The sequence below is a fragment of the Nicotiana attenuata genome, chromosome 3 (genome assembly GCF_001879085.1).
Source record: "Nicotiana attenuata strain UT chromosome 3, NIATTr2, whole genome shotgun sequence".
In the NCBI taxonomy this organism is placed as follows: domain Eukaryota; kingdom Viridiplantae; phylum Streptophyta; class Magnoliopsida; order Solanales; family Solanaceae; genus Nicotiana; species Nicotiana attenuata.
Window position 1 is genome coordinate 62,237,748 of NC_031991.1, and position 72,089 is coordinate 62,309,836.

Below are 72,089 nucleotides of genomic sequence, written 5' to 3' on the forward strand. Positions count from 1 at the left end.
CTCACTATGGTTAATTGATTTAATTAGATGAGAATGCATGTAATTTACCATGGTTAAATGATTGAAGTCCATATGCAAGACACATGTCTTGTATCTATTGGTTTGGTGTAAACACCCGGTGCGGGTAAGTTTTTACCGTAAAAATTTGTAGTCCAATTAAATGGACTAGCCCAACAGTTATATATTGGAGTTAAATAATTAGTCCAATTTACTAGCCATAATATTTGTTTGGACTAATATCTTGAATTTAATATTGTCCGTTAATTTGTAAATTTAAATCGAATAAAATTTAAATGCTTACGGTGTGCGGCAATGTTCTGTTATATCTTTATTCTCAATTATGAGGCATAGATGAAAAAAAGAAACAAAAAATTGATTGTAAAGATATATCTACCTCCAAAACTTATGTGCAAAAACATTAGACTATGGGTGTGTTTGGTATGAAACAAAATATTTTTCAATTTTTTTATATTTGGTTGGGCTTAAATATATTGAAAAATATAGTTCTCTTAAACTCACTTTTTCCCTCCAACTTTCCTTCCAAAAGGAGGAAAAATATTTTCCAAACTCTTTCTCAATCTTTCCCACCCTATTCCTCACCCCCATCATCCCACCCCACCACCTTCCCCCTCTCCGACCACCACCCCAGCCCCCTAATATCGCCACCCGCACCTCGACTTCTGGAGTCCGACCTACCACCTTCTCTTGTCCTTACCCATTTCGTCTCACATAGTGTTTGTCTAAATTATATATTTTTCAAAAAAAAAAAAATCTATTACTTAACCAAACACCAAAAAACTAAAAAAATAAAATATTTTCTAATGAAAACATTTTCCTTCGTACCAAACACACCCTATATTAAAAAAAATTTTGAGGTATTTCCTAGAAATACTCTATATCTAAAGTTGTAAACAAGCCAAACTAAAAGCTTGATCTCCTGATGGAAAGAAACTGAATACTTATGTGAAGACCCAAATTGGAGATGCTACGTTTGGAAGAATTTCAGAGATGATCAAGGAAAGTGGATATTAGGATATTCAAGTAAACTGAAACCTACCTCAAACCTTACTACACAAGTATGGAGCATCAAACAAGGGTTAAAATTAGCAACAAAAAAAAAAAAAAGAAAGGGCCGCGGGGTTGCATGGTTAATGTCAAATTTATCAAAGAAGAGGACATACAGTTTTACTCTCTTAATTAGGACTATTTTGAAGATTGTAAATACTTGTTGGAAGGCAAATAATATATAAAATCCGGAGAGAGATAAACAAATGTGCAGAGGAAGTGTACAGTTAGCTACTAATAACACATGTATTTACTTTTAAGCTACTGTTTAAAATGTCTTTAGTCTTTAGCCACTGCTTTAATAAACTTTAACTGCCCGGACGAAAATACCCTTCTGCTCATATCCTTAACTTTTGAACTTAAGTTCAGGACTACATGTCCTTAACTTTTGAACTTGGAACTTTAAGTTCAGGACTACATGTCCTTAACTTTTGAACTTGGAACTCTAAATTCAGGACTTCAGAACTACATGTCCTTAACTTTTGAACTTGGAACTCTAAGTTCAGGACTTCAGGACTACATATCCTTAACTTTTGAACATAACTTTAGGACTACATGTCCTTAACTTTTGAACTTGTAACTCTAAATTTAGGGCTTTAGGACTACATGTCCTTAACTTTTGAACTTGGAACTCAAACTTCAGAACCAAGCGTCCTTAACTTTTGAACTTGTAAGTCAAAGTTAAGGATCTATTATCCTTAACTTTTGATCTTGTAATTGTAAGTTAAGGACTGCCTGTCCTTAACTTTTGAACTTGTTAGTCTAAGTTCAGGACCAAGTGTCTATAACTTTTGAACTTGTAAGTCTAAGTTCAGGACCAAGTGTCCTTAACTTTTGAACTTGAAATTCAAAGTTAAGGACTAAGTGTCCTTAACTTTTGGAACTTGTAAGTCAAAGTTCAGGACCAAGTGTCCTTAACTTTTGAACTTGAAACTTGAAGTTCAGGACCAAATGTCCTTAACTTTTTAACTTGTAACTCAAAGTTAAGGACCAAGTGTCCTTAACTTTTGAACTTGGAATTCAAAGTTAAGGACCTATTATCCTTAAGTTTTGAACTTGGAACTCAAACTTCAGGACCTACTGTCCTTAACTTTTGAACTTGTAACTGTAAGTTTAGGACCTATAGTCCTTAACTTTTTAGCTTGTTAGTCTAAGTTCAGGACCAAGTGTCCTTATCTTTTGAACTTGTAACTCTAAGTTAAGGACTGTCTGTCCTTCATTTCTATGCTTGTAACTCTAAGTTAAGGACCAAATGTCCTTAATTTTAGAACTTCCAACTCTAAGTTCAAGACACACATAAAAAAAGAAGAGAATTTGATTCATTGAAATATGAAAACTCAATGGGTATTCTGGAAACTGATCTTCCACTTCCAAAAAACAGCGTAAGACCATTAATTCACTCCCCAAAGTGTCTTCAAAACCTCTTTCAACAAATACCCCATTTGCACTATTTTTGTTTGTGAATATCTCAAACAGAGAAAAGAGAAACACTTGTTTGTGTTTTCCTTTTCCTTTTCTTGTATTTTTCAGGTAAAAAAACTATAGATTAAATGAACTAACTTCCTCTGCAAGAGCCACGCCCAGCTTGTTTAGTTCTTAATCAAGAAATCAGAGCCAATGTATTCGATGCAGAGTGAGAAGCGAGAGTTTGAGAAGAAAAGCAATGGAAGAAAGGTAAAAATATCTTTTCATATTAATTTTAATAGAGTAGTGGCTATTTTTGCTCAACATTAGAATTGCTGGATAAAAAATAAATACCACCTTAACTCGTGGCTACCCCATGCTATTTTTACGCAGACTTTCTAGCCGAGGAAGGTCATAGACATGAAGAAGATTTGCTAGTATGAGAAGTTGCAATCAAAAAAATGAAATTTTTACATTTTAGTATAGCTTATAAAAGAATTTAGTACTTTTATTTGTTATTTTGCAGTGTACATGAATAAAAATGAGATAAATAGAAATTTGCACTGGAGAAACATTTTGGGCTTTCTACAGAACAAACATTTACGTCAAAATAACACGGTATAGTCAGTTTTTGGATTGATCATTCAAAAATAGCTAGCGTTTACCAAGTCAATGAAAAATAGCCACTATTTTACTGCAACAGAGACCGATCCAGCATAATATACTGGAGTTCGGTGCACCCGTGTATGAACTCCAGCATATTCTGCTGCACCGGTATACTTTGCTGGCTCCAGTATAATATACTAGAGACTGGAGCACCGGTGCTCCAAACTCCAGTATATTATGCTGGACCGGTATACTTGCTGGAACTCCAATATATTGTGCTGGAGTTCTAGTGTACTTATATACTGGCATATTTTTCCGGGTTTTGAACATTGTTTTCGCTCAGATTTATCTTTACATGAAAAGTGGCTAAATTTTGATTACTTTTGAAACTGGGCTATTTTTGAACGACCAGTTGTAAATCTGACTATTTTTGAATTTCACCCAACATTTACTTGAACACCTTTTCATTCCGTCTTAGAGGTTCGCTTCGGCACAAGACTTGTATTTATTTTTTACTTCTATTTAGTACTACTAATCTATTTATTTATTTTACTTGAACTCCTCCATTTAAGTTTTCAAATTGTGACGTATGCATGACCATTTTAGCTATTCTAATCTTCGAGAAAAACAGAAGCTTTTTCGACTATTATCCTTATGTAGGAACAGCCTCTCCAAGAATCTTTACATTCACCTAAAGTTGAAGGGCAATTTTCAAGTAAAACGATAACATCGAGGAAGGAGGGAGTACGTTATAATTATATGATGTACCACATGATTTTTCCAAGAATAACCTCTAACCAAGTCTATCAGCCATGATTTCAAGGTTGACACCCGATACGCACGCACACACACACACATGTATATATACACTGAACTGGAGAAAATCTTACTTAAGTACCTGTAGAATGGCCATAACAGAACACAATAAGCAAGACGTCATGGAGAAGTTAACTATACAGACTAGCCTCACAGGCCATAGGACATAGTTTAAAGGAATTCCATCATGCAAAATGAGAACTTTTAAAGAACCTTCACCTTCTTGCTTTTACAATTACGCAAGACTATCTTCTTGGTGAGGTGCTATTGGTGCATGTACTCTAAGCTAATATTCATATGTTCAACTGCCAGAAGGAGCTAATCTATCATTATCTTTTGAATCAGACTCACCATACACAACAGAGAAGTAGTGCCCCAGTTCTTTTGGTGTTAAACCTGGAAACCGATGGTAACTGCTTGGCCGTGGGTCAATTTTGACAAATGGCCATCTCATACTTTCTGCTGCTTCACATTCTTCCCATCCATCACCAATAACACAAAATTGCACGTTCGGCCCACTGAACCGCTCCTTTATCCATGAGAAGCACTGGAGCTTGCCCACTTCCCATGAGCTGTAGACTGAAAATGATGACAGATATGTTGAGAGAATGCTCTCAGAAATTGCATGTTGCATTATTGTGCGTTGATGAACATGGGAAAGGAATTCACTATCAGTGACTTAGATGAATGTTATTGTTATTGCTTTTCATCTATTTTTGCTTCTTATGTTGCTGTTATTATTTCTATGGTTTTTGTTGATGGTACTGATATATTGTCTCTTTTTATCTTCTTGAGGCGAGGGTCTTTAGGATACAGCCTCTCTACTCCCTCGGGATAGGGATAAGGTCTGCGTACTCACTACCCTCCCCAGACCTCAGTTGTGGGATTTTACTAGGTTGTTGTTGTCGTTTGACTTAGATGAATGGTAGGGCCACGGTGCGCACGAGCTTAGGCATAATCTATTTGAAACATACACATATCCAGTTCCTAAAAGGAGATTTCTTTTTTGGATCGAGAATACGCTATGTGAACTAAAACAATCAGGGATAGCGGGACCATCCTCCACCCTTATTTCTAAAGGGAGATATTGCCTAGTACAACAACAACAATTAAGTCTCAGTTCCAAACAAAGTTAGGATCGGCTATATAATCCTCACTGACCATGTTACTTCATATAAACTCCTCACGGGCCAATATTATTATAAAATAAAAAGTACTAAAAGTTTCTTAAAATATCTACCGATGCATAAAATCTCTGAAAGGCTAAACAACTCCTAGAAAATCGTAGGATGTAAAGTAAAAATGCTAACATGGCTAAAGCATATTCTCAACTAATAGGTCTCGCTTCTATAGATCTTTTTCTTCCACAGTGCCCTATTTTCCTCTAAGTAGAAATATTAAAAATATGAACCGGAGACATTAGCAATATTTCCATGTTCACGTGATTTATAGGTCATAGCATTCAACGCCTGTTACCTTTTTAGGCCATAAATGATGAAAGGTTATTAAATATAATGGAAGCAAGATATTTCAATCAAACTTAACATTAAGAAAAAAAAAATACCTCAATCAAAATTTTAAAATAGGACTAGTCAGAAAGATTCAATATCAGAATGAAGAAAGAAACTAACCATTTTCGCTAGGGATTAAATCGCCCAGGCGAAAGAGCAAGCATTTAACTAAGCTGGGTATCAATGATCCAGAAGTCACCAAGATATTCACATGCTGGAATATAGTATCATTGGTAGCAACAGCTGAGCTCGAAGAAGAAGCCAAATCTCTATTCCCAACTGCACACTGTTCCAAGCAAGCCTTAGCTGCATTGGAAGGAGAGTATTAAAGCAAGCAAATCAACTACACCTAATGCATTAAAGCATCATCATTTATCTGTAGAGAACAAAGAATAGAGGAAAAACACCTTAAAAGAGTAAACACAAAATCAAAACTGCAGAAAGTAACTGGAATAAGTGCTTAAGATTAAAACTAGCTTGTAATCAGAAATGCTGAGGAATATCTTCTTTCAAACTCGTACCAGTCAATGGTGGTCACCAAATATGCGTCCATGTTAAATAAGAACAAACCTCAGTCTGACCCATTAACTATCGGGTGAGAGCACTATGACCCCCTGAAATATTTTTACTGCCAGATAACTTTCTTAACCCGTATATCCGGTAGGTATAACTAATTTCCTCCTCAAGGGTATCTCTGGCAGATATTACTGATTTCTATCAAGCGAAGAAAGCAACTAATAAGCTTTGCCGCAGAGAAAGGTGAGATCGGTCAGATGTTAAGGCATGAATAAAATCAAATTGGAAACATCACTACAAGTGGGGGGCCCCAAGGCTTTGGTCTAGTGGTATATGTGGGTTAGACGCATGTCAAGTCACGGGTTAAGTGGAGAAGGTAGAGGCATAGGCCCATTATCCACCGAGTTTCGTACTTTGCGCCAAGGGTCCTCGGAGATTTCTCAGTTATAAAAGAACATCACTACAACGGGGAGAAACAGGGATGCAAGAACACAAGAGAAGCCCATCGCTCTTATGAGTTATGATATACACACACACATACATACCATATATATATATATATATATATATATATATATATATATAGAGAGAGAGAGAGAGAGAGAGAGAGAGAGAGAGAGAGAGAGAGAGAGAGAGATAGTTAGTAAGAGTCAATACCAATAATGATTCTAAAGACATAAATATCTAAAAGTGAAATGCCATATCAATCTTTTACTCTTTGAAAATAAAATTTATGGTGGATAAAATTATAATTAAGATTAAATATTCAAAACAAGAGATGAACTAATATTAAGATTTGAATCAACATAGAATAGTTTTTTTATATTAAAACCAAATAATTAAATCTTTTAATTAAATTATTTAGCAAGAGAATCCAATTTAATTATTTTTTAAATTCATCATATGAGTAAAATTCTTATTTAAGTTAAAAATAATCTTAGAGTACATAAATTTATTCCATAAAGAAAGCGTTAGAACACAAAATAAAAAAGGTTAGTAGAGCATAAAGAGTCAACTCTATCATAGTGGGATTATCTTTTGTAGATGCCTTTGACGGAATCGAAATAATATTTCTATGTCATGCATTACTTGCAAATATCAATCAAGAGGCATGATACTGTTAGCAATAATAACAAATAGTGTACCAGAAACGATTTTATTATGAGGTCAGTCTCTTTAGATTTGATATACCTCTTCAACCAACTGAAATAACCATCACAAATATATCAAAGCAGAGTAATGTTGCTAAATTTCTAAGGAAAGCAAAATTAATAATATGGGATGAAACACTTATGGCTAAGTGTCAAACGATCGAAATAATTACCCGGAGTTCTGGAGATATATTGAATATAAATAATTTAGTGAAAAATTAATAATTTGGAAGGTGGTTTCTATCAACTACTAATAGTTCCAAAATCGACGAAAGCAGAGACTGTAAATACTAGCTTGCCAAATTAGACTTATGGCCACAAATGAAAAAAATTCAACTGACAAAAAATATAAGTAAGAATAGATCCATTATTCTGTAACTTCTTGCTTCGTGTCGGAAACGAAGAAGAGCATCTAATAAAAGATGATTTCGTAATAATAGTGCATTTAAAAAGAGAAATATTTCTATCATTGTATTAAAACTTAATTTATGTAAATTACATGATAGAAATTAAAAAGGTATCTTAGTCTGTAGAAATGAATATATTGATCAACTATATAAAAGGTTGATTGCAAAATTTTATGGTAAAAATAAAATATTTTTCAGTTTTTGACTCAGCAAAAGATGATACCAACAATTACTACCAAGAAGAATACTTAACTACTTTAATACCAAATGGCCTTCTAAGATCAATCAGTTTTAACTTAGTATATATATATATATATATATATATGCCCATCATGCTACTGAAAAACTTAGATCCGCCGAATAGCTTATGTAATGGTATATAGAAGTTTTGACAATAACGTCATACATGAAAAAATTATGATACCGGTCAATATACNACCATATATATATATATATATATATATATATATATATATATAGAGAGAGAGAGAGAGAGAGAGAGAGAGAGAGAGAGAGAGAGAGAGAGCAGATGAAAATTATATTCTTTGAGAAGTAACAGATGAAAAGGATATTAATGCACTTTGCAAAAAAAACCAGCTTTGAGAAATAAGGAAAGAAGAGGAGTTAATTCAGAATTTTAAACTCATGCATTTACTTCTAAGTTGGTGACTAGCACATTTAGCATTCCGATAACTTGTATATTTCTCATTTGTTTTTCTTCTTTACTTTTATCTAAAATATCAGGATGCTGCATGATTGTCCACATGACATTCTAACTTGGCAACTTCCAGTACACATAATTGAAATCCTATACTGCACGATAATTCACCATGGTGATAGAATCTAGAATAATCTACCTGCCGAGAACCACATGTCAGTATAACTATCAGTGACGTCAGAAAGTTCCCTCCACGATTTAATCATGTCTTGATCAAGAATACTATGCAACCCCTGCAACAAATAGTAAATCACGGTTGTTATACTTATATTATGTTAAACACTACTACGTGAATTCAATTAAGCATATATTGGACGACTAAAACAAGAAGCTGTCATTATACATTTTCCTTTGGGAGAGAAGGGGAGACTAGAGAGGAAGGCCCTAAGGATTATCTTTCGTGATCCATCCCCAAGTCCAGCCCAGTATGTAGTTAATGACCCCGACAAAAGTAGAGATCATATACAGCCTTAAAAGCTTCATCTCAGTACTAAATACAACTGAGCCAATAAATATTACTCCCTCCTTCCTAATTTTGCCACCATTTGACTAGAGACAATTTAAGAAAAAAATTAGGACTTCCGAAACATAAGCTAAAGGGAGGATTTTCCAATGTGTATTCCCCTCCGACCTTGCCGCTTTGGGTATTTATGCCACTTGAGCTGCATGACAATAACTATTGCACTTCGATTTAAGGAAAAGGATAAGGAAGTTGGCCTAGCATATGACTCTTAGTTAGACTAGTATCAGTTAGAATATCACATATGGGAATTCCATTCTAGGAGTTCTCCTATCCTATTAAAAAGAAGGGACAGCCAACATGATCTAGATGCATAACTTTCTTGAATTGCGATATGTACACATCAGAATCAAGAGCACTCCTGTTTTAGCCAGAACTAGGAACAACCCAAGTCAGAGACTCAGCTATGCTAGTTATCACCTTTTTTTTGGGTAGAGGTAGCCATGCTATTTATCACGTATCCAGGTTATGAAACAAACATAGCACGTTAGAAACTAGAGAACCAAAATAGCTATCATACATTCCTAAGAAGTGCAACATTATGGTTACTTCTCAATTAGTGGTACAATCATCTTCACTACAAAGTACTGAACATAGTAGCATTTTCTCCCTTACACACTCTGGCAGCCTCATTCTATCATTACTCTGGCCATAAAAGCAATTAGATGCGCCACAAAGCAGTCTTAAGAGCACATCCAGCATTAGGCAATATTTTCAGTTGTGAAGTTACATAAACAGGTTATCTATAATGAAAAATAGAACTTCTTCCACAAAATAACCTAAGAGCAAGCAACGAACCAGTTCATCCATAAAAAAAAATCTAAAAGACAGGCCTCTCTATTGGTCAGGTGATACAGCAAAATGTATTTTTGAAAAAGAAAATAATTCACAAAATACCAACCTTTTTGTACTTCTGTTCAATGGACCGATGACGGTACGCTAATTTCCTTTTGTTAAGATCATCACATGGGGGACCAAAGCCGTCCTTGCTGAAGTCATAGTCAGTGAGATCTCGACCATCATCATATTGTTTCATGACATCCAGATATGGCATATTGCAATTTTCAACCTGAAAATCCATATAACATAAAATTAGAGTCCCTGATCAGCACTGTGTATTCAGTGACCCGGTCAAATATATATTATAAGAAGATTAACTAACCTGCTCATAGAAAAAGTGGTCATCACATATCTGAAGAATATGATCCTCCCACATTTTCCCGATTTCCACACCAGTCTGTACATTCTTGGATCCATTGAATGCCTCAGCATATGTACCATTTATTAAAGACTTTAGCAATATGAGGGTTTCATCCATGTCCCATATATACACATTCATTTTCTGATCCATATAATCCCAATGGATGAACTTAACAAATCTCCAGACGACGATACGTGAAACAATTGTATGTGCAACCTAATGAATGAAAAATTACTTTTCAGATTCTATGCACTATACGAGATCCCAATATATGATTCTATGTACATTATGTAGCAAGAACCAACATAAAACAGGAACGCAGAAGTCTGAAATTTGCATAAACCCCAATATTCACAATTTCTTGTGAAATATCACTTTTGCCTCAAAGAACTGACATACCCATAAAAAGTACACAGATGCTCTTCTCATCAAAATCATCAGTTCTCTATCATCTTTGGACACACAAATGTTACTCAAAGTAAATGATAAATTCTTTGGTATTAAGCTTCTTTAACATCCTTTTTATTTTTTATTTATTTTGGTAAGACAAATAGTACTTCATTACTAAAGACCAGCCAGAGTCCAAAATATGTACAAGTTGTTTGTATGATTCTATTCGAGGTCATCCACAGTCATCTATCAAATTTTTCGACTATATATATTATGACATATGGTATTCTTTACCATGCAGTTAATTGAAAATCATTTGTATTCAGACACAGCCAATGAACACACAACAGTTCCAAAATCGAAGATTTTGCTACTTCTTCATAGTGCAGGTAAACAATCATGAGGTAACTTTTATGTCTCCATTCACCATTTTCTGTCCAAAGTTGAGAACTTCATTTTGAAATTCCAGGTATATAAATCAAGAAACAACATCTAAAGGAACAGCTATAAAAGGGATTTAGTTCTGGAGATCTATAAGCCTTTACTGATACAAACCATTGCCAAATTTTCAAATTTGATCATAAAACCCATGTCCCTTTATCCACAAGAATGAACACAGAAACCGGAAAAAAATAAATAAAAGAAAAGCAAACATAGATATCCAAACAGGTAGTTTTTTTTCAATTCAACAAGATGAATTTCCAAAAATGAAGGACCATAAAGCAACAAAAAAAAAAAAGAGGATAAAAGTAAATGCCAAGATATAGAGCACCTAAGAGTTAGCTGTAAAATTGTTGAGGCATTCCAAACTTCAGTTAGTTCAGAAAATTTTGGTATTTTTGTTAATGGCAATGTTTGATTGATACAAAGTTGGAAAAAGCAGCTGGAAAGGAAAGAGAACAACTCTAAGACTTGGGCCAGTCCAAGCGATTGTTGGGGGTTGAACCACAAAATTTGATGGGCCAACCCTACGAAATCTATCAGTATTGTGGTGTTTAAAAACTGTCCCTTTTTTGACAAAATGCGAAGTTGTCCCTTTTAAGTTAAACGAACAATTTATCCTCATATTCTATATTGTTATTGTCGCTGACCCAAAATTCAATTAGCCGTGATGACACCTAACTTAACTTGTTTGGTAAGCCAGTTAATAATAAACCAATTCAAATGAGATTCATTAAGAAAAGAAATGATAATACAACTGAACTTTTATACAAAGAATTCCCAAGGACTTGTAGTACAAATCATGAGCTTCTAAGATTTAGAGTTTACAAAGCTGGTATGAAATAAATACATCATCTGTTGGAATTATACATGAACAACTTAAAAATTCTAAAGCTACCAAGAATAAGAGGCGGCTATGTTCGGAACGCAGGTACATCTTCAATTCCAGCTCCCGCTACACGCAGCAACATCAGCGTCCAAACTCTGCACGCAAGATGCAGAAGTGTAATATGAGTACAAACGACCTCATATACTCAATAAATAACAAACCTAACCTTAGGTTGAAAGTAGTGACGAGCTTGGACAATGGTCAGAGTCCATCACCAATAACCAATATCAACTCATAACGATATCATAAAAGTAGTACAAGAAGCAACTAAAAGATATGATTTCTCAGCTCGTTCACAGTTACGAAAAAAATAATCATGTTTTTAAAGTATAAAAGTAAAACCCAAATCTTTCACCGAATCACCAAAATATGAGTAACTCAGAAATTTATGATTTTTCCCAAAAACTTTCAATAACAGATAAAATATTTAAAATCTCAAATAGCATGAGGAAGTACGTCTCTATGCCTACATGTCAATGTACATGTGAAGTCATAAATGTTACAAAATTGTGTAGCATGGGAGAATGCATCTCTATGCATGTGTGTCAAGTATATATGTCAATGCAATTCATCACAGTGATGAACTCTTGTACTCACATTCTCAGAGTACTCAATATCACTGTCTCACACTCCCGCTCATCACGCTCAATCACTCAACACACTCAGTCACTCAACACTGTACGATACTTGTTAAGGCGTGCAGCCCGATTCCATCATGAATCAATAGAACATGCGCTCACTGTGGGTGTGTAGACTCTAGAAGGGCAGATCCAGCCCAAACGCTGCAACATGCAGTCCGGTCCTATCATGAATCAACAATGCCTGTTGTGGCGTGTAGCCTGATTCCATCATGAATCACTAATACCCGCTGCAATGTGCAGTCCAATCCCTCGTGAATTAATAATACCCGCTGCGGCTTGTAGCCCGATCACATCCATATCACTCACAATCCGTCTCTCAGGCCTCAACTCAGTCATCAATATCTCCAGTCTCTCGGGCTCACAATATCATAAAAATCAACCCAAAATGATAATATGATGTATCAATAAATGGAAACAGAGACTGAGATATGATATGCAAATGAAGGAGTATGACTGAGGATGTAATTGCAATGTAAGCAAATAACTCAACAACAAAAATGACCTTAGTGGGTCCCAACAGGATAAACATATAACCTAGACATGGTTTCTAACATGGATCACAACTCAATTGCTCTAGCACATAGAAATTTCATGAATAGAAACAAGATTAGGCCACTACACAATACCACAGAATCAATCGACTCATAATTCACACGGTGCACGCCCATACGCCTGTCACCTAGCATACGCATCACCTCAACACCAACATATAACACGTACATTCAGGGGTCCATACCCTCAGTACCAAGTTTAGAAGTGTTGCTTACCTCGAACAAGCAAAATCCAATATCGAGGAAGCCACACAATACTCTAGAAATGCTATCCCATGCGTACTGACCTCCGAACGGCTCAAAACTAGCCAAAAGCGACTCAAGAACATCAAATAATGCCAAAGGAAACAAACCCAATGGATAAAGGAGGAATCTTTAATCAAAAGCCCAAAGTCAACCAAAAAGTCAAACCCAGGCCCGCACCTCGGAACCCGACAAAACTCACAAAATCTAACACCAATTCAATTACAAGTCTAACCATACTAGTTCCACTCAAATCCGACTCCGTATCGATGTTCAAAACTCAAAAATTCACTTTATGGAACTTTAGACAAAAACCCCCAATTTCTCTTTTGAAATCATCAACCAAATACCAAAAATGAGGATAGATTCATGAAATATAATCAAAACTGAGTAGAGAACACTTATCCCAATCCATATGGTCAATACTATCTCAAAAATTGCTTCAATCCAGGCTCCATAGCTCCAAAAATGTTAAAATGATTGAAACCCCCGAAAATAGAGTTTTTATACTCACTGGACGAATTAATGTATCGCGAACGCGAAGAAAAAAATTACACTGCCCCCGAAATACTCTATGCGATCGCAGACCGACCTTTGCGATCACGGAGAAGAAACGCGATTGCCATCAAAAATGCCCTACGCGTTCGTGATACTCGACGTGAATGCGGTGACCACAGACATCAAAGCTCCGCGAATGTGACCCATATAACGCTATCACATTGAAGAACTCTCCAGCTCTCAGCTGCGCAGATTGAACACTACGCGACTACAATCCCTCATACGCGAGAGCTTACAGTAACCCACATAGCCCTATGTGAACGCAACCACCCAATCGTGACCGCGATAAAGAAAGTACCCAACTCCTGATTTACTCTACGCGATCGCATCCCCATATTCACGATCGCAAAGGACAATCGAGGCAACAGAAACCAGCAGCAACCAGCGGTGAAAACATGTAGAAAAGTGGTCTGAATTCAATCCGAAACACGCCCGAGCCCCTTGGAATCCCGTCCGAATATACGAACAAATCCCATAACATAACACGAACTTACTCGAGGCCTCAAATCACGCATAACAACATCAAAACCATGAATCACACCTCAAATCGTACTTAATGAACTTTTGAACTTCAAACTTCCAAAACTCGCACCGAAACATATCAAATTAACCCGGAATGAACTCAAATTTTTCACACAAGTCCCAAATGACATAACGAAGCTACTCCAATGCCCGGAACCACAATTTGAACCCGATATCATCAAAGTCTACTCCCCGTCATACTTATGAACATTCCAAACCTTCAAATTTCCAACTTTTGCCAATTAGTACCGAAACCTTCTAAAAATATCCAAATGCGAATCCGGGCATACGCCCGAGTTAAAAGTCACCATCCGGACCTAACGAAACAATCAAAACTCCTATCCGAGCTCAAATACTAAAAAGTCAAACTTGGTCAACTCTTCCAACTTAAAGCTTCAAACATAAAATTCATTCTTCCAAACTAATTCTGAAACACCTGAAAACCAAAACCGACGATTCACACAAGTTATAATACATCATACGATGCTGCTCAAGGCTTCAAATAACTGAACGAAATACAATTGCTCAAAACGACCGATCGGGTCATTACAGTTATGAATATATTATATTGTGAATGTTCATTTAGTACTCTGTTATAAATAAGCTTCCTGAAGAAGCTTACCTATATTGGATCCGCCATAAATATGTTTATCTATTTAGTACTCTATTGGAGATAAGCCTCCTGGAGAAACTTATCATTTCGGCACTCCGTTATGGATAAATATTACTCCTGTAGAAGATTATTTATAGTTGGTACAATAACAACTTACAAGAAGCTTACCCAACAGCGTACAGTGGGAGCTTACAAGCAGCTTCTACAGCAGCTTGCAGTAGCAGCTTACTTCGGTCAAATTTTCCAACTTAAGTTTTCAATTAAGAGATTAAGTGTCTCAATTCACTCTTAAACCACTCCGGACCCGAACCAACTAACCCGGTAAGTTATTTAAAAACTGTAGAACACAAAAGGAGCAGACAATGGGGGAACGGGGATACAACTCACGAAACGACTGGCCGGGTCGTTACATCTTCCCCCTCTTAAACAAATGTTCATCCTCAAACGGGTCTAGAAACATACCCGACGTCATAAATAGGTGTGGATATCTGCTCCTCATCTCCCGCTCGGTCTCCCAAGTAGCCTCCTCTATGGGCTGACATCTCCACTGCACCGTCACTGAAGCAATATCCTTTGACCTCAACTTTCGAACCTACCGATACTAATTGGCCACCGACTCCACATCATAAGTCAATTCACCATCCAACTGAACTGTGCTGAAATCCAAAACATGAGACGGATCGCCGATGTACTTTCAGAGCATAGAAACATGAAATTATGGATGCACACTCGAGAAACTAGGTGGCAAGGCAAGCTTGTAAGCCACCTCCCCGATCCTCTGAAGTACCTCAAAAAGCCTAATAAACCGAGGGCTCAACTTGTCCTTCTTTCAGAATCTCATAACACCCTTCGTGGGTGAGACCTTCAGTAGAACCTTCTCCCCAACCATGTAAGACACAGCACGGACCTTCCTGTCGGCATAGCTCTTCTATCTAGACTGCGCCGCGCGAAGCTGCTCCTAAATCAATTTAACCTTGTCTAGAGCATCTTGAACCAATTCAGTACCCAATAGCCTAGCCTCACCTGGCTCAAACCAACACACCGGAGGTCTACACCGCCTCCCATATAAAGCCTCATACGGAGCCATCTGAATGCTCGACTGATAACTGTTGTTGTAAGAAAACTCTGCGAGCGGCAGAAACTGGTCCCATGAACCCCCAAAATTAATGACACAAGCGCGTAACATATCCTCAATATCTGTATATTGCTCTTAGACTGTCCATCCATCTGAGGGTAAAATGTTGTGCTCAACTCAACCTGAGTGCCCAACTCTCGCTGCACGGCTCTCTAAAATTGCGATGTAAACTGCGTGCCTCTATCTGAAATGATGGAAACTGGCACACCGTGAAGGAGAACAATCTCTCTTGTGTAAATCTCAGCCAACTGATCTGAAGTAAGTAGTACCCACTAGAATTAAGTACGCGGACTTTGTCAGCCGATCCACACTCACCCAAATAGCATCGAACTTCCTCGAAGTTTGTGGGAGCCCAACTACGAAATCCATGGTGATCTGCTTCCACTTCCACTCTAGAATCTCTATCCTTTGAAGCAATCCACCCGGTCTCTGATGCTCATATTTAACCTGCTGACAGTTGAGACACCGAGCTACAAACCCCACTATATCCTTCTTCATTCTCCTCTACCGATATTGTTGCCTCTGGTCCTGATACATCTTTGCTACACCCAGATAGAATATTGAGAGCTGTGGGCCTCCTCAAGAATCAACTCTCGTAGCCCAACTACATTGGGCACACATATTCGGCCCTGCATCATCTACACCCCATCGTCTCTAATAGTCACATCTCTGGCATCACCGTGCTGAACCTTGTCCTTGAGGACAAGTAAATGAGGATTATCATACTGCGCTCTCTGATGCGATTATATAAGGAAGACAAAGACACCACACAAGCTAGAACCCGACTGGGCTCCGAAACATCTAATCTCACAAACTGGTTGGCCAAGGCCTGAACATCAACTGCAAGAGGCCTCTCCCCAACAGGAATCAATGCAAGACTACCCATACTCACTGCCTTCCTACTCAAGGCATCGGCCACCATATTGGCTTTCCCCGGATGTTACAGAATAGTAATATCATAGTCTTTTAGTAGCTCCAACCATCTCCGCTGCCTCATATTAAGATCATTTTGTTTGAATAAGTGCTGGAGGCTCTGATGATCTGTAAATACCTCGCAGGACACACCATAGAGATAGTGCCTCCAAATTTTCAACGCATGAACAATGGCAGCCAACTCCAAATCATGAACAGGGTAGTTCTTCTCATGGGGTTTCAACTAGTGCGAAGAATAAGCAATCACTTTATCCTCCTCCATCAAAACACACCCAATACCGATTCGAGAAGCATCACAATACATTGTATAAGAACCAGAATCTGATGGTAGAACTAGAACTGGAGCTGTGGTCAAGGCAGTCTTGAGCTGCTGAAAGCTCTCCTCACACTCATCCGACTACTTGAAAGGAGCACCTTTTTTGGGTCAACTTGGTCAAGGGCGATGCAATATACGAGAAACCTTGCACGAACCTATAGTAATAACCAGCCAAACCAAGAAATCTCCAAATCTCTACAGTTGAGGACGGTCTGGGCCAACTCTGAATCACCTCTATATTCTTCGGATCCACCTGAATACCCTCACTGGACACCACATGCCCTAAGAATGCCACAGAACTAAGCCAAAACTCACAGTTGGAGAACTTGACATAAAGCTTCTCCTCTCTCAACTGCTACAACACAACCCTCAAATGCTGGGCATGCTCCTCCTGGCTACGAGAGTACACCAGGATATCATCAATGAACATAATAAGAAACGAGTCGAGATAAGGCTGAAACACACTGTTCATCAGATGCATGAACTATATTGGGGCGTTGGTCAACCCAAAAGACATCACAAGGAACTCCTAATGACCATAACGGTTCCTGAAAGCTGTCTTAAGAATATCCGAGTCCCGAATCTTCAATCGGTGATACCCTGACCTCAAATCAATCTTGGAGAACACTCTCTTTCCCTGAAGTTGATAAAATAGATCATCAATATGCTGCAAAAGGTATTTGTTCTTGATTATGACTTTGTTCAACTGACTATAATCAATGCACATTCTCATAGTACCATCCTTCTTCTTCACAAACAGAATTGGTTCACCCTAAGGTGACCTAATAAATCCCTTCTCAAGGAGTTCCTGAAGTTGCTCCTTCAACTCTGCCGGTGCCATCCAGTATGGAGGAATAAAAATGGGCTGAGTGCCTGACACCACAATATCCCTATCGGGTGGCATGCCTAGCAGATCTGCAGGAAACACATCTGGAAAATCTCGTACCACTGGAATAGAATCAATAGTAGGGGTATCAGCACCAACATCCCTCACAAAAGCCAAATAAGATAAACAACCTTCCCAACCATCTGCTGGGCCTTCAAGTATAAAATCACTCTACTGGGAACATAGTCTAAAGAACCTCGCCACTCATTCCTTGGCAACCCCGTCATCGCCAACGTTACAGTCTTAGCGTGACAATCCAAGATAGCATGACATGGAGAAAACCAATCCATACCCAAGATCACATCAAAATCAACCATACTAAGCAACAAGAGATCAACTCTAGTCTCTAACCCCCCCCCCCCCCCCCCAATAGTCACTACACATGGCCGGTACATACGGTCCACAATAATAGTATCGCCCATCGACATAGATACATGAACTGATAAAAATAAAGACTCACGGGGCATATCTAGATAATGAGAAAGATACGATGATACATATGAATAGGTGGAACCAGGGTTAAATAAAACAGAAGCATCTCGGTGATATACTGAGACAATACCTGTGATCACTGTGTTTGAAGCAATAACATCTGGTCTGGCAAGGAGTGCATATAATCGGGCCTGGCCGCCACCTGATAGGCCTCCCCTCTAGGGCGACCCCTAGCTGACTGAGCTCCACCTTGAGCTGGCTGGCGGGTGCTGAAGTAGTAGGCTTACTCATCTGCTGAGTTGAACCTCTCGAAAGGCAGGGACAATGCCTCTTGATATGACCCAATCTCCACACTCAAATCAACCTCTCCCTGTGAATGGCGGTGGGGACTAAAGGGAGTCCCGAGCAGAGGGATGATTGCTAGAGGGACCCGACATAGATGAAACCTAAGCCAATAGTGCATGAGGCAAACTTTGCAACATTTTAGACTCGGACTTAGGTGATATTGGAGAGGATTTTCAAGGGGATTCTAGAAGTAAGCTTCTTGTAGTCATTTCTGATCAATAATCTTGATTCCCCATTGTTTTTCCCACCTAGATTGTACGATTTTAAGGTGAAATTTAGGGGTTTGAGGGTAGGGATTTAGAGAGTAGATTTGGGGGATTTAGGTGACGATTTGGTGTTGGATTTTGATAAAAATTGTATGGTTGGATTTGTGAGGGATTGGGATTTTGGTTTTTATGATTTTTGTTGGATTTCGAGACATGGTCCCGAGGGCCGAGTTTTAGCCTATATTGATTGTATTGTACTACTTGTTGCTAGATTCGGGACGTTTGGAGACCCATTTGAGAGGCGAAGGCATGTTGGAGTAGAATTCTTCTCAGATTGAGGTAACACTTTCAAACTTGGTTCTGAGGGTTTGAAACCCCGAATTATGTGTCATGTGATTGGTATTGAGGTGACACACATGCCAAGTGAAGGGCGTGCGGGCATAAACCATGTGAATTGGGACCTGGTTGATTCCATGGCATTGTAAAGGGGTCCTATCTTGTTGATATCCGTTTTTTCACCATGTGATAAGATAATTGAACTGTCAATCATGCTAGAGATCATGTTTAGGCTATAGGATGGTACTGTTGGGACCCATTGTGGTCGTTTCTTGCTGTTGACTTAATGATCTCATTGATATCACGTACTCAGTCATGTTCATTCATTTCATATCATATTGTAGTCTATGTTGTTATTTATTGATACATTATATCATCATGTTCGGGCTAGTTTCATGACATTTGTGAGCTCGTGAGTGAGACTAGAGAGATTGATGACTGAGTGAGGCCGAGAGCCTAATTGTGAGTGACATTTATGGGATCGGGCTGCAAGCTGTAGTGGTTATACTAATATAAGATAGCGCTTGGGCTGAAGGAGCCCGTCCGGAGTTTGCAAACACCCATAGTGAGCGCGGTTGATAATTATTGAGGGATGGATCTTTCTTGGATAGGGATCTTGTCTGAAGCATTTTATACCTGGAGATGGATATTCTCCCTGGGCTGGAATGGCCCTACTCGATACTGGTTGACTGATAGTCAGTGATGTATGTATTCCGGGATACATCTTCCCCGGGCCATATGGCTATATACAGTATCTAGTTGTTGATCATTTGAGAGTGTGAGCACATGAGGCTGTCATCATGGTGTATCATATACAACATGTGCATTGGCATGTCGAAGCAACGGAGTTATAGTCTTCATATCATTCAGATTTGATCTATTTTACTGTTTTGAGCTATCTATTGAACTTGAAATCATGCCTACATTTTCTACACTGTTATCTTTGAATTGAACTATGACGGTTAAATTCGTCACTACCTTTCAATCCAAAGGTTGGATTTGTTACATTGATTTGGTTGTACTCACATTACACCCTGCACCTCGTGTGCAGATCTAGGTGCTTCTAGTCACGGCAACTGTTGATTGAGGAGTCAGGTCTTGGAGACTATCAAGGTAGTTGCATGGCATTCACAGGGCCTTGACTCTCCTTCATTATCTCTATCTGTATTTCAGTTCTTAGACACTGTATTCTGGTATAGATGCTCATGTACTCGGTGACACCCCTATTTTGGGATTGATTGAATTGCGTTGAGGATTTACTTTTATTTCAGAAAGGTTTTACTTAAGCTTGTAACATAGTTGCCAAAGAAAACGTTTAAAGGCTCAAAAGGGGTTGACTAGAGAAAATATGCAAGGGTAGGAAATTTAAGGCACAATAACGGTCCAAGGAAGGCCTAACATCATTTTTCAAACCAAGTTAGTCTAGGATTTCGACTTGAAGCACATTCCGGGCAAGTTCTAGACTACAAATAATACAAAAGAACTCACAACAAATCTCACCACACATTGCACATACAAATTCGAGTGACATATAAATCCAAAATCAAATTAATATTAATGAACCCAAAGAAAATCATGTATAGCCTAAAAGACTATTAATGAATCAAAGAGCCAAAAATAGAACCTAAAATTCACAACAAGGGTTACCACTTCAGTCATTTTTCATTTTAAAGATCAAAACTTCATATCCCAAAGTTTATATCATGTTGGTACCAAACAAGCCACATGTTTGTTTATGGGAAAAACGTTAGAGAAATCGAGGAAGTCATCCATGGGAGGTCCAAAATTGCGAACCCTCGTTTTTAAACATTCTGCCCAGGCCTTTCGCACCTACAGCCATATTTCCGCACCTGCAGAACCGCTTATGCGGTAAATTCTCCACTTCTATGGAAACCGCTTAAGTCACCTGGGCTTGCACCTGTGCTCCAAGTCTCACACCTGCGGAGGTGCTTTCGCGGCCCGAGGTTCGATTTTGCGGAAGTAGCCTACACTCCTCCAATCCCTCGAATTCTGCTTCTACGGCCTTCTCGCCGTATCTGCAGCCTCACAGGTGCGAAAAGAACCTTGCACCTGCGACCTCTGTCATCTCCTCCTTGCTTGCTTCTGCGAGATTGGGTATTTTTTAACTTAGTAGAGTCATCGCTTGTGTTATTGCGCAAATCATTATTTGAGTGTATTAATTATCATCATTATACTAGTTTTATCAATTGTCCTCAGGGAGATGGTGTGTGAGGTAGAGCCTAGGAGGTAGTCCTTAGTGTGGATAGTGTGTTGCAAATTCTAGATTGGATTTGCATTCCTATTGTTGATGATTCGAGGGAAATGATCCTTGAGAAAGCTCATAGTTGTGTTATTCTATTTGTCCCAGTGTAACATAGAAGTATCATGATGCAAGGTAGCATTATTTTGCATTTCTTGTGATGTTTGATTGTCAACAAGTCGAGACTGAGAATCCAGGACAGATCGGTTACTTTGGAAGATGATTATACCAATGTGGAAGCGAGGGCATGTGACTGTGGATTTTGAGGTAGCATTGCCACAAATTTTGAGGATGTTTGATGCTATGAAGTCATAATTGACCATTTAGGGCATTTCATATTGGTTGAGGCTTCTCATATTTTAAGAGTTTGAATTTGATGTAAGGGTTTGCTTTAGCTACTAAGCGAATGTGAATGTTTGATTATCATCTTGGTGTGCATACCGTCTTGTGTTGGGAGGTGTTGAAGGGTCTTCTAATTGTTCATTGATGGAATGAAATAGATTCTTGCAGCTTGTGGACGAGTGTGGACTCAGGTGGAGTCACTGATTACATAGCGTTGTACCATGGCAGGTCATAGAAAGATGTTGATATAAGGTCACACAGGCGAGCTATCTCCTGTGAGGAAGTTAGGGGTTGCATGATTTATTACGAGGTTCCTATGAAGAATTGTACCTTCTATCTAGTGGAGTGTGTGTGCTAAGATGTGGGGTCAGATCCAGGAAGATGGCACAATTATCACGAGATTGAGTGTGCTTTTGGGCTGATGAATTGAGATGCATTATGGTTGGCGCATCATGAGCTTATGAGAAATCTGCTAAGTAACAGTGTGGGATCATGGCAGTTAAAGAGGATCTGTCATTATGGGTTTTTGGTTATGTGTATGTGGCTTAGATCCAAGTAGGGGAGTCTACTAGCGGTGATTGTGTTACCTAGTCATGTGTCGTTTTGAACTATGGACTAAGGGATGCTTGTTGATTAGATATATATTTAGGGGAACGTCTTCGAGTTTGATTCTAGCAAGGAATTTTCTGAGTGCGTGTTGTATTTCACCTTGGTAATATATGGAGGTTGTGGGAGGACTCATGTTCAATACTCTTATTTGGAGGTAGCATTCAAGGGAAAGATTCGAGTGGTTGTATTCTTTTTTGGAGTATTCACGTGCTGACAGAGCACTAATCATTCGACATGATACTCTCGAGAAGGTTCTAATGGATTCAAGATGCAATAAGTGGTATCTAAGGATTTTCGAATTTGTGTGTGACTGAAGATTCAAGATTGGTGTTGGTTTGTGAAAGATATTTAGAGTAGTTCCACATAATTATCGGTTATGCGAAGTAGTGTTTGAGATATGGAAGAAACAACTTTAGATCATAAAAGATCTCTTCAAAGCCGGTATTTTGATTTGAGGTATTATTTGATCTATAATAGGGAATATTGTGGCGCATGAGTCTTAAGACGACCAGATTTTATGTTGGGATCACTTGGGATGAGTTTTGATTGAGGTCAATAGTATACTAGGAAGGAGTACTGTTGTCGTGAAGGCGGGTCATGAGTAATCGGAAGAAGTTGGGTCCGTTTAGCACTAGCTTGGGTCAGCATGGTAATAAAGACGATTATTATAGTCTGCCCAGCGAATTCTGCATTTGTGGTCCAAAACATTGCATTTGTGGTATCGCATATGTAGTCAAAATCTGGCATCTACGAGTCTCACTTTAAACTCGACCACTAGCATCTAAGGTCACCCCAATCGCACATGCGCACCCACTTCTGCGATCTCCTCATTGCATATGCAACCTCGCTTCTTTGCCAAACCTTCTTCATTTGTCGTCCATGCCTCCTCCAGTCCAGTTTCGCTTATGTGGCGCATCCACTGTAGGTGTGAAAGCACCAGAACAGGTCTGCCAAAAGAGATGAAAATGAACTGAAACTCATCTGAAACACACTCGAAGACCCTGGGACCCCGTCAAAACACACCAACTAGTCCTAAAACATAACACAAATTCACTCGAGGCCTTAACTCAAACAAAACAACATCAAAACCATGAATCATAGATCAATTCGAGCCTAAGGAACTAATGAACTTCCAACTTTTAGGACTCATGCCGAACCGCATCAAATCAACTCAAAATGACCTCCAATTTTACATACAAGTCACAAATGACACAATCGACCTGTTCCAAGTCCTGGAACAACAATCCAAACCCAATATCAACAAGCCAACTCCCGTTCAACCTATGAACCTTCCAAACCTTGCATTTCCAATTTTTTCCAAATAGAACTGAATGAACCTAAGAAACTCCAAATCCAAATCCGGACATACGCCTAATACAAAAATCATCATACAAACCTATTGAAACCTTCAAAACACCATTTCGGGGTCATCTACGTAAAAGTCAAACTACGGTCAACTTTTATAACTTAAGCATCCAATCTCGGGACTAAGAGTCCCAATTCAATCCAAAAACTTTCCCGAAACCAAACCAACCGCCCCTGCAAGTCACATAACAAAAATACACATATGAAAGCATCAAATAGGAGAAACGAGGCTAAAATACTCAAAACGACTGGCTCGGTCATTACATTCTTCCTCTCTTCAAAAAACATTCGTCCTCGAACGAGTATAGAGTCATACTTGGGTATCAAAAAGGTGAGGATATCTGCTCCGCATCTCCTGCTCGGTCCCCCAAGTAGCCTCCTTGACCGGCTGACCTCTCCAATGAACCTTCACCGCCACTATTTTCTTCGACCTCAACCTTCAAACATGTCGGTCCAAAACAGCCACTGTCTCCTCATCATAAGTGAAATCCTCATCCAGATACATTGTGTTGAAGTCTAATACATGTGAAGGATCCCCATAATACTTCTAGAGTATGGAAACATAAAACACTGGTGAACTCCCGATAAACTAGGTCAAAGGGCAAGTCTGTAGGCTACCTCTACAACTCTCTCTAGCACCTCAAAAGAACCAATATATCGAGGGATCAACTTTCCCTTCTTCCCGAACCTCATCACACCCTTCATGGGCAAAAATCTAAAGTAGAACCTTCTCACCCACCATATATGCCGTATCACGAGCCTTTCTGTCAACATAACTCTTCTTCCGGAACTGCACTGCACTGTGCGAAGCCACTCCCGAATCAACTTCACCTTATCCAAGGCATCATTGACCAAATCAATGCCCAAAAACCTAGCCTCTCCAAGCTCAAACCAGCCAATCGGAGAACGACATCGCCTCCCATATAAGGCCTCATAGGGAGCTATCTCACTAATAGCTGTTGTTGTAGGAAAACTCTGTTAATGGTAGAAACGGATCCCACGATCCCTTGAAATCATTGACATAGGCTCGTAACATGTCCTCTAACATCAGAATAGTATTTTCGAACATCAAACTCAACTCGATCTAGGTGCCCAACTCACGCTGGATCACTCTCCAAATATGCGATATAAATTGAGTGCCTCGATTCGAGAAAATAGACATGGGCTCACCATGAAGGCGAATAACATCTCAAGATAAATCCAAGCCAGCTGTTCTGAATTGTAGGTAGTGATGAGTGGAATGAAGTGTGTAGATTTGGTCAGTCTGTCCATAATGACCCACACAACATCGAATCTCCTAAAGGTCCATCGCAACCAAACCACAAAATCAATAATGATACACTCCCATTTCCACTTTGGTATATCTAGCCTCTAAATCAAACCACCAGGTCACTGATGCTCATACTTAACCTACTGATATTTCAAACACCGTGCCACATACTCAACAATATCTTCTTCATCCTTCTCAACCAGTAGTGCTGCTTCAAATCTTGATACATATTCGCAACACTCGGATGTATGGAATACCACGAACTATGTGCCTCTTCAAGAAGAAGCTCCCACAATCCATCCACATTAGGGGTACAAATCCCTCCCTAAAGCCTCAAAACAACATCATCTCTAATAGAATCCTCCTTAGCATCACTGTGTTGCACCGTGTACCTTAGGACAAGCAAGTGGGGATCATCATACTAACGTGCCTTGATGCACTCAAACAAGTGCGGCTTGATACAACACAAGCAAGAACACTGCTAGGCTCTGCAATATCTAACGTCACAAACCTGTTGGCCAAAGCCTGCACATCCAAAGTTAATGGTCTCTCCCCCAACTGGAAAAAAAAGACTACCCATGCTCTCAACCTTTCTAATCAAAGCATTGGCCACAACATTGGCCTTTTCTGGATGATAAATAATGGTCAAGCTCAGATCCTTTTGCTTGAATAAGTGTTGGAGACTCCTGTGATCTGTGAGCACCTCATAAGACACGACATAAAGATAATGCCGCCAAATCTTGAGAGCATGGACAATGTAAGCTAACTCCAAATCGTGCACATGGTAGTTCTTCTCACGAGGCTTCAACTGACGTAAATCGTAAGCAATCACTCTCCTCTCCTGCATCAACATGCACACAATGCCAATTTGTGAAGCATCATAATAGATTGTATAAGGACGCGATCCCGAAGGCAAAACTAGAACTGGAACTGTACTCAAGGCAGTGTTGAACTTCTGAAAGCTTTCTGTACACTCATCAAACAATCTGAATGGGGCACGCTTCTGTGTTAATCTAGTTAGGGGGGCTACTATAGATAAAAAACCCTCCACAAAACAACGACAATATCCAGCCAACCCAAGGAAACTCTAGATCTTTTTAGCAGTAAACAGTCTGGGGAAACTCTGAACCGCCTCAATCTTCTTCCGATCCACCTTAATTCCCTCACTGGACACTACTTGGCCTAAGAATGCCACAGAGTCTAACCAAAACTCACACTTGAAGAATTTAGCATATATCTTCTTCCCCATCAAGGTCTTGAGCATGATCCTCAAATGCTACTCATGACCCTCTCGGTCACAAGAATACACCAATATATCAACAATAAATACAATAACGAAACAATCCAGATAGGGTTGAAACACATCGTTCATTAAGTGCATGAAAGTTGTTGGGGCATTAGTTATCTCAAAAGACATCACCAAGAACTTAAAATGGCCATAACAGGTCCTGAAAGTCATCTTAGGAATATATATATAGCCTTGATCTTCAACAGATTGCACCCCAATCTCAAGTCAATCATCGAGAATACCCTGGCACCTGAAGATGATCAAATAAGTCATCACTATGCAGTAGTGGGTACTTGTTCTTGATATTGACCTTGTTCAACTGCCTCTAGTCAATGCACATCCTCATAGAACTATCTTTCTTCTTCACAAATAGTGTTTCACCCCAATATGAAACATTAGGCCTGATGAAACCCTTATCAAGCAATCCCTATGATTGCTCCTTCAATTCCATCAACTCTACTGGTGCCATACGATATGGTGGACTAGATATTGGATGAGTGCCCAACACCAAATCAATACCAAAATCAATATCCTTGTCGGGTTCCATCTCCGGCATGTTTACAGGAAACACATCTGAGAACTCCCTAAATACCGGAACTGACTCAACATTAGGTGTCACGACCCAAATTAGAGGGCGACGACTGGCACCCGATTCCTACTCAACCGAGCACCACGTACCTTATTTTTTTCTACTAGTCTCGTCACAGGCCATGATAAGCCACATCTATTTATATAATTGACAATATTAGAACTTAACTCACATAGCTAATCCAAATTTTTTTTATATAGATACATAGGGGACAACAAGGCCGAGGACATGTCATACCTAAAACTATACACAGGACACTGTCTGCAAAACCTCTAAGAAAATATGATCATAATATATATGTCGGGACAGGGTCTTCGACATCCTCATAAAAAAAGTAATATATATAGAACGTGACTCGACAATACTCCAGCAAGATGTGGAGCTCACCAACCAAAAGGTGATATCTGGAAACAACCTACAGTGGATGGTCCTCACCTCGCCTATCTATACCTGCGTGGCATGAAACACAGCGCCCCAAGAAAAGGGACGTCAGTACGAAGAATGTACTGAGTATGTAAGGCAGAAATGAAATGTAATAATAATAAGATACTTTCTCGAGGAGAAATAAAAGTAAACTTATAACTTCTGACTTGGCGTTGAGGGCCGCAACATATAGAATAAAACCCATTCGTATATATAAATAAAACTACAATATAGTAGTTCTCATTACATAATTCTCATGGCTTAACTGCCCAACTGATTAGTGGTAACTGCTTGACCGGCCGTAGCGCGGTGATAAATGCATGACTGCCCGACTGGCCGTAGCTTTATAGTAAATGTGTAACTGTCTAGCTGGCGATAACTCGATTGGAAATGCGTAACCGCCCGATTGGCTGTAGCTCGGTGGTAAATGAAGATGCATGTGTCACTATATTATAAACATTAACATCTTTATCATATGACTCAATAGGGAACTAGAAATATACTTAGACATGCTTGAATATCATTTTACAGGAATGAATAACGTAGACATCCTTAACTACTAAGAGTAGGAACACTTATGAAATAGCATTACATTTATTTATCGTTACTTGGATCATACCAACAAGGAAAGAAGGGATAGCCTTAACATACCTGAGTCGATTCTCGACAAAAATTGCACCGTACTCCCTTAATATTGCAAAATCTCACGTTAATTAAGGTGCTCTGAAATCTCGGGTCTTGAAGCATTGAAGATGCTATGGAATATCATATTTGAATTCCTATAGATCCTTGAAATTTTCACGATATATTAATGGATAGGTGATTCTTATGTCTTTAAGACTTATAATGACTATCCTTCTAAAATGACATATATGACTTAGGTTATAAGACTTGTTCAATTCATATCTCTAGTCTTGCCACCTAGATTTATAACTTAAGAGTCATACATGGGATTGGAGGGGTGTTGCCACGTGGGGGGGGGGGGTTAGTCTTATCCACCCATTCCTTATTTAAATAGTTAATCTTCCATTAATCAATAATTAACCAATTACCCACATAATTAAGAATTATCTCAAATTACTTAATATACTACTCATTTTTAATACACTTTACGTAACCTATTATTGTGGTCATGGGGTACCATATAATATCAATACATACACTATTATTTTATTAAAACATCCATGTAAAAATACATATATTTTCTCAACTTCTATTTTTCCTAATCTCATATAAATAGCAATGTTTTTTGTATGCTTAATACTTGAAATGGTAAAAAGATAACCTTCTTTGGTTGTGAGAAAATAATTTCCATCTTTACAATAAAGAAAATCTCATAAACTTTCTCATATTATGTGTATAATTGAAAGTAGTAATATCGATAACTATATAAAATCATTTTTTTTCTAATTGTTTTACAAAAATATTCCACTCAAAATACCATATATATATATATATATATATATATATATATATAAGAGTATCAAGGTTGTTAAACTTACGGGGTCTTACAATGACAAAGTCACAAATCTTTATAACCTCATGAATAGTCTTAATCCCTTCAAGCTCATATGAATTACTATGACTTATCCTAATATTAAAGTACGAGATGTAACATTCTTCCCCCCTTTTGAAAATTCGTCCTCGAATGTTTAAACTTGCAAGATGTACATACATACTCATCAATTATAAATGTGTATATCTTCTCGGGCTATACTCCAATGAAACAAATATCAAGTTCTCACGGAGTCAGGACGTCGTCCCTTCCTAAAACTACTTCCTAATCCATTCGTCACCTACGATTCTATTAATCTATCTTCTAGGCGCTGACACCTACTAGTTGTAATCTTAATAACCGGGTTCATAACTTTCTATTCCATTATACTAACTTCCCTAAAATCTTGCGTACTATATGTTGTTTCCTCCCTTAGTCCGCTATCCTCGGGTTCTTACTTTGCTTTCAAGCTAGCCTTGGTTTCCCTTAACCCTTCAGAGGTAATTCCAAGTCACTCTTACATTAATCATATTAATTGGGCAATTTGTGTTAATAAGATCGAACATTACCCATAGTCACAGTACCTGACACATCATCCGGTGTAGCCTCTAGGTCTTGATGACCTATCAAAGCATATATGCGGCTCTGACTACCGCCGGAGATGCTCCACCCTTGCCTCTACCTCTACCAGTTGATGCCTGAGGGTCTCGCTCTTCAGGGTGTACTGAAGAGGAGGAGACTGTTATAGATCTTGTGGGCTGAACCATCCTGCTTCTGTCATTCATATGACAATCTGTCATGTAATGACTAGGGTCTCCATAGGTATAGCATACACTAGATCCCAGACGATATTGTCTAGAATGAGCGACCGCATTGACTGCACCGCGGAGGAGGTGCCCTCATCTGCACTGAATCCCTCCGATTCTAAAAACCCGAAATTCTCGAGCCCTGACCTGATTCAAGATAGATGGATCCCTCAAAATACGACTTATGCAACTGTCAGACACTTTCAACAGGATATGGTGACATAGGATCGCTAGGAAAATCCTCAGGTTGCCTAGCAGACCTAGCCTTCTTAGCTAACCCTCATCATGATTCTTGTATTGCTGTCATTTCTGATCCTCCAAATTCTGAGCATAAGCCTGGATGCGGGAAATATCTATACTATCGAGCAGAGCGGTCGTGAAGCACTCATTAATCAGGTGTGGCCCAAGTCCTACCACAAATCGATGCACTCGGTAACTCATTTCAGCCACAATCGAAGGGGCATACCTCGCCAAGGAATCAAACTGGAGACTATAATCCCGCACACTCATATTCCCCTATTTAGGAGCCAAGAACCTATCTACCCTTGCCTGACAAATCTCTACTGGCAAGTGATGACGCAAGAAAGACCCTGAGAACTCTTCCCATACCAATGGAGATGCATTTGTACCTCCAGACAATTCCCAAGTTTCATACCACTGAACCACAATATCCCGCAATTGATAAGAGGCCAACTCTACTGACTCAGTGTCTGATGCATGCATCACCCTCAAAGTCTTCTGTATCCTATCAATAATGTTTTGCGGGTCCTTATCCTTGTTGGATCCGGTAAACACTGGAGGTTCCAGGTTGATAAAGTCTCGAACTCTCACGCTAATAGCCCTATCAACGTAACGAACACCTATACCTACCTGGCGCTGAGCTTGAGCGGCTAACAATCTAGTCAATAACCGTACTGTACTTCGCATATCCACATCCGCATCATGAGCAACAGGTGGAGGTACTGGGTTCCTCCACATCTCCTTGGGTGCTGGAGAAATCAGAGAACTATGCGAGGGTGTCACACTTCGCCTCGGGGCCTCACTCTAGCCCTAACTAGACATTGGTACTCTACTCATGCCCTCATTTGCCACTGCTTTACCCTTCTGAGTAGCTGTAGCTTTCCTGGTCATAGGCATCGCTGTATATATAAAACAAGTCAAAAGTGAAGGGCTTTATTCCCCCACGACTCTGCTCTATTATACGATCTAATTCAAGAAGGAAGGGTAACCGGTCCCTAAATGCCGTGTAGTTTCCTGTTTATACAATGTGGTGCATAACACATTTATAAACAAGACTCTTCTAGACACGGCTTGCAGACAACCCTAGGAAAGAACTGCTCTCATACCACTTTTGTCACTACCCAAATCAGAGGGCCACGACTGGTACCCGGTACCTACTCAATCAAGCACCACGTACCTTATTGTTTTTCTATAAGTCTCGTCATGGGCCATGATAGGCCACATCTATATATATAATTGAAAATATTAGAACTTAACTCACATAGCTAATCCAAAAAAAAATTATATGGATACGTAGGGGCCGACAAGGCCGTGGACATGTCATACCTAAAACTATACACAAGATACTGTTTGAAAAACTTCTAAGAAAACATGATCGTAATATATAAGTCGGGACATGCTCCCCGACATCCTCATAAAACAAAGTAACATATATAGAACGTGACTCGGCAATACTCCAGGAAAATGTGGAGCTCACCAACCAAAAGATGATATCTGGAGGCAGCCTACAGCAGATGGTCCTCACCTCGCCTATCTACACCTGCGTGGGATGAAACACATCGCCCCATGAAAAGGGATGTCAGTACGAAGAATGTATTGAGAATGTAAGGCAGAAATGAAATGTAATAATAATAACATACTATCACGGGTAGAGATAGGAGTTAGCTTATAATTTCTGACTTGCCGCCGAGGGCCATAAGAGTAAAACCCATTTGTATATATAAATAAAAGTACAATATAGTAGTTCTGATTACATCATTCTCGTGGCGTTAACTGCCCAACTAATCTGTGGTAACTACCCGGCCGGCCGTAGCGTGGTGGTAAATGCATGACTGCCCGATCGGTCGTAGCTCGCTGGTAAATGTGTAACTGCCCAACCAGCCGTAGCTTCGTGGTAAATGCGTAACTCCCCGACTGGCTGTAGCTCGGTGGTAAATACATGACTGCCCGATCGGTCGAAGCTCGGTGGTAAATAAAGATGCATGTGTCACTATATTATAAACATTAACATCTTTATCATATGACTCAATAGGGAACTAGAAACATACTTAGACATGCTTGAATATGATTTTACAGGAATGAATAGCATAGACATCCTTAACTGCTAAGAGTAGAAACACTTATAAAATAGCATTACTTTTACGTATCGTTACTTGGATCATGCCAACAAGGAAAGAAGGGATAGCCTTAACATACCTGAGTCGATTTTCTTGAGAAAGATTTTACCGTACTACCTTAATATTGCAAAATCTAACGTTAATTAAGGTGCTCTGAAATCTCGGGTCTTGAAGCGTTGAAGACGCTATGGAATATCATATTTGAATTCTTACAGATCCATGAAATTTTCACGTATATTAATGGATAGGTGATTCTTATGTCTTTAAGACATATAATGATTTTCTTTCTAAAATGATATATATGACTTAGGTTATAAGACTTGTCAAATTCACATCTCTAGTCTTGCCACCTAGATTAATGACTTAAGATTCATACGTGGGATTGGATGGGTGTTGCCACGTGGAGGGGGGGGGGAGGGTTAGTCTTATCCACCCTTTCCTTATTTAAATAGTTAATCTCCCATTGACTAATAATTAACCAATTACCCACATAATTAAGAATTATCTCAAATTACTTAATATACTACTCATTTTTAATACACTTTACGTACCCTATTATTGTGGTCATGGGGTACCATATAAATCAATACATACACTATTATTTAATTAAAACATCCATGTAAAAATACAGATATTTTATGAACTTCTAATTTTTCTAATCTCATATAAATAGTAAAAGTTTTCGTATGCTTAATTCTTAAAATAGTAAAAAGATAACTTTCTTTTCTTCTGAGAAAATAATTACTATCCTTAAAATAAAGAAAATCTCATAAACTTTCTCATATTATGTGTATAATTGAAAGTAGTAATATCAATAACCATATAAAATCATTTTTTTCAAACTGTTTTACAAAAATATTCCACTCAAAATACCATATCACTATATATATAACGGTATCAAGGTTGTTAAACTTACGGGGTCTTACAATGACATAGTCACAAATCTTTATAACCTCATGAATAGTCTTAATCCCTTCAAGCTCATATGGATTACTACGACTTATCCTAATATTAAAGTGCGGGATGTAACACTAGGAGTATTAGCACTAACATCTTTCACAAAGGCAAAATATGCCAAACACCTCTTCTGAAACATTTGTTGAGCCTTCAAGCATGAAATCACTATACTGGGAGTGTGACCACTCGAACCTCTCCACTCCAACCTAGGCAACCCGGTATCGCCAATATCACGATCTTAGCATGACAATCAAGAATAGCATGGTACAGAGACCGATATACACAGTATACCATAATAGAATCACCCACTGGTGTAGATACATGAACCTGCATATCTAAAGAATCATGAAGAACGTCCAAATATAGGATGACACATAAGAGTAAGTGGAAACATGGTCAAATAACATTGAAGCATCTCTGTGGAACACTGAAACAATACATCTGATAACAGTGTCGGAAGCAACTGCCTCTGGCTTGGCGGCAAATGCATAGCAACGGGCCTGTCCACCTCCTGACTGACCTCCCCCTCTAGGTTGAACTGTCCAGTATGACCTCCACTGCGAGCTGGCTGAGAGGGTGGTGTAGCAATTAGTGTGGGAAGTGTAGCAAGTGGTCCAACCCACCGGGCCGTTGGTGCTCGACCTTTACTTGCTGAAACTTTAGACATCTCACCACGAAGTCCGCTACATTCTTCTTCATATCATTCCACCAGTAGACTTCATTAAGATCATGATACATCTTTGTAGAGCCCGTGTACATGTAATACCTAGAAGTGTGAGCCTCAGTCATCATTCATTCTCGGAGATCATATACATTTGGAACACATAGTCTCCCTTGGTACCTTAATGTACCATCATCTGTACCAAGAGAAAAGGCCATGGTCTTATGTTTATGAATCTCCTCCTTCAATTGTACCAACAATGAATCGTTGTAATGCTTCTCTTTGACCTCCACCACAAGCGATGATTCAGCCTTATTTTGCACGATCACTCCTCCTTCCCTAGAGTTCGCAAGAAGAACTCCCCAACTAGCAAACCGGAGAACCTCTTTGGCCAAAGACCTTTGATATGCCGCAAAGTGAGCCAAACTGCCCATAGATTTTTTGCTAAGAGCATTGATGTGCCGTAGAATTTTGGCACATTTGATATCAACTACATAGACTTTAGTTAGTCCTTCAATGCATTTTTAGTTATTTCTTATCAAGTTTTGGTGTTTTGTAGTGCATGAGTCTTGAAGACCCAAAAACATGGAAAAGAAGTCAAAAAGTCTAAAAAAGACAGAAATGCTACAAGTATGCAATTGTAGAAGTCAAATGCGGATCGCATAACCTCCGCAGAAGTCAAATGTGGTCGCATAACGCTTCTGCGGATCACATAATTACCGCACAAATTCCAACTGAAGCTGCTGGGTAGCTATTCTGTGATGGCATATGCGGTCGCATAACGGACATATGACACGCATAATTGGAATGTGATAGAGATCTAGGCTTCAAGACCTACAATTATGCGATGCAAATGCTGATTATGCGGACTGCATACATGGTCTGCAACCATTATGCGGTCGCAGAAGGTCTTTATATGGGCAATTTTATCCAATTTTAACCCCGACTTTTAAATACTAAGGTTGTGGACCCTAAATGGGTGTAATGTTAATAGGTGTTTGACATTGAATATATATATATAATGGTTGGCTGATATTTATTCATTTCTTGTGCTTTATTTATTGTTGGTGGTTGCAAATATTAACATATTCCATTCTACTCTTTCTTTACTTGGAAAAGTGGGTTAGGGTTTGGTAGAAGTGAATATCAAGAACTCAAGAATTTAAACCTTGTTTATTAGAATCGCTTAGGAATAAGTGGATTCTACTTGGCATAAATTGGTTGTTCTTAATTTCAACTCTTTTATATTCGAGAAAATTATGAAGAGAAAATACTACCCAACCATTGGAAAATATTGGGTAGTCATTTAGAAACCATTTGCATATCAAAGGACCTTCCATTAGAAATATATCATACTAACACCAATAGCATTACATTTCACTGATGGGGACACAACCTTGGTTTCCTTAATCAAATTAATCACATTCTCATAACAAATTGTTATCTTGTTAAATCACAATTATATCATTGTCTTGTTAGGCTAATGGAATATATTTACGACCTAATTCAAGTTTCACACTACTCAAGTAACCTTTCACACCTATTCCTTGTGGGATTCGACCCCAACCTTGTTGGGTTACTATATTTGACACCGACCACCTTACACTATTTATTTAAAGTGTAATTTGAGTGTATCAAATTTTTGCGCCGTTGCCGGGGAATAAAGTTTTGAAATTACTAATTAGTGTGCGCTTTACTTTACGTCTTCTTCTATTCCATCACACTTTGCTAGTTTTGCTTGGTGTTGATAGGAAAACATGGCCGAATATGACGAAGAAAAGAATCCTTTTGCGGACATAGATGAGTACATTGAGGATACAAATGCTATTGTACCTCCAAGAGTTGATGTTCCCACTTTCAAGGTGGAACACGATTTAATCCTAATGCTCAAGCAGAGGTTTTTTTAGAAATTCCACCGATGATGATCCGATACAACATCTCAAAAACTTCTTGGGTGTATGTGCGATGCACAAGCAGAACAACGTCTCAGATGATGCCCTAAGATTGAGGGTGTTCAAGTACTCACTGACTGGAGAGGCAGGGAAATGGATTCAGAATCTACGACCAAATTCTGTCCATTCTTGGCCTGAACTTATCCGAGCATTCCAAGATAAATGGTTCCCGCAAAGCAAGAAATCTGAACTCTGGGATAAAATTTTCTTTTTCAAGCAATTACCGGGAGAACATCTACATGAGGCATGGGATCTATCAAGTTATATTTGGTGAGGTCGCCGAATCATGGTTTTCCGGACTCTATCTTGTTGGAGAAATTCTACATGGGTTTGGATGCTATGAATCAATCTATAGCCAAGAATGCAGTTGATGGATCTTTTATGGATAAAACATTTGCAAGGATCACACTAATCCATGACAAAATGGCAAAACATAACCAAGCTTGGCACTCAAAGGACACCACGAGTGGAACTGCATATGGTACTCCTTCCTTGGCCAACATGATTAAGGAGAACAAAGAAATAGATCAAGTAATTGTCGGGCTTGCCACCAACGTCAATGTGTTGACAAAGATGTTCACTCAAAGCCAAAAAAAAGAAAGTGAATATGGTCGAAGATGTTCAACCCACATCAAACGAAGATTATAAGGAAGAAAATTATGTCAACAACTCTCAAGGAGGTTATCAAAGGCAACCGTACCAAGGTTGAGGACAACAAAACCAATGGAGGCCTAACCTGCAAGGGCAAGGCAACCAACAGTGGCAAAATGACCAAGGTAGTTCAAATCAAGGGAACTGGAATAACAACAGCAACACCTTTTCCAATTGGAGTTCAAACTCCTATGTTCCAACAAAGGGGCAGTATTCCAACTCGCCGCATTGGAAGGAAGGGTTTTCAAGTGATTCCAAGTTGGAAAACATGCTTGAACGAGTATTGCAAAATCAAGAAAGGCCTGACGCTTCAATGAGGAATATAACCGAGATTGTGGGTTCTTATACCGTATCTATTCAAAAGTTGGAGATACAAATGAGAGATCTTTCAAGATTGAAAAATCCGAAGCAAAAGGGTACCCTCATGAGTGAACCTATTGCAAACTCGAAAGGTAGTGGGAGTAGTCCAACTTCTCTTTGATGGCAATCACAACTCGGAGTGGGAAAATATTTCAAGGAGAGAATGAAAAACTGGTTGAAATGGAAGATTCCGAACAAGAAGTTGAGGCACAAGTTGAGGTGACGATTGTTGTTGAAGCTAAAACGGTCTTGGAAGAGGTGAAAATTCAAGAAGTGAACCGGGAAGAGGTTAAGGAAAAGGTGAAAGAGACGCCAAAAACTCTAGCACCAATTCCTAGACCTCCTACTCCTTTCCCTGAAAGACTTCCTAGAAAGGTTAATGATAGCAAACTCGAGAAGTTCTATGACATTCTCAAGCAATTATTGGTAAATATTCCATTTGCGTAAGCATTTCAAGAGATGCCGGGTTTTGCTAAGTATTTGAAAGACTCGATCACCAAGAAGAAAACCACCAAGAATGAAGTGGTGAATGTGACTCACCGGGTTAGTTCCATCATTGCAACAACCACTGTTCAAAAGGAAGAGGACCCGGAACTTTTACCATTCCATGCACTATTGGGGCACACGATTTTGCCAGAGCTCTTTGTGATAATGGGGCTAGCATCAATTTTATTCCTCTTGCTATTTACAAGCAAGCAGGGTTAGGTATGCCGAGGCTTACAAGTATGAGGTTGCAAACGGCCGATCGTTCAATAAAGAGACCGGTAGGAATTGTTGATGATGTTCTTGTGAAAGTGGGAAAGTTCCTCCTCCCCGCCGACTTTGTGATCCTTGATTGTGCAGTTGACAAAGAGATCCCTATCATCTTGGGGAGACCATTTCTTGCTACCGGAAGAGCACTTATGGATTCAGAAGGAAATGAGATCATGTTCCGAGTTGATGATGAAAAGGTTACCTTCCAAGCGAGCAAGGGTATGAAGTTGCCACATGCGTATGAAAGCATCTCAGTCATTGATGTTGTTTATGAGGTAGAAGACGCAATTGAGATGAAGATGGAAGAACAATGCCTTGGTGAGGCGTTGGCGGCTATTTTGGTAAATTTTGATGGTGAAGACATGGAGGGGTACATGGAATTGGTGAATGTATTATAAGGACTTGGGTCCTACACTTATGCTCCAAGGGAACTTTCTCTTGACTTAGAGATGGAGTCACTCCTCCCGCCAAGCCATCAATTATTGAGCCGCAACAACTTGAGCTCAAGCTACTTCCGCCGCACATGAGGTATAAATTTCTTGGCACTAATGACACTCTACCGGTAATCGTTTCTTATTTGTTGAATGATGTGTAGGTAGAACAACTATTGAATGTCTTAAGGGAGCACATGCAAGCTATTGGGTGGACAATAGCAGACATCCGAGGGATTCCCCCTGGAATTTGTGAACACAAGATACAATTGGAGCAAGAGAGCAAACCAAGTGTGGAGCATCAAAGAAGGTTAAACCCTTCCACGCAAGAGGTGGTAATGAAAGAAATCATCAAATGGTTAGATGCCAGGGTGGTCTACCCCATTGCTGATAGTTCTTGGGTGAGTCCGGTGCAATGTGTGCCAAATAAAGGAGGCATGACCGTGATTCAAAATGACAAAAATGAGCTCATCTCAACGAGAACAATGACCGAATGGAGAGTTTGCATGGATTACCGGAAGTTAAATAGTGCGACTTGCAAAGATCATTTCCCTTTGCCTTTTATTGATCAAATGCGTGATCGGCTAGTGGGAAGGTCATTCGATTGCTTCGTGGATGGATATTACGGCTATAACCAAATCAACATCGCCTTGGAAGATCAAGAAAAGACGACATTCACATTCCTATATGAGACCTTTGCCTTTAGACGTATGCCATTTGGGCTATGCAACGCTCCGACTACTTTCCAACGGTGCATGATGTCAATCTTCTCAGGCATGGTGGAAGATTTCTTAGAGCTATTTATGGATGACTTCTCTGTAGTGGGAGATTCCTTTGAGCATTGTATTGACAACCTTATACAAGTTCTCAAAAGATGTAAAGAAACAAACCTTGTGCTAAACTGGGAGAAATGCCACTTCATGGTGGACGAGGGCATTGTTTTGGGCTACAAAATTTCCAAACAAGGCATAGAGGTTGACCGGGAAAAGATCGAAATCATTTCCAAGCTTCCTCCGCCCACTTCAATAAAAGGTGTCCGAAGCTTTTTGGGGCACATCGGCTTCTGTAGGCGTTTTATCAAGGACTTCTCAAAAATTGCAAATCCCATGTGCAAGCTCGTTGAAAAACATGCAAAGTTTGTATTTGATGAGAAGTGTCTAAAGGCTTTTGAGGAATTGAAAGAAAAGCTCACCAGAACACCTATTATTGTCACACTCGATTGGTCTCTTCCATTCGAACTCATGTGTGACGCTAGTGGTATAGCTATTGGGCCGGTGCTTGGTCAACGTCATAACAAGATCCTTCACCCTGTCTACTATGCAAGCAAGGCACTGAATGGTGCTCAAATGAATTACACTGTGACTGAGCATGAACTTCTCGCCATTGTGTATGCTTTTGAAAAGTTTCGGGCTTATTTTCTGGGGTCCAAAGTGATAGTTTACGCCGATCATGCTGCCCTTCGCTATCTTATGGTGAAGAAGGATGCCAAACCAAGATTTATACGGTGGGTCCTTTTGTTGCAAGAGTTTGACTTCGAAGTCAAGGATCGGAAAGGGATATAAAATCAAGTTGCAGATCACCTATCTAGGATTGATGAGGCAGGGAGACCAAAAGAAGACCTCTAAATCAATGATGCCTTTCCAGATGAGCACATATTGGCATTGTCTAGCACATTCACTACTTGGTATGCCGACATCGGTAACTATTTGGTTAGTGACCTTATTCCCAATGGATTGGAGACTTATTAGAAGAAAATGTTCTTGTGGGAATGTAGGCAATACTATTGTGAGGAAACCTTTTTGTTCTGAACTTGTGCCAACAACATCATTCGGCGATGTGTTCCGAAAGATGAGGTAATGCCAATTCTCAAGGCCTGCCATGATTTTCCGGTTGGGGGTCATCATGGAGGAAATCGGACAGTTCTAGCGGTGCTTGAATGTGGCTACTATTGGCCATCGATCTACCATGATGCAAATCAAATAGTCAGGGCATGCGATCAATGTCAAAGACAAGGGTCAATATCTAAAAGACATGAGATGCCTATGAATTTTGTACTGGAGGTCAAGATCTTTGATGTGTGGCGGATAAACTTTATGGGCCCTTTCGTGAGCTCATACGGCATGACCTAAATCCTGGTGGCTGTGGACTAGGTCTCAAAATGGGTCGAGAAGAAGAACACATTCATGCGGTTTGGTACCCCCAGGGCCATCCTGAGTGATGGTGGTTCTCATTTCTGCAACAAGGCTTTCACCAGGCTACTTGAAAAGTATGGCGTAAAGCACAAGATGGCCACACCTTATCATCCTCAGTCGAGTGGTCAGGTTGAAGTTTCTAATAGGAAATCAAAAATATCCTAGCAAAAACTGTCAATGCAAATAGGACCGACTGGTCAAGGAAGCTAGATGATGTGTTGTTGGCATATCTCACAACATTTAAGACTCCCATTGGCACTTCACCGTACCGATTGGCTTTTGACAAAGTGTGTCGCTTGCAAGTGGAGCTTGAACACAAAGCCATGTAGGCATTGAAGAAGTTGAATCTTGCCTGGGTCGAGGTTGCTAACCTGAGAATGACACAACTCAATGAGATGGAGGAATTCCATCTCCATGCCTATGTGAGTGCAGCCATGTACAAGGAGAGAATGAAGTTTGTCCATGATAAAAAGATCTTAAAGCGGGAATTCAATTCCGTTGACTTGGTGTCGCGATCCGTTTTCTCACGAAAGTGGGTTTAGACAGTGACAACTCTTTTAAGGAAGGTGTTAAAAGAGAGAGTCGCCACCAAACAAGTTTGAGGTGCGTTAGGGCACCTATTTTGCAGATAACTCTATTTGACTAGTTTGCGTTACCAAAGATCGGGTAAGGGCTGGAAATTACCTCGAAGAGAAGGTGTTAGGCACTCTTCCAGGTCCACAACTGTGGTTCCCGACCGAACTCAATCATACGAATTAGTCTACGTGATCAATGACAGGAAAAACAAGGAGTTCATTATTAAATAATTGATGTAAAGACATTATGGGGGGTCCTAAAGTTTTAAGCCTAAAGGATCACCCAGTGCAACATAAATAATACTTGTTAACTCCCATAAGATGGGATGTTACTCATGTTATTCAGCGGGCATAGACTATCATCTCCTACTACCCGATTACTATCTTTAAGTTGTTACCTAAAGCACACTAGTTGACTCTAAACCGTACCTTATGCGTGAACTACCCGTCCCATGCCTATGGTCCAGGAGGCTTTGGACCTCTATTTAGGTAGTTCTAGACTTCACTTAGGTTGCTCAATATGATAAAACTAATCGACATGCAAAACAAGTTGGACTTCATGTAAAGGCAATTAAGGGCTCAAGAGCCTCCACACTTTGACAATGAATGCACGCAAACATATTGGACATTTGATAGTTCCACAATTGAGACGGGCTAAAACCATTAAGCCCTGCAGACATGTTTTCTATGCGACTTTGGAATTTAAACATGCAGCAGTTTCAAATGTAAAAAAAATGTGATCTTCTGAACAGGTGCACAATTTAGGGAATCAGATATTACATGCTCATCATTGAGACTACAAGTTATAAGTTATTGATCCTATAGACATGCTTGCTAAGAGATTCTAGCATTATAAAGGTAACACTGTAATTTTGATGTATTAGGTATCTAGTCATTGTGTGATTATGCGGTTGTTTGAAGATCTAAGGTTAGCAGCACTAATAGAACACCCTATGGGCAGGATTTCTAGCAATTGACAATTATATTGATTTTATTAACATTTTATCCTTATAGGCATGCTTTCTAGGCGGGTGACAGTGTAATGGGAATAACAGAAATGTCATCTGATTATGCTCCTATAGGCATGATATCTACGTGAACATTGCAAAGAACAGGTATTTGTGAATCAACGTAATCCTATAGGCATGTCATCTAAGTTATAATTTAGGCAGCATGTAAATTAACAGGGTCCTATGCTGCCTAATGCATGTGCACACTGAGATATTAATATCCTATAGGCATGGTTTCTAACAGGTAAAAGTAGAACACATTTGATCCAAATGAAGAACCTATAGGCAGGATTACTAACACATAATAATCGAACATGTTCGAATATAATGACATATTTATTAGCAAAATAGAATACCTATAGGCAGGATTTCTATAATAATTGAACATAAAAACACATTTGAGCACAGTAAATCACCTATAGGCAGGATCTCTACCCATTTTAATGCAAATATTAAGATAAAACCCTTTTCCTGATTTTTTTTGGTAATTAAACTTTCATATACCAGGAAAAATATTTACAAGTAATTCAAAAAACCCTTACATACATGTTCCTATGTTTTCTATACTTCTCCCCTCCTAACACCTTACTGTTATCTTTACTACTTCCTATCTATTACAATGAATAATAGCCTAATCTACTTAAAGCTTTTTCCACATGTTTGTTGCTTTGATAGTGCACTTCTTGTATAATCAACTTGCCAATTATCTCCCATTGCATAAACACATCCCGCTAGTATCATTTTGTATAACTCTGTGTGTGCAGTCTTTCTCCTCGTCCAGTTTGCTGCCCATTTTAGCTCCTCTGTCCATCCATATACTGATCTGTTTATGCCTTGCCATACTAGCAAACTCTCCCACAACTTTGCTATGTATTGACACTCAAAGAATAGGTGTTGGATAGATTCATTTGCAAGTTTTCACAACACACACTCTTGGTCCTCTTGCATTCCCCATTTTTGCAATCTGTCTTTAGTGTATAACTTGCCATGTGCTACCATTGTTAGCATGAAGATCCACCTAGGGAACCCTGCATTGTTAGATACCATTCTCCTCCAGCTCACTTTACTAACGTTTGCTCGCAGCCTATGGTAGATTTTCTTATTAGAACATTTATTCATTCTTCTAATATCTTCACGGTTATATCCTGCAGCCTCAAAACTCTCCTTTGCTTTCATAATCTTCCTCATGATCCACGATGTTTGATTCAGTTGAACATCCCATATGTTCTTGCCTTAGATATAGTAGTTGTGCATCCACTGTATCCAAAGTTTGCTCTTTTCTTTGGATAAGTTACAATAATACTTACATATAGTTGCTTTATTCCAGAGACTGATGTTCATAATATTGAAACCTCTTGCTGATTTGGGTAGGCACACTTTCTCCCAAGCTAGTAGTGCTTTTTTAGAGACACAAAAATTTGTGCGCAGTAAGTCTGGACAGAAAACATCACACTTTTATTGAGCTGAATCCTTCCACCAGATGATAAGAACTTAGCTGTCCATGATATTATTCTGCCCACTAGCTTGTCAATTAGAGGTTGGCACTGTACTAAAGATACTCTTTTAGAACTTAAGGGAACTCCCAGGTATCTCACTGGTAGTTCACCTTTTTGAATGCCTAGAAATTCCAGTATAATTGCCTGTACATTTTGTGGTACCCTTCCAAAAAATATAGAGCTTTTATGCTTGTTGATCACCAATCCTGATGCCTTTGAAAACTCCATGAAACACTTGTGAAGGAGCTTGACTGATCCTATGTCACCCCTGCAAAATAGCAAAAGATCATTTGCAAAACCAAGCTGCATTATTTGCAACTTTGCACACTTGGGATGGTAATTGAAATCTGGGATCTGATTCAAGACTTCAGGCTTCTTGTCAAATACTCCATTGCCAAAGCAAAGAGAAATGGTGATAATGGATCCCCTTGCCTAAGCCCCTTCCTAGCTTCAAATGGTTGTGTTAATAAACCATTCACCATGATTGTATAAGTAACACTTTGCACACACGTCATAAATCCATTTAGCAAACTGTTCTGGAAAAGCCAATGCATTCAGAATCTGGTCCATTAAAGGCCACTCAATTGAATCATATGCCTTCTGCATATCCAGTTTCATTATGCACCTTGGTGACACTCCTTTCCTTTCATATCCCTTGACTAGCTCATGACTAAGTATGATGTTGTCTGTAATCACTCTTCTAAGGACAAAAGCAGATTGTGTCTTATCAATTAAGGCATCCATAACTTTTTGTAATCTCTTAGCTAGGACTTTAGAGATCACTTTATACAAGGTAGTGCAATATGAGATAGGTCTATACTCTTTAGTGCTAGTTGGATTTCTGATTTTAGGGATCAAAGTGATTGTTGTGCAATTGATAGGTTTGTACATTTGAGTTGTACTAAAAAATTCCAAAACAGCATGTGTTACTTCCTCAGCACTGACTTGCCATGACTTTTTGAAGAATACTGCATTTAGTCCATCATATCCAGGATATTTTAAGTCATTGATATCTTTCAATGCTAACAATATTTCCTCCTTGGTCACTGGTTGAATTAGCTGCATTTGCTGCTCCATACTTAGAACTGCTCCTTTCTTCATAACATTTGGGTTGATGGCTAGAATAGTTGTTGCTCTAGACCTCAACAATTTCTTGTAGTAGCCCAATATTTCTACCTCTATGTCTTCTTCCAGCATTAGTTGTACACCCATATCATCTGTTAGAGCCTGAATACCATTCAAGTTGTTCCTATTCTTCATTCGAGCAAAAAAATAGGCAGAATTAGTATCTCTCAGTTTTAGCCATTGGACTCTTGACCTTTGTTTGTAGATACTCTCTTCAATCAGTATCCATTTCTCTAATTTATTTCTTAGGGCTTTCTCCTCCTTAATTAACTCTAAATTCTGCATTCTGCAACTCATCTTCTCTTGGACTTTTCTCTTCTAGTCTCTTTAATTCTTTCATCAACACCTTTATATTGTTGAATGTTCAGCCCTTTTATAACTTTGTTAACTCTTTTGAGCTTGTTCCAGTCTCCCTGCATCTTTCCATCTGCTTCAACTGTACTCCATGCTTGATGAACTTGTTGTATAAAGTGAGGATGGTCGGCAATACAATTAAAAAATCTGAATGGCCTACTCTTCTTTATCTGCATATGTGTGATCATTAGCTTAAGTGGAGAATGATCAGACATAGATGGCTCTAACACATGTATTTTCAGGCTAGGCATTGTAAGCATCCAGTTAGCATTCACCAATCCCCTGTCTATTCTGCTATAAGTATGATTTTCAGTCCAAGTATAGTCCCTTCCCACAATTTGCAATTCATTCATACCAATATCATTCATAAACTCCCTGAAGTCTTTTGTCTCCATGTCTTGTATCACATAACCATGTTGCCTATCTTGGTCTAGGCCCTTGCTGCATATTATGAATCTGTCTCAATTTCTTCCACATGTTCAGTCTATCTTTAATGGTATGCAGCCCATATACTACTGTAAATCCATGTGTTATTAGCTTTGAGATAGTTCTAATTTGTCTATGTATAATCTGCTCATCTATTTCTGTTGGTTCAAACACATAAATCCTCGGATCCCATATCACCCAAATTCTGCTTTTGTTCTTGACACTAAAGTTTGATATCCACTGCCAGCCAGGAGCAATTTTCTTCATTATACAACTAGTTTTTTGATATTTTATTCCGTGCTTAATTAATGCTATTACTGCCTTTTTATTCACTTTAATGAATTTCTTTATCTCCTTTTGCTTATAAGCTTTATTCAACCCCCTAACATTCCATGTTATCACACTCATACTAGTATGAATTGAGTGTCTTGATACAGCTCCTGCACCCCAAAACTCCTCATCTGCATACTGCTTGTACCTGGATCATTTGTTGCTTGGTCATTTTGTATATATTGAAATCCATTATTGTCAACTAGATTCTGCTTTTCAACTTGTTTAGCTTTGGCTGCTCTTGCTGCTGACTTACCAAGCACTGTTATCCACCCAGCTTCCTCAGTTTGTTTATCATTATCCATTTGCCTTGTCCCGTTTTCTGGTGGTTTGACTGCTTCATTCTTCGTCCTTTGTTCAATCTCCTATTTATTTCACTTGAGCCATCTCTATCTATTCTTAGCCAAACTTGTTTGCCATTGTTTACCTTTCTCTGATATACCATCTTCTGTGGTTGTGGAGCTTTGTTTTCATTGCAATTGTGGCCTATTTTCGAACATTTAGTTCAGTATGCTGGCTCCCAATCATAGCTAACTTCCTGCTGAATTGTTCTGCCCATTGGATCTTGCAGCTTCACACTTCTAGGTAATGACTTGGTAATGTCCGTCTCAATTAACATTCTTGCATATGAAATTCTGACTGATCTTGTTGTACACTTATCAGCATAGACATGATTTCCCAATGCACTACCTATTTTGCTTAGAGTCTTCATACTCCAACAATTAAGCGGAAAATTAGGAAATCTAATGCACAGGGGAATGGTTTTCAGTACTTTATCATGAAGATTGAAATTTGTTGTCCATGCTTTCATTATTATGGGATGATTATTAACAGTATGAGGTCCAGAATATAGCACTTGATCCCTTTCTTCAAAATTAGCAAATCTTATCACAAAGTAATCATCATCATGGTAATAGATCTGAGGCTTTACTGAGAAATTACCCACTGAGCTTATGAACCTTTCCATTGCTCCAATAGTAGGTGAATCTCCTATTACATAAAGCACAATTGCTAAACTCCACTTAGCATTTTCATGTTCTACATCCTCTAGATCTAATTGCACAATTTTCCCTCTACCGCATTCGCCCATGTTTGATTCCTGTTATCCTTCTCCACTTGCTCAACAACTCTAATGGCGTCTACAGTGCCAGATTTGCATGGCACTGTTCCATTGCTATTTGGCGTCATCATCTGTGTTTGAGCTTTCCCGCTTCCAGATCCACCTCCTATGACTTGCGTAGCTACATGTGTAGCAACCACAACTTTCATTTGGGCATTTTTGAGAGCCAGATCTGCTTCCGCCTTGCTCTGCTCACTCTACATGTTCCTCAGAGTAACTAGCTCAGTTGGTTCTTCAATTCTCACCCCTTTTGGTGAGACAAATAGCTCTAATACTGCATTGTGTGCCTCCATTGATCTCTGATCAGTGATTGGAACCTTTATATGGTTCATTTTGGGTCTACCTCTCCCTCCCATGGCTTCCAAAAGCGCACGTTAGCTAGGCCACATTAACGTGCGCTGAGAGAAAACGGTTAGAGAGAGAAAATTTTCCAAGTTTGTATGTCTATCCCCTTTTCCCGATTTTACTAATACCCTAAATGTTATTACAATAATTATTACAGACCCAAAATGAATAGGAATAAATCACAAAGATAAATAACTACAGGGAGCCTACGACAGGCCCAAAAATACACCCGGCCAGGCCAGTCATTCCCATGGTTCACAATTGCCCAGGAATTACATCTCCATTGACATAGCGCAACTAGAAATCAATTGATTCACCCAATAGGTAGGAAACAGAGTTGAGCATATATAACCAAGGCCCTAGTGTGTCAGAGCTCGCAAGGGCTTCTAGAACCCAGGGCAGTGCTCACACTAGGGAGGTTAATAGGAGAGATTTAGAGGGTAACTAGGGACCAAGTCCTAGTGTGTCAAAGTTCATAAGGGTCTCGATTGGACCCTGAGCAGTGCTCACACTAGGGAGGTCAAAGGATAGAACCTAAGAAGCCTTGGCTCTCAGCCGACTAAGAAATAAGAACTCAAAGAGACCAAGTAGTAAAGGAATATAATGAGATTAAGGGACAACACTGAATGACAGAATCAAATTGAGCACAAAAAAGCAGTTAACAGAACATGCTCGAGTTTAAGAACAGACTTAACAAAAATTCAGAAAAATAAGTTCAATACATAATGCATATATTAACAAGACAAGTTGCAAGACTGACTTATAGTACGAAGAAAAAGAGAGTTTATATTATGCTAAGTGCAGAAGGCTTGTGTCACAAGAAGTAATCATATAATTTGGCAACAGAACCTAATAGGCTGAAAAGTAATTAGGGAAATAACTGCGGAATCAAAATAGGTTACATCATAGCCAATTCAGAATTAGACTTGTTACATACTTTATGAACACATTCATACTTAGTCAGCTAATCCATAGAAAGGGGATATGAGAGCATGTTCAGGTAGAAATTTTAAACAGTAGAGGGGTAGCTATCAATAACATACATGCTATGCAGAATTAAAAGAAATTAATCAACTCAGGTCTAAACATGTCTCAAACTACAAAAGTAATGATATTTGGATCAGCAAAGCCTAAAATTGAAATAACACATTGAACAACAATCTTCAGAAGTGAAAACACATGTTAATGACAAGTAAATCAGAACACAATGACAATGGTTTGGTAACTAACAAGTTAAATGAAACAAGAAAGGAAGGAAGCCCACATTGTTATGAATATCAACAAAAGAGCAAGAACCCAGAATTCTGTCCTTGGCTTTCAGCCGGCCAGGAACCAAAGTGCAAAACAAGATTGTTAAAGAGCAAAGAGCACACAACTTTAATTTTAAGTAATTTTTCTTAATGATTTGAGAACTGTTTCAAAGGGGAATGGGGAGAGGTTTATATAGTGTAGAAATCGAACACATAAACATGGAAAATCATCAGTCAAATACTAGAAAGGAAAGCAATCGGAATTTGTAAGGAAAAGTGAAAATTTCAAAACCTTAATTTTAGGTAAAGTACACAAATCGGCAGAAATCTAAAATTAATAAAAGGTAAAAATCAAATGCAGCATAGAATAAGATGAACCTAGACAGAAATACAATTTAATTTAGAGAATCGAACAAGATTTTGTTCGATTTAAAAGAATCAGAAACCATAATTTTAGGGTAAGTAAAAATCGGTAGAGAAGAACAAATTTACACATAATAGAATGCATATAGACGAGATAACACTTAAAATCAAAGAATCGATCCAGATTTGGTCAGATCTAAAAGAGATCTGAAACCCTAATTCTTAGGGTAAGTAAGAATCATAAAGATACACAATGATTCATACCATAAAAGACCAGGAACGAACATAGACGGAAAAGGTCAAGGAACTGAACCAACTTTGGTTCGAAGTTGATGAGATCCGCTTACCATGTTTAGGCAAGCGGTATATAGAAGGTCCCAATACCAGGGGAAAGTAGAATATGGCAAGAAACAACTATTTAATTCCATGTCCGGTAGGATTAGGAGAGAAAATTTAGGGGGAGACGACTAGAGTTTGGGCAGAGGGATGAGAGAATCCAAAGGCGGCAGATGGTGAAGAATAGTTTAGGGTTAGTGGGGTTTGGTTAATTAAAAGGGTAGGAGTAATATGGGCCGTTGATCTCAGAGATCAACGGCCACAATTAGTTGGGGGTTCTGGGTCGGGTTTGTTTAATTAGATGGGCTGGGGGGTTGTTTGGGTTGGGCTCAAAGGTCATTGGGTTTGGACTGGGTAGCTTAGGTACGAAATTAAGGTGAATTTGGGGCCAGATTTTAAATACACAATGTTTAACAAATAAATAATTTATAAAAGTAATTAATAAATAACAAAAGTATCATTTGTGCATGAAAATGATTAAAAATAATATTTAATGTTATAAAAATATAAAAAGTCATTTTCTACATAAATAATATAATTATATATGAATATGGGCTATTATTGCAAAAATGTGCAATTTAGCCTTAATAAATGCAAAAATGTAATAATATGAAATGCACTAACAATATTTAAAACCTCACATTGGTACAAATGGTAGGTTTAGACTATTAAATAATCATAAAAATAGTTTGGAGGATAATTATTGGATATTTATGTATAATGAAATGCAGGAATAAAGTGTTTAAAGTCATTAAAAATTATGAAGAATTATAAAAAATATTTGTGTATGCTTATAAATTAAATGATGATGTATATGAACTATTTTTAAAATCTATGTATATATATTTAAAATATGAGGGAAATATAGGGATCAAAAGCTACCCCTCTTTACCCAGGAATGATGAAAGAATTATCGGGTAAAGAAATGCTGACTGATTTTGACCGAATAAGATTTTAAAAATAGAGGCCGAACTCCGATTTCTAAGTTGCCTACATATCCCTGGTTTTACAGGAATCAGGCCATGTGTAGTTCTGGACGCAACGATGAATAAAACCGATGGAATTGTTATAGGAATGGTCATGTGTTTCGGAAAGGGTTATGAATGTGAATCCGAAACGTAACGGATGTGCTATAGAGCAAGTATCTGAATATCCATAGAGAAAGGTGAATAATTGATGGGAGCCGGTTACGTTTAAAACATTTGCAGAATGTGAACTTTGTGAAAGAAACCAGAGCGAAGATTGCTCCAATTTGAAGAACTGTTACCTCCTGGATTACCTACTAAACATAAAATACGATGCATGCAAAACATATATGGGTTATTGCGAGAATTTAAACATGATGCAAATTCCTTTGGACCATGATGATCGTCTTTGGACGGTGAGGTTGATGTCCTTAGACCATGACATCCCAGGCTATGACTCATGTGATAAAGGATTTGTAGGCCATGAAATGATGTTTTGGGGCCATGGGAATCATGACTCTGAACCATGACGCCTTTGAATAATGATGTGCAGTATTGAGAGATCCTCAGGCCACGACATGGTGTCTTCAGGCTATGAGGATGATGCCTTCGGACTATGATGCCTTTGGATAATATGGCGATGTTTCAGCCCGTGAAATGCAGAGACATGGTGATGGGTGAAACAAGACAAAGCTTAGTCTTGCATAAGATTGGGACAGAGCTTAGCCCTTGGGAAGGCAAAATAGTGCTAGTTTTCAAGTAGCGTAACATTCGGTATTAGGCAATGAAAGGCAGAGCTTAGCCTTATGCGGTTGGGGAGGCAATGCTTAGCCTCATGCCAAAAAGGGAGATAGTGCTGAGTCTCATGCAAAGAAAGGTAAAACTTAGCCTTATGCAGCTGAGGAGGCAAGGCTTAGCTTCATCTAATAAGAGGAGATAGGGTTTAGTCTCATGCAATGGAAGGCAATGCTTAGCCTTATGCGGTTGAGGAGGTAGGGCTTAGCCTCATGTAAGAAGAGGAGACATGTCTTAGTCTCCTGCAATGGAAGGCATTGCTTAGCCTTATGCAGTTAAGGATGCAGGGCTTAGCCTCATGCAAAATGGAGACAATGCTTAGTCTCGTGCAGGGGAAGGCAGTGCTTAGCTTTATGCAATTAGGGAGGCAGGGTTTAGCCTCATGCAAAGAGAAGGAGACAATGCTGGGTCTCATGCAGGGGAAGGCAGTGCTTAGCCTTATGCAGTTAAGGAGCCAGGTCTTAGCATCATGTAGGGGAAGGTAGTTCTTAGCCTTATGCAAAATGGAGACAATACTTAGTCTCGTGCAAGGGAAGGATAGTGAGTGATAGCAGGGTATTCTCTTATCTGGAGACATATTTGCGTTTGGCAGCCTTGTCATTATGAAGATAGTGATATTTTGATAAGTGTATACTTGCGAATACTCCTATCATGTTCATTGTGCCTGCATCCAAAGAAAAATCGTGAGTTTTGCGGGGAAGGTTGGTTCGTGCCTTCGCCTGCTTGCTTTGCTTTGGAGATCCTGTTTGAGTTACCCTGGGTAACATCTGGCTGCCATGGAAATATAATTTTCAAAAAATATGCATGCATTTGATGAACATAGTAGTTTACGATATTGAGTAAATTAGATGAGTCAATGGCTGTGACACTTTTAGAGACATTGCGACTTCCTTGCATTAGAATTTTGAGGGTCCTCCTCAAAGTATTGCCCCAGTTTAACAAGCAATTTTTGACAGTTCTGCATATGATGAATTTGGATGGACTTGCTCTGGAATTTTGAGGGTCCTTGATCGAAGCCAACCCTGCACTACTATTATGTAGCGAGAGAGGTCGAAGCAGCTTTTACCCGATCTAGGGCCGAGATCGATTTCCACAGGGAGCTAGATATTGGAGTTGGGTGTCTATCTAAAGTGGAGTTGTGTATTTGCTCCAAATTGCACTTCTACACATTTTTGGTTTTAATTATGATTCTAATTTTATAAACCACAATACTCAATTAAACTACTATAAGCTAGGATTAAACTATTGTGAGTTGTTCAAATGATTAAAAGGCACTAGGGTAGTGAATTTCGCCTAGGTGGTCAAATTGACGGATTCTTGAGTCTAAACCTAGATTGACACATTTGGGGAGTATAATATAACGATTTCTCGACTCAATACCTCTCGGTAGTTCGAGTGATTTTGCCCGAATTGGCTTTCTCAAGACCAATTGGGTATACAAATTTGCACAAGCAATTAAGGTTCAAGTCGGGTATTACGATCTCTCGGTTTAACCCTTTAATTGGGGCTATCAATTCTCTTGAGTACGCCCCAATTCCTTGTTGGACTAATTTTAGAGACTTAGGCTTTCTTTCTCAAGAAGAGCTAAAGTTAACTAAACACAGACTAGTATTTGCAACCACTAATTTAGCAATAAAATATGAAATTAGCCCAAATATCAAACACCCATAGTTAATCAAGCTCTAAAATACAAGACCCATCAGTTACCCACACTAGGGTTGAGCCACAACCCTAGTTGATGGGTCTAGCTACTCATAATTAAAGACAAAAACAAAGAAATAGATGAAGAAGAACTCATATTAATTAACTGCTAAATTAAACTTGAAGATTCAATGTTGAAGTGAAGCTAAAATTACTCAAAACAGCTAAAATATTCGAACCCACGAGCGCAGCTTTCAGTACAAACTATCTACTTTTCCTAAAAATGGAAAAGAAGCTATTTATACTAAGCTGAAAAGTCTGGACAAAAATACCCCTGCAGGGTTAGTGCGGACCGCACAAAATGGTGTGCGGCCGTACTAGGGCTCTGAACTTGAATAAGCAGCTCTCTGAAATTGGGAAATGCGGACCTCACAGAATCGAATGGGGCCGCGGTGGCTTCTAGTGCGGTCTGCATGAAATGGAGTGCGGACCGCATTGGGCTTCAAACTCAAAACTGGCACTTCTCTGATTCTTGGCTCTCTGGACCGCACTAAATCGAGTGCGGCCGCAGTGACATTAATGCGGACCGCAGTAAATCCCATGCGGTCGCATTGCCCGTTGGCCTGGAAATCAAACTCTCCGAACCTCACTTGTGCGGACCACACAGAATGGTGTGCGGCCGCATTGGCCCTGTTTTGCCTGAGCTTTGTCTTGTCTTGGTACTTGTGCAAGTTTCACTCCTTTTTGAGCTGACCTTTGACATCTTGTCACTTTGTTGATCAAATCTGCAATCAAGCACAACTTGTGAGCCTTTTGGGACTATTTTGTAAAAATCTCTAATCAAAACACAAGCAAGAAGGAGTATAAAATGTATCAAAATCCCTAGTTATCAGTCCTCCTCAAAATTTTGCAATAACGACCTAAACCGATGGGCCGCGACGGGCACCCGGTACCTTACTCAACCGAGTACCGTCATAAATTATATTTCTTATCATACCTTCACTGGCAAATGGGCCAAACGGGCCGTCACGGGCTAACCGGAATAACACAAGGGAATACTCAATATAGGATGACCCAACCTGATATAAAAACTTATACATATGATAGAGGGGCCTATAACGCCAACATGATCATTTGTAAACTCAAAACATAGGCCGACAAGACCATACAAGCATTCGTGCACATGACATCTGTCTACAAGCCTCTAAGAGAAAACACTTAACATAAAGGTCGGGACAGGGCCCCGCCATACCAAACAATACGTGTCTAAATCATACTGACCAAACAAGCAACTCTGGAGAAAATGGAGCGCACCAACATCTTCCGCTGAGGTGATAGCCTACTTGGAGGACTCTCGACCTGTCTATCGGGTCCTGCGGTCATGAAACGCAGCGTCCCCAATCAAAAGGGACGTCTGTATGAATAATGTACCGAGTATGTAAAGCACATAAATAAGTATATAACAGACATGGAAGAAATATTGAGTAAATGACTCAACTTGTAAATCCGGATAACTCTGTAAATCATGAAATACTTATAGTGTCATGCAAAAATGTCATGTCGTGCATAGGTACATGTTTCATAACATCATCAGGCCTCTGAGGGTATCCCATCATATCATCTCGGCCACTGTGGGCAAACTCATCAATGTATACTAGCTGATCAGGTGGTGGTGCGTATATAATGCCGTAACCATTTTCCATACATACATACATATATATATCTATATCTATATCTATATCTATATATATATATATATATATATATATATATATATATATCATGAAACAAACTTTATCATTACGTATTTTCTGAAACCTATGAACAGACGATAGAATAATAAGACATATGGGAATTCAAGAACATAGGCATCTCTAATACTTCTATGAATAGAGTCATTTATGGAAGTTGTGCATTTGCTTGTTTCGTTTGTGTCGTATAGATCATGCCAACAAGAAAGAAGGGTTAGCCTTAACATACCCAAATCGATTCTCTTAGAATTTGATATGCACGCTGTACAAATCAATCAACCAACATTATCAATTTTTGGTACGGATTAGTTTTGCTCTTTAAAGATCACACGATCAGCCACTCTCTATATGAGATTAAATTTGATTTATAGGGTACACATGAATACATTTGAAGAAACTTATGTTCATAAGACTTAAATGACTCTCTTTCATTAGATGGATATGTGACTTAGGTGCCTAAGACTTAAAATGGCTTTCTTTGATTAAATGAATATGTGACTCATGTTGTTAAGACTTGCCAAATCTTGCCTTTCAAAATTTTCCACATAACATGATAACTTAAGAGTCACAATTCCTTGGTGTGGCTTGTTGCCATGTGGGGGAGAGTCTTATCTTACCCAATTCTTTAATTATCCACATTTCAATTAATCTCCCACTAAAAATTATTAATTACTCAATTATCCACATAATTAAAAATTATCTCAAATTTCTTAAAATATTACTTACTTTTAATACACTTTATGTATCCTACTATCGTGGTTATGTGGTACTTTGTATGGCATTAGTCCATAAATACCGAATATTTTAGCTCGGGCCGTATTTTATCCCAAAATGTCAAACTTCGACAAAATTCATTTTCTTCGATTTGCTTACCCTCTCACCTTCACGAATTTACTTATCACTTGTTTGAAATAGCATATTGCTTATAATCTCAAAATAATCTCATTCCCAAACTTACGTCGATTAAGTTACGATGAAACTTTAAGGTACGAAAATACGGGATGTAATATCGCATTTCCGAGATTTCACCAATTTACTTATGGCATACTTTTACGCACGGAAACATGGGGTGTAACATCATTCCCCCCTTTGTAACATTCGTCCTCGGATGTTGACTGATGCATATATCATTTTCATAACCTATAGCTCTTGTGAATACTTTAATACTCTTCCTTCCATTTAGGCAATTGTTCTTTGAATAAATCCAAAGGCTAGGGCATTCCCCACTTTAGGCCTCTTTCTCACCACGAATTGTATTCGAAATCCTTCCATTCTCATAACTGTTGCTACCTTCTTTCATGCAGCCCGTACGACTCTAACCTTGTAAGTGCGCCTATGTGACTCTTCTCTCCTCTTTCCTCCAACTTTTAGCCAATCTCATACAAAATTATAACAAGCTGTCCCTCTGGGTGTCATTAGCTTTACTACATCTAAGTAGGTCACACTATACCTTTAACTCTCACATCGATTTATCGTTACTGAGGTCTGTTACCAAACTCCAGGTTACTCTTGTTGCTTATCCTATATGTATAAATCTAAGTCCTTAATGCTTCTTCATTATTGTTCGTCTTAAGAATCTGAAATCATAAGACTCATCCACATGGGGTGATACCATGCTTCTATAACCGTATTTCATAGCATCCCAATGTGATTCACCTTACATGGGTATTTTAATCCTGTACAAATCATGAAATCTCTCTTCTTCTTTTTTTCTTCAAATCATTACTCAATCGAAGGCCCAAACGTCATTCTTTATCTATCATAATTACACCCTTATCCTACTACCAGGGCAACATTTCATCTCTTCTAAATGCTACTAGTGTTAGACTCTTTTGAGTTCATTCAGGCTATATTGAATTTTCTATAACTTAGAGAAGCCATTAGCTCTCTTGTTTTCATGGGCTTAATCCTGAGGACATATCCATTCTCGTCACCTTCTCACTCGCCCTTTATTATCCTTACTTTTGTCTTCAAGAACCTTGTCGCTTTACCATACAATAGCTTGCAACCTACACATATCTATTTTATCTTACTCGCAACCTTTCAACTTGCTTGCATCATAGATTTCCTTATGTCATTCTAGAACATCAAGCGAGACATCACATCATCTCTAACTCTTCTTTACTCTCTTAATCAGGCTTCTCGATACCTAGAAACCATTGGCTGGAAGACATGCCACTAATGACACTGCCATTTTTCCTGGATACTGAATCCCAACGCTTTTAGCCTTTTATCCGAAGTATGGACTATTCACAACCTTCTGCACTTGAGTATCTTGTACGTTGTTCACGTTTACCTTACTTTCTTTAAAATCTCGCATCATATCTTATATCTCTTTCATAACTTCCCTTCCACATAGGTACGATTTACATCCACAACCTGAAGCTCTATTATAATACTTGCAACTCTGGTGCATACATAATCCGGTGGGAGCTTCATACTGACTTCTTATGAGGCTGATACTTTTCTAACTGGATTTATCGTAGAGATGTTATAGAATATGGCTACTGTACTATCTCTCTTGTACCTTTGATATTAAGAGTGATTCTTCACTATTCTCAATCACGATTTCTATAATTTTTTGGGTCCAATAATCAGACTCCCGATTTACTTAGTTGTTGTAACTCTTTAGTTTCCTCTTCCCTTTTATCAACCTTTATGTACGCTTAAGCTATCTTCTAATTTGCGGCTCATGGTATTAGTTATTACTTTATGCCTTTATGGATGCTATGGAATATCCATGATACAATCTTCTAACAATTCAATCCTTTGTCTATGACCCGAGCTCAATTCTTTCTTTTAACTTATACCGGAGTCTTCTATGGTTGTATGGTTGTCAACATATATGCTACATGGATAATACTCCGAACTCTTAAGTGCGTTCACAAAGCTAACTCTGGATCATTGATAGAATAATTCTTTTTTTTCCTTCTCAGCTTCCTTTAAATGTAAGCTATTACTTTTCCAGGTCTTTCTGCCCCCTTGTTGTGTGCATACTTAGCTTATCTTAGTTCCCACGCATATTGGAATTCCATACAACCCGTATGATCTTGAATATCACCTTTTGATTTTTTTCCTTCCCGTTCATTAGCAATGATAGGTGCCACTTTCTTATAGAGTGCGTACAATGTTGTTGTAAGACTGTTGTTACAAGATTATTTCTTCTTTAGGTCATTGTGCTTAGGTTGAAGCCTTCTTCTTATTTTCTCAGCTATCCTTTCGTTGTAGTACTTAGGGAAGACCCTCTGACTCTTGTAAAGCTGCGAGCTTATTACATCGTATACTTGACGAAATTATTGATGTCCTTCCTCGCCTATAATTATCCGTAATTTCTTACCTTCACACCTTTGTGCTTGTAGGGTTGCTCCTAAACTGATATTTTGACTGTTTTCACAGTGTCACTCTCTTTTATTTCCGTAACACTCATACGGTATCATATCTGCGTGATTGAATTCCCCTTGTTGGGGTTTTACTATGTTTATCTTATACAACCTGCTGATTTTTCGGCATCCTCTTGTCTAGCCATGACAAGGCTCTTCCTAGATCAACTACTAACTACTCGTTGGCCCATTCTCATATCAATATTTCGCGTAATATATCTTGGGTAATTTCCTTTGTCGTAACTTACGTCCCGCACTAGCTCTTTATCTATCAATAACATCTGGGGCAGGAACCCTTACATCCTCTCCTTGACATCGTGTTTGCATAATGTTCTAGAATCGTAGCATATTTGTAGGATTTGAAAAAGTGCAATCTCATCCTTTTCTCATTTTTATCGCATTCTTCCTTTACCATTCCATAGTTACTAGAACCACTTAGTTCTGACTTAATGCCACATCACTCCATATTTCCCCCTTTAGGGGAGTACTGACATTTAGTTCTATGATGATCTACGTATAAATGTTTTACCTCTTCATCTTTGGGTCCTTTCACATTCGATGACCCTTACTAGCTTTGCAGTAATCCTTCTGTACCAAGGATAACAAATTTCCTTACTCGCGAGGGTGACACTTAGTGTAACTGGCACATATAGTCCCTTAAGCTTAACTTTGCTCACATTTCTTGCTTTAGGGTAGCGTCTTCCTGAATGACCATCCTCCGACTTTCTCATGAATCTTGTTCTGTTGTCCATTCTATTATCGCCAGAACGAAATCTGAAATTCTCATGATTTCAACCATATCAAATCACTCTGTCCCTAATTCATGTTAAGTTTATCTTGTTCCATAACCCATACTGATTTCTATTACTCTGGGGTCTAACTTTTCCTTCTGGTAGTCGCATTGGAGTCACGAACTTATTTCTCAAAATGAGTATATGACTTTATGGCCTATACTCTTTTGTTGTCTCAGGGCCTGTCACCTCTCGTCTTTTCCTTCACTTGACTATAGACTCTGTAGTACTGTCATTTTTTTTATCTACCGTTGTCATCCATGTTTCACATCTTACTCATAACACTTCATTAACTCTCTTCTTATTTCCCGCTGATATTTCTGTCTGTCACTTCATTCTTAAAACCTCAACAAGACATTCTTTTGCTTTTAGCTCCCCTTGCTCCATCCACTGGCTCTACGGGTCACCTAACATTCTCTCTCTACTAGGGACGAGAGCCAAACTAAGGTAATATTTATCCCTTTTCAGGCTTCCAATGCCTAATTTTGTAGTACTCATATCTAGCTGTACTATTTTAGAGTGCACCATCTGGGTGTCTCACAAGGAGATCTATTAGCACATTTGCACTATCCTTGGAAATGTCAACTAACACAAACATTCCATTCACCATTTTGGATTACTCTAACCGTAGCCGGATTTGGATATCCTGTCCTTCTCTTATACTACTTCTGTTAGCTTCCATAGGACATAAATGAGATGGGTATGACCAATTGTATGTACCTTTGTTATTGTTAAAGGTAACTCAAAAGGCTTATATTTCTCAACTTGAATTTGTAAATACTGAATATCTTCATTAACTGGGTGTCTCGTACCCTTCTTCATCTTGCTTTTTTTACTTGTTGAAACTTGTATCTATCTTCTGAATCTCTCATTTCCTTTCACCATAGGGGTGGATAGATATTCTTGCCTTAACGCTCCTTATCAAAAGGCTTACATGTCTTAGTATACACATGATCTACTGAAGACCTTACATTTATTCATCATAAGCATCATGAAAAATCGAGTTCCTCTGACTCAAATCTTCCATAGCCACATTCAATCTCTTACCAACTGTCTTTCAGGGTTTAAGTACCGCCTTATTACAAATAAAATAGAAGTTAGGAATTTGAATTCCTGAAGTGAGCTCTACCACACGATCTAGAGTAAGAAGAAAGAGTGACAGTCCTAAATGCTCTATAGCCTCCTGCCTATAAGTGTGGTGCACGACACACCCATAAACAACACTCTACTAGACAAGGCTTGTAGACTCCCTAGGATAGAACTGCTCTGATACCACTTTTGTCACGACCCAAACCGATGGGCCACGACAGGCACCCGGTACCTTACTCAATCGAGTACCAACATAACTTATATTTCTTATCGTACTTCCATTGGAAAATGGGCCAAACGGGCCGTCACAGGCTAACCGGAATAACACAGGGGAATACTCAATATAGGACGACCCAACCTGATATAAAAACTTATACATATGATATACGGGCCTATAAGGACAATATGATCATTTGTAAACTCAAAACATAGGCAGGCAAGGCCATACAAGTATTCGTATATATGACATCTGTATACAAGCTTTTAAGAGTACACACTTATCATAAAGGTCGGGACAGGGCCCCGCCATACCAAACAATACGCGTCGAAATCATACTGACCAAACAAGCAACTCCGGAGCAAATGGAGCGCACCAACATCTTCCGCTGAGAAGATAGCCTACTTGGAGGACTCTCGACCTGTCTATCCGGACATGCGGGCATGAAATACAGCGTCCCTAGGCAAAAGGGTCGTCTGTACGAATAATATACCGAGTATGTAAAGCACATAAATAAGTACATAACAGACCTGGAAGAAATATCGAGTAAATGAATCAACCTATAAGTCTGGATAACTTTGTAAATCATGAAATACTTATAGTGTCATGCATATGCATATGAATGTCATGTCGTGCATAGGTACATGTTTCATAACATCATCATACCTCTAAGGGCATCCCATCATATCATCTTGGCCACTGTGAGCAAAATCATCAACGCATACCAGCTGATCAGGTGGTGGTGCTCATATAACGCCGTAACCTTTTTCCATATCCCATATATACGCGTATATAGCACCATCTAGTCATGGGTCAATATACATGCATAAATAAATGTAATGCATTATAAGTACGTCAACAAAATCTCTTGAAACGTCATAAGACCATTATACCTCTGATTAATATCATGTAACAAACATTATCAACTTACTTATTTTCTAAGACCATGAACATACGATAAAATAATAAGACATATGGGAATTCAAGAACATATGCATCTCTAATACTTCTATGAATAGAATCATTTATTGAAGTTGTGCATTTGCTCGTTTCGTTAGTTTCGTATAGATCATGCCAAAAAGAAAGAAGGGATAGCCTTAACATACCTGAACTGATTCTCTTAGAATTTACAATTCACGCTGTACGAAATCAATCAACCAACATTATCAATTTTTGGTACGGATTTGTTTTGCTATTTAAAGAACTCACGATCAGCCAATCTCTATATGAGAGTCAATTTGATTTATAGGATACATATGAATTCATTTGAAGAAACTTACGTTCTTAAGACTTAAATGACTCTCTTTCATTAGATGGATATGTGACTTATGTGCTTAAGACTTAAAATGACTTTCTTTGATTAAATGAATATGTGACTCATGTTGTCAAGACTTGCCAAATCTTACCTTTTTTATTTTGCCACATAACGCAATAACTTAAGAGTCACAATTCCTTGGGGCGCTTGTTGCCACGTGGGGGAGGGTCTTATCTTACCCAATTCTTTAATTATCCACATTTTAATCAATCTCTCACTAAAAATTATTAATTACCCGATTAACCACATAACTAAAATTATCTGAAATTACTGAAAATACTACTTACTTTTAACACACTTTATGTATCCTAGTATCGCGTTAATGTGGTGCCTTGTATGACACTAGTCCATAAATACCTGTTATTTTAGCTCGGGCCGTATTTTATCCAAAAATATCAAAATTCGACGAAATTCATTTTCTTTGATTTGCTTACCCTCTCACCTTCACGAATTTACTCATCACTTGTTTGAAATAGCACAGTGCTTATAATCTCAAAATAATCTCATTCCCGAAATTACATCGATTGACTTACGACGAAACTTTAACATACGAAAATACGGGATTTAATATCTCATTTCTGAGCTTTCATCAATTTACTTATGGCGTACTTTTACGTATGAAAATATGCGGTGCAACATCTACCCCAATTTAATAAATGATTCTTTGACCGTTCTGCATATGACGAAATTTGCTGGACTTGTTCCAGAATTTTGAGGGTGCTCAAAATTCTGCCCCAGTTTCTGACCATGGGGAAAATGAAGATTTTATTAAGATGTGACCAAACCCACAGGGTTGCACGCATCCCCTCTTAAATGGGAATCAGGTCAAGCATAGTTCAGTTACATTGAGTGAAGAAATGCAAACGATCTGAAACATAGTATCTTTTGACTGCGTCTGAATTGATAGGATTTGGCCAAATTTCTCCGTCCATTTCTGCAAGTATGAGTGCTCCTCCTGTTAGTATTCGATGAACCATGTAAGGACCTTGCCAATTATGTGAGAATTTTCCTTTGGCCTCATCTTGATGCGGGAAGATTCGCTTCAGCACCAGCTACCCCGGTGCGAATAATCTGGGTTTGACCCTTTTGTTCAAAGCTCTGGACATTTTGTTTTGATAAATTTGACCATGGCATACCGCATTCATTCTTTTTCCGTTAATAAGAGCTAATTGTTCGTGATAACTTCGTATCCATTCTGCATCACTGAGTTCTGCTTCCCGTATAATTCTCTAAGAAGGAATTTCGACTTCGGCGGGAATGCCAACTTTAGTACCGTAAACCAACATTTAGAGAGATTGGTTGATGTGCAACTATGGTACGATATCCTAATAAGGAAAATAGTAACTTCTCATGCCATTGCTTGTGGTTTTCTACTATTTTCCTTAGAATTTTCTTGATGTTCTTGTAGGCGGCTTTCACGGCTCCATTCATTTGGGGTTTGTATGCTATGGAATTCTTGTGTTTGATCTTGAAGGTTTCACACATAGCTTTCATTACGTTGCTGTTGAGGTTGGCAGCATTGTCGGTGATGGTGGATTCTGGTACCCCAAATCGGCAAACAATACGATCCCTAATAAAATATGCGATGAGTTTATTGGTTACAGCCTAGTAAGATGCAACCTCAACCCATTTTGTGAAGTAGTCTATGGCCATTAAAATGAACATGTGCCCGTTGGAAGCGGCGGGCTTTATCAGACCGATGACATCCATTCCCCAAGAGGCAAAAGGCCAAGGTGCACTTGTTGCATTGAGATCATTTGGTTGTATCCATATCATATCTGCATGTACTTGACACTAGTGATACTTTTGGACGTACTTGATGCAGTCCGTTTCCATAGCCATCAATAAGTATTGTGCTTTTAATATCTTCTTGGCTAAAACGAAACCATTCATGTGTGGTCCGCAAGTTCTGGCATGTATCTCTTCGAGGAGTTTGGAAACTTCCTTGGCGTCAATGCACCATAATAATCCTAGGTCTGGAGTCCTTCTGTAGAGGATTCCTCCACTGTGGAAGAAATGATTGGATAATCTCGGAGTGTGCGTTTCTGAGTATGGTTTGCATGCTCTGGGTATTCTCCCTTTGCAAAGTATTCTTTGATATCATGAAACCACGGGTTCCCATCCACCTCTTCTTCAACATGAGCGCAATAAGCTAGCTGATTATGGATTCTTACTGGAATAGGGTCGATGAAATTCTTGTCTGGATGCTGTATCATGGAAGACAAAGTAGCTAGTGCATCTTCGAACTCATTCTGGATTCTCAGAACATGCTTGAATTCTATCTTTGTGAACCTCTTCATCAACTCTTGCACGTGATACAGATATGGCAATATTTTGCTACTCTTGGTAGCCCACTTCCCTAGAACCTAATGTACCAGAAGGTTTGAATCACCAATTAGCAGCAATTCCTAGATATTCATGTCAATGGGCAAATTGAGCCCCATGATACAAGCCTCATATTCTGCCATATTGTTGGTGCAGGGAAACCTGAGTCTCGCGGATATCGGATAATGTTGACATGTTTCTGACACCGAAATAGCTCCAATACCCACTTCTTTGAAATTTGCAGCCCCATCGAAGAACATTCTCTAACCGTCGTTAGTTTCGGTGATATCTTCACCTACAAATGATACCTCTTAATTGGGAAAATACGTTTTAATGGTTCGTATTCTCCACCTATGGGATTTTCTGCAGGATGATCAGCCAACGCTTGCCCGTTGACCGCCTTCTGAGTTACATAGATGATGTCGAACTCACTTAGTAGTATCTTTCATTTTGCTAACTTCCCCGTGGGCATGGGTTTTTGGAAAATGTATTTCAGAGGATCCATCCTTGATATGAGATATATAGTGTAGGCATAGAAGTGGTGCCTCAATTTCTAAGCTATTCATGTCAAGGGGCAGCAGGTGCGTTTTAGCAGGGAATACCGTGCTTCATAAGGTATGAACTTCTTACTCAGATAGTATATGGCCTGCTCTTTTCTCCCCGTCTCGTTGTGTTGTCCCAAGACACAACCGAAAGCCACATCTAATACGGACAGATAGAGTAGCAGAGGTCTACCAGGTTTCGGCGGGACCAAGACTAGTGGTGTGGATATGTACTCCTTGATTCTATCAAAAGCTTTTTGACATTCTTTTGTCCAACTTTTTGCAGCATCATTCTTCAGCATTTTGAAAATTGGCTCACAGATCACGGCTGATTGTGCTATGAAGCGGCTGATGTAATTGAGACGCCCCAAGAAACTCATCACATCTTTCCTGCTCTTCGGAGGTGGAAAATCTTGCATAGGTTTGACCTTTGAAGGGTCTAATTCGATCCCTCTGCGACTGACGATGATACCCAGCAGTTTTCCAGCAAGGACCCCAAAGGCACACTTTGCAGGATTCAGTTTAAGATTGTACCTTCGAAGCCGATTAAAGAACTTCCTTAAGTCTTCTATATGATCTGTGCTTCTTCTAGATTTGATGATGATACTATCCATGTACACCTCTATTTCTTTATGAATCATATTATGGAAAATATTCGTCATGGCTCTTATATAAAAGACTCCAGCATTCATCAGGCCGAATGGCATCATTTTATAACAATACGTCCCACACGGAGTGATAAAGGCTATTTTCTTGGCATCTTCCTCATCCATTCAGATATGACGGTATCCCGTGAAGTAATCCACAAAGGATTGGAGTTCATGCTTGGCAGAATTATCGATCAGTATGTGTATATTTGGTAACGGGAAATCATATTTGGGACTTGCTTTGTTTAAATTTCGATAGTCGACACATACTCTAACCTTCCCATCCTTCTTCGGAACTGGAACGATGTTAGCCAACCAAGTAAGGTACTCGACCACTCTGAAAACCTTAGCTTTGATCTGCTTGGTGACTTCCTCTTTGATTTTCAATCTCATACCAGGATTTAACTTTCTGAGTTTCTATTTTACAGGTAGACACATCGGGTCAATAGGTAGTTTATGATCCACTATAGATGTGCTCAAACCTGTCATATCATCATAAGACCATGCAAATATATCTTCATATTCTTTCAGAAACGAGTGTACTCTTCTTTCTCTGATGGTGACAGGTGAATGCTTATGCGAGTTTCTTTGACTGCTTCAGAATCTCCCAAATTGGCTTTCTCGGTTTCGTCCAAATTTGACTTTGGCTTGTTCTCAAAATTTTCCACCTCTTTGATAATTTCCTCAGGGATTATATCTGTCACGCCCCAAAATCCGAGGAGCGCGACCGGCGCTCAACCGAGTAAACCCGACAGAGCAAGCCTGTTAGATCCCATTCTACCCAATCTAACTCATGAATAACTAGGAGATGGACTCCATTAATCAAATTCTATAAACATATAATTAACGATTTCCATTTCATTTTCATTAGCAACTTCATTCTCAATATTAAAGGTATTAGAAGTTTTATACATCATTGCCAAACATCAATATTTCTATTTTAAATTCCCATGCCCGACACTACCCACAACCTGTCTACGGAGTCTCTAACTACAACTAAAGAATAATATGGAAATGCCGGCAACAAGGCTCCGGCTATACCTTACACAAATACAAAAATAAGACTCCGGGAAGAAGAGCGGCATGAGCCACACAGGGCCCCGAGAGGAAAGGGGCTCACCAATACAGCTGACGGAAAATGGATAAGGTGCTACTGTCGGTGGACTGGAGCACGTGCTATAGAACCACCTACAATCATAACACGAATGTAGCGCCCCCGGCAAAAAGGACGTCAGTACATTTGAATTGTACTGGTATGTATAAACAAACTTCACCCCAAGTAAAATCAAATAACACATAAGTAACAGACATCAATAAAATTAACGATCAAATGCACGTGAAAGAAACAATCAAAGCCAAACAGGTTTCACAATCTCTCTTTTTCCCCTTCAACATTATCACATCAATGATTTCACAATTTTCTCATATTTTTATTTAAATAGTGATTTCGATCACTTTCCACCCTTATTACCTCGGCCACCCTTATTACCTTGGCCACCCTTATCACCACAACCCACACCTTATTACTTCGTGTTGCGGCGCGCAACCCGATCCCACCGAACAATCACAATTCACAAACAACACACAACAACAACAATTCACAAGAACAACAACAACAATTCTCAAAGAACAACCACAACAATTCACAAGAATTTCCGTAGCCATCAATACCATTTCATCATACTCAACAACTCATATGCAATTTAAGTCACCACAATAATTACCCACAACAAGCCAAATATGTTATTACCACAGTTGTTCCAAGTGCATCATTTACGATTTCCTTCCATCATTTGTTTCTCAGTTCTTTCCACATAACACTTTCATAATCACACACCCACATTTGATTTGTTTCCATTTACTTGCACCATCATATCGTAAGACTTAACCAACAACGTTCAAGGCACATTAATCTCAAGAATTCACAAATAGTTCACATTAGTAAACACATACTTCCATGTCGACATCCTCAAGCTTTTACAAACTTTGCACATAACAAGATAGGCACATCAAATCACTTCTCACAATCACATATAACTTGGTGGTATGGAAATCAACTAAGGCAATCAATTCACATATTTTCATACAAGGTACACATACCGTATGCTCGTCACAACAAGGGGATTCTACAAGAGTTAAAGTTAGCCATACATACCTCGTTTAAGCTTTCCTTAAGTTACTACAACGTTCCGGAAATTCTAGCAATTCCAATCTAGTTTGAGACATAACAAAATTGAACACAAATTAGAAAGGTATTCATGGTTTCAGCTCATTTGAGCATTTTATCAAATACTAGTTGAGCATCTTAATCTCAAGTCTCTTTTTCAAGGTTTTCCTTCATTCCCCAACCAAATCTTTACTTATTTATGTTAAACAATCTTCCCATAAACCTAAGTTGAACATGCATGTATACACAATATTAATACACCCAAGAATCATACCTTAATAACCCATCTTATACTCCAAACTCGAAATTAAAACCTAGGGTATAGAATCTTACCTCTTAGATGAAGAACTTGTGATTGGGATCTTTGATTCTTGAAGACCGATGCAAGATTGGATGATTTAAATGTTGGGTTCCTCCTTCTCTCTCTAAAATGCTCTCACCTCTCTCTAAAATCAGTAGAAAATGACCTCAAAATGAACCCTAAAACCTATATATTAAAATGGGGTCGGGTTATAAAAATTAGAAAATTAACCCTCCGTTGTCAAGTATGCTACCGCAGAATCCACCGCAGAACGGGTATGCGGGCTGCAGATTCGTCGCAGAACTTGTGCCCCAGATCTGGGCTGTTCTGCCTCATTCTGCGACCATTCTGCGATCGCAGAATGGTTATGCGGTCCGCAGAGTTAAATCTGCGATCGCAGATTTCACGCAGAATCGCATTTTTTGAGCTTTTGGTAATTTGATCATAACTTTGTGTAGGAATGTCCAAATGACTAACGGTTTGAAGCATTGGAAACTAGCCTCGAAGACCTTTAATTTGATAGGTTATCCATCACCTAAAACCTTATAGATATTTAGATATGCTCGTTCAAAGTATGGACTAGTGCAAGATCGTTGGGAATTTTAGCCTATTATGGACTTTTCCAATTTTTCTTAGACTTGTGCCTTTCCTTGGATCCCAAATTACTTACCATAAGACTTATACACATATTTACCAAATCCAATTGATGTACGCCATGTTAATAGCACATAAAAATATTATAATAAGTCTACGTGACACCACGAAATCCTAAATTACTTAGCGAAAATTTCCGGGGCCTTACATTCTCCCCCCCTTAGGATCATTCGTCCTCGAATGAGGAGTAGATTCCGACTTAAACGCTTAATATAATAAATCTCCTTTCTTACTTACATCAAGACCCTAAATTTTGACCAACTCCTAAGTTTTTTAGAAATTTCGGCAGAGTCTCCTTTGTAACTAGGCCTATCCACCTGCCAGAGAATCACCAAAATCGCCTTAACAACACATCCACAACTAGACGGAGCACCACAATGTATATATCAACAATACTAATCTCAGTATTACAAGCACTACATTATCATAAGGATACAAGAACATGGACTGCACAATTTAGATCAAAACACCTATATGGTACCTTTCAAGTCATAACTAATTAATATTCAATCAAGCAAAAAACATTATTTTTCTTCCACGACACTTTCAATCTTCCAGATGACCTTCTCAACTTACAAGCTCTATCATGACACATTCTCGAAATAATATCAACTCCCAAACATACATAACAAGGATGACAGATAGACATCTCACATGAGTTAACTATCCATTGACTTTACCTTTAATAATTTCCACGGTACAATTTACATTCCACTGGATATTGCAATTCATGGTAACAACAACAACCCACAATTCCATCACATGGCACCATACCATCAAGAATGTCATTTCATAGTAACCAAACAATCATGTATTCATAATAGTCCTTACCAGTCATTAATGTAATCACAAAGGTGTTCATCAACAAGAATATGATTTCATTTCAATCAACAATCCATATGAAGTCAAGCCACGATGATTCTTGCCAGTAGTGCATCATATAGGATATTACCATGATCATATAGTTCAATCAAATCAATTCACACCCCTCTTTTATCACTACCTTCTTAGACATAAACATATGGAAACACAAAGTACGTGAGGAACAGTTACGGGGAATATCATACTCCTAGTGCAACCTAATGTGGAATACACTTATGTTACATTTATTATCAACTCACATAACATCTTCAGGGGGAAATATGGGGAATAGGCTGCTCACCCTCCAAACTCTAAATCTCTAGGCGAACACTCACACTAAACCCTTGATGACCTTCAACAATTACTCTAAGATGTGCTATCATAAACTGACCATAAAATTACCTATCCAATATATATGTGATCACACTGTGAAGCTTCATCTTTGATTTGTCTGAGCTTACAATACCCAATGGATCTAATACAGTGAGGAAGAACAGAGTTCAAGATCAGGCTGGAGTTATTCAGGAATTCATTAATGTGCTGAGCAGAGCATTTCATGAGGTTATATGCTAAGAGACACAGAAGGTTACTACTAACAATACTGATGTGGTTAATTATTTTGAGGACATCAATTATTAGACAAATAAGTCAAAGGGGTAACTCGTACATTGGCAATAGGAACCATTAAGGAGGAATACTCAAGTACGTGAACCACTCGTTTTCTAGAGTGTAGGGAAAATCCGTTTATCAAGAATAAGAATACTCTGGCACCTTGAATGTGATACGGGTTTCAAAATACATGCAGTTAAATTACACTCTTAACATTACTTGACACACAGAATCTATGCCACAAGCCCATGAGGATGAAAAGAAGTTGAACACTTATGAGATTATCATATTTCAGACAGCTTAACCCTTCCTGATAATTGATCATATATGAGGGAACTAAAAATACGACCACTTGTCTTTCAAATCAACATGCTCATGATATGTGCAAAAATCTGAAGGCATCTAATCTCACTTTCTAAAGTAAAACCACATAGCTCGGATATCTAAATGTTGGGATGAAATCATGTATTGGTTAGAGGCGTTCATGATGCTCCAGGAAGAGAGACAACTGCCATTCCTATCCACCCAAGAGGTTGTGATACCAAGGGTAGTAAAACTACCCTCACATGAAAATGATATAGTCAATTATTCTAGAAGTCGAGTGAGAAGAAGGCCACGTAACCCATCCAATCCGACCAATTTAAGACTTTGGAAAAAGGGGATGCACTTTGGTTTGAAATCAGGGAAATTTTAGCCTGAGCTTAAAGGAAAATCATTACTTTTGAAACCCATGGGACAAGCCCTCGTAGTCCTAGAAAATCGATAACAATGGCGAGGAAGTACTTAAAACCATTACGAGTTGGTATAAAACAAGACCTCAAAGTGCCCACATGGATAAGTTCGAAAGAATGAGACGTCTTAATGCATTTATCTCGGAGAAGTAACCTGGGCTATCTGGTCACATGGAAAAGTGGAGAATTAGATGATTGTTTTGGAAAAACTCTCATAAGAAGTGCGAGCAATATCTTTTTATCCTAACAAAAGGAACACGTCATCATCCTTAATGCGACAAGACTTCCTCTTTGATTCCATGAAACATAAATGAATTCTACAATGAGAGTTATCGGATGAAGTAGATAGTAGGGTAGCAAAACTAATGAGCACCATTTGGAACCAACGAGCATAAACCAAGTTGAATACATTAGAAGTCTGTAGGAAATGTGAAATTTGCCCACTCTCAGGGCGCTTGTAGAGTACATAAAAGTGAGGTTAATTAAATCATATCATATAGTTGGATAACTAGTCGAGACATTGAGATGATATAGCATTGAAGATTATGGGTAAACAACACATGATGCAAGACAAATTACAGGAAGTGAGAGAGCCTTATGGAAGTAATCTCTACATTGTAACCACTAGGAATGGTGGCAATAATTATTTTTTTTTGAAAGAAGATATTTATATGAAGTCACGTTATTTATAGCTCTAGAATTCAAAAATTCAATTGTGTTTAGAAACTCAACTTCATAATAAGCATTACAACACACTTCTATACAACCAGCTATTACAAGCCATATGGGGAGATGCTATAAGACTTGACTGAGAGAAAGGTTTTGACATACGAATGTTTTACTAGGTGTATTTCTCATTGGCCAATCCAAAACCAAAAGGTGAGACTTAGACTGATAAGCAGATCGTTGGACTAGCACAAGTGTAGATAATCCATTATCGGAAAGAGATCATTCAATTTCGGCAATTGCGGCAGGCTATCAATCCTTAATGAATCTTGAAGTTATATGAGAACCCAATGAGATAGTATGGAATAATCATGGAGGGTTTGCAGATGTTTATAGTGAGCTTTTCATGGATTTTTACTTGAGACAATTAACACATGTTGGAGGTGTAAAGAGAAGATAAACATTTGTTATGAGCTGGACATGTTTCTGCTATATTAACTCCCAACTGCAATATACGACCATGCCACGAGCAACCAATATACTAGGAAAAAGTGAGCTACTTACTGCGGGATGTCCCAAGTGGACACGAAAGTTATGGCGACACAATATTTTCCTATGACGGGGATGTGAGGATCCCCAAATTTTCAGAGAGACTTTATGCGCACGGTGACCATTTCGGTTGACATGTGCTCAATTGATAGGTGTTAAGGTATGCTCTTATGTTACTAGGCAGTGAGAAACTTTCCTGATGATATTCGCAAGAGAGTAGATTGACTGTTCAAACCATATAATCCATATACACAACTGAGTAAAACAGTGACTCGAGAAGGATCACAACGTTGGGATGCTTTGCATGGAACTTGGCACCACAAAGGTAAATTTTATGACGGTGCATGTAGAGGCACAAACGAGTACATTTTGTCCAATTAAACAAAAGGATTCTGTAAGAAATTCATCGGATATAATCCCTTGGTGAGAATTTAGGAAAAGCAAGTGGGAAGTATCAATCCTAGAGTTATAACTCAATTCAAGGGCATAATTATAGAACTTAATTCCACAAGAATGTAAATAAGAGGATTCATAATAGAGTAGATTCACGAATAGTGCGTCTCATTCAAAGAGTTTATACACGTAATGTTTTTTTATTCAACACCTTGCTAAGACCACGTTTATGATAACTCTTCAATAGGGATGTACATACACATTGAGTAGAAATTCTGATTTGACTCACTTAACGACGTTAGGTTGATAGGGCAATAGCTTAATCGATACCCCTCGACTCCACATCTCTAACGTACGTAGGTAACATGCTGACATACCACATGATCTGATGGTGCAGAGACATCAATAGGGACAAGGACACTCCCCTCTTAGCGATATGTTTTACCAATCTATCCACATCTTATTACATTCTCCTAACAAGCCCTTGGGCAATCCACTCGGACTCGCGGATTATGGCATCAAGGTTACCAATCTTGAGAATAAGACTTAGAGATGAAATTAGCTCCCTAACTTGAGCTCTATTGCACGATTGGAGTATAAAAGAAGGGTGAAATTCCAAAATGTCTGAATAGCCTCCAACTTATAGATGTGGTCGACAACACACCGCTAAGAAGGACTTTACTAGACACGGCTCCGAGACATCCTAGGACACTTTAAAACCTTAGGCTCTGATACCAAGTTTGTCACGCCCCAAAATCCGAGGAGCGCGATCGGCGCTCAACCGAGTAAACCCGACCGAGCAAGCCTGTTAGATCTCATTCTACCCAATCTAACTCATGAATAACTAAGAGATGGAC

At 38.8% G+C, this 72,089-nt stretch overlaps 1 protein-coding gene across 2 annotated transcripts; it reads right to left on the reverse strand.

The window, feature by feature from the left end:
• Positions 3,941-11,271, reverse strand: LOC109223907 (eyes absent homolog 2). Of its 2 annotated transcripts, none has more exons than XM_019388385.1 (6): positions 11,078-11,271; positions 9,877-10,131; positions 9,616-9,783; positions 8,334-8,427; positions 5,523-5,708; positions 3,941-4,470 (listed from the first exon to the last, which is right to left on the reverse strand). In XM_019388385.1, exons 2-6 carry the CDS (start codon positions 10,063-10,065, stop codon positions 4,193-4,195), a joined length of 915 nt encoding a protein of 304 aa, XP_019243930.1. In that variant the 5' UTR covers positions 10,066-10,131; positions 11,078-11,271; the 3' UTR covers positions 3,941-4,192. The 2 variants fall into 2 exon arrangements, with proteins under 2 accessions (XP_019243930.1, XP_019243929.1); XM_019388384.1 differs by lacking the exon at positions 11,078-11,271 and adding an exon at positions 10,861-11,020.

Excerpts from the sequence above, each read along its gene's own strand:
- LOC109223907 (XM_019388384.1), bottom strand. The coding sequence starts at position 10,896 with ATGGGTTTTATGATCAAATTTGAAAATTTGGCAATG. Across the intron at positions 9,784-9,876 it reads ACCACTTTTTCTATGAGCAG|GTTGAAAATTGCAATATGCC; the intron begins GTTAGTTAATCT and ends ATGGATTTTCAG. Across the intron at positions 5,709-8,333 it reads TGACATGTGGTTCTCGGCAG|CTAAGGCTTGCTTGGAACAG; the intron begins GTAGATTATTCT and ends CTTCCAATGCAG.